Source organism: Melospiza melodia, unplaced genomic scaffold (assembly GCF_035770615.1).
Source record: "Melospiza melodia melodia isolate bMelMel2 unplaced genomic scaffold, bMelMel2.pri scaffold_90, whole genome shotgun sequence".
Taxonomy (NCBI): domain Eukaryota; kingdom Metazoa; phylum Chordata; class Aves; order Passeriformes; family Passerellidae; genus Melospiza; species Melospiza melodia.
Window position 1 is genome coordinate 16,094 of NW_026948804.1, and position 71,417 is coordinate 87,510.

The 71,417-nt window shown below is 53.3% G+C and overlaps 1 protein-coding gene and 1 long non-coding RNA gene across 4 annotated transcripts; both read right to left on the minus strand.

Annotated features, from left to right (window-relative positions):
• Positions 1-10,771: 10,771 nt before the first annotated feature.
• On the minus strand, positions 10,772-24,415 carry LOC134414014 (FXYD domain-containing ion transport regulator 3-like). Of its 3 annotated transcripts, XM_063148015.1 has the most exons (8): positions 24,368-24,415; positions 22,121-22,179; positions 21,291-21,320; positions 20,069-20,092; positions 16,467-16,541; positions 14,728-14,758; positions 11,664-11,707; positions 11,412-11,568 (listed from the first exon to the last, which is right to left on the minus strand). In XM_063148015.1, the coding sequence occupies exons 2-8, from the start codon at positions 22,158-22,160 to the stop codon at positions 11,561-11,563; spliced, it is 252 nt and encodes an 83-aa protein (XP_063004085.1). In that variant the 5' UTR covers positions 22,161-22,179; positions 24,368-24,415; the 3' UTR covers positions 11,412-11,560. The 3 variants fall into 3 exon arrangements, 2 of the variants coding, with proteins under 2 accessions (XP_063004084.1, XP_063004085.1); XR_010026637.1 differs by lacking the exons at positions 20,069-20,092; positions 21,291-21,320; positions 22,121-22,179; positions 24,368-24,415 and adding exons at positions 10,772-10,801; positions 16,735-16,994 and having other exon boundaries at positions 11,474-11,568; positions 16,467-16,570; XM_063148014.1 differs by lacking the exons at positions 20,069-20,092; positions 21,291-21,320; positions 22,121-22,179; positions 24,368-24,415 and adding an exon at positions 16,735-16,993 and having other exon boundaries at positions 11,411-11,568; positions 16,467-16,570.
• LOC134414016 (uncharacterized) lies at positions 18,845-19,278 on the minus strand. The gene is made up of 3 exons (XR_010026638.1): positions 19,198-19,278; positions 19,010-19,040; positions 18,845-18,915 (listed from the first exon to the last, which is right to left on the minus strand). It is a non-coding gene; the product is annotated as an uncharacterized LOC134414016 (long non-coding RNA).
• Positions 24,416-71,417: the final 47,002 nt, after the last annotated feature.

Consider the following 71,417-nt stretch of genomic DNA (forward strand, 5'->3'; position numbering starts at 1 on the left):
TCATGGAGTCATGGGGTTATGGGGTTCCATCATGGTTATGGGGTTATGGGGTTCCATCAAGGCCATGTGGTCATGGAGGGTCAGCAGGGTCACGAGGTTATGGGGTTCCATCAAGGTCATGGGGTTATGGGCTCCATCATGGTTATTGGGGTTATGGGGGTCTGTCAAGATCATGAGGTTATGGGGCTCCATCAGGGTCATGGGGGTCCATCAAGGTCCTCGGGGTCCATCAGGGCCATGGGGTTATGGAGGTCATCAAGGTCATGGTGGATGAGCAGGATCATGGGGTTATGGGGTTCCATCATGGTCATGGAGTTATGGGGTTCCATCAGGGTCATGTGGTTATGGGGGTCCATCAGGGTCATGGGGTGATGTGTTTATGGACGTCGATCAAGGTCATGGAGTCATGAAGTTTTGGGGTTCCATCAAGTTCATGGGGTTCCATCAAGTTCATGTGGTTACGGGTTCCATCATGGTCACGTGGTTATGGGAGTCCATCAAGGTCATGGTGGGTCAGCAGGATCATGGGGTTATGGGGGTCCATCTGGGTCATGGGGTTATGGGGGTCCATCTGGGTCATGGGGTTATGGAGGTCCATCAGGGTTATGGGGTTATGGTGGTTATGGGGGCTGATCAAGATCATGGAGTCATGGGGTTATGGGGTTCCATCAAGGTCATGGGTTATGGGGTTCCATCATGGTTATGGGGTTATGGGGTTCCATCAAGGCCATGTGGTCATGGAGGGTCAGCAGGGTCACGAGGTTATGGGGTTCCATCAAGGTCATGGGGTTATGGGGCTCCATCATGGTTATGGGGTTATGGGGGTCTGTCAAGATCATGAGGTTATGGGGCTCCATCAGGGTCATGGGGGTCCATCAAGGTCCTCGGGGTCCATCAGGGCCATGGGGTTATGGAGGTCCATCAAGGTCATGGTGGATGAGCAGGATCATGGGGTTATGGGGTTCCATCATGGTCATGGGGTTATGGGGTTCCATCAGGGTCATGTGGTTATGGGGGTCCATCAGGGTCATGGGGTGATGTGTTTATGGACGTCGATCAAGGTCATGGAGTCATGAAGTTTTGGGGTTCCATCAAGTTCATGTGGTTACGGGTTCCATCATGGTCACGTGGTTATGGGAGTCCATCAAGGTCATGGTGGGTCAGCAGGATCATGGGGTTATGGAGGTCCATCTGGGTCATGGGGTTATGGAGGTCCATCAGGGTTATGGGGTTATGGTGGTTATGGGGGCTGATCAAGATCATGGAGTCATGGGGTTATGGGGTTCCATCATGGTTATGGGGTTATGGGGTTCCATCAAGGCCATGTGGTCATGGAGGGTCAGCAGGGTCACGAGGTTATGGGGTTCCATCAAGGTCATGGGGTTGTGGGGGTCCATCATGGTTATGGGGTTATGGGGGTCTGTCAAGGTCATGAGGTTATGGGGCTCCATCAGGGTCATGGGGGTCCATCAAGGTCCTCGGGGTCCATCAGGGCCATGGGGTTATGGAGGTCCATCAAGGTCATGGTGGATCAGCAGGATCATGGGGTTATGGGGTTCCATCATGGTCATGGGGTTATGGGGTTCCATCAGGGTCATGTGGTTATGGGGGTCCATCAGGGTCATGGGGTGATGTGTTTATGGACGTCGATCAAGGTCATGGAGTCATCAAGTTTTGGGGTTCCATCAAGTTCATGGGGTTCCATCAAGTTCATGTGGTTACGGGTTCCATCATGGTCACGTGGTTATGGGAGTCCATCAAGGTCATGGTGGGTCAGCAGGATCATGGGGTTATGGGGGGTCCATCTGGGTCATGGGGTTATGGGGGTCCATCAAGGCCATGTGGTTATGGGGGTCCATCTGGGTCATGGGGTTATGGGGGGTCCATCTGGGTCATGGGGTAATGGGGGTCCATCAGGGTTATGGGGTTATGGGGGCCCATCAAGATCATGGGGAGTAACCAGGGTCATGTGGTTATGGGGGTCCATCACGGTTATGGGGTTTTGGGGTCCATCAGGGTCATGTGGTTATGGGGGTCCATCACGGTTATGGGGTTTTGGGGTCCATCAGGGTCATGGGATTATGGAGGTCCATCAAGGTCATAAAGTTATGGATTCCATCAGGGTCATGTGGTTATGGGGGTCCATCAGGCTCATGAGGTTATGGGGTTCCATCATGGCCATGTGGTTACGGGGTTCCATCAGGGTCATGTGGTTATGGGGGCCAATCAAGGTCAGGGAGTCATGAGGTTATGGGGTTCCATCAAGGTCATGGGGTTATGAGGGTCCATCATGGTTATGGGGTTATGGGGTTCCATCAAGGCCATGTGGTCATGGAGGGTCAGCAGGGTCACGAGGTTATGGGGTTCCATCAAGGTCATGGGGTTATGGGGCTCCATCATGGTTATGGGGTTATGGGGGTCTGTCAAGGTCATGAGGTTATGGGGCTCCATCAGGGTCATGGGGGTCCATCAAGGTCCTCGGGGTCCATCAGGGTCATGGGGTTATGGAGGTCCATCAAGGTCATGGTGGGTCAGCAGGATCATGGGGTTATGGGGTTCCATCATGGTCATGGAGTTATGGGGGTCCATCAGGGTCATGTGGTTATGGGGGGTCCATCAGGGTCATGGGGTGATGTGTTTATGGATGTCGATCAAGGTCATGGAGTCATCAAGTTTTGGGGTTCCGTCAAGTTCATGTGGTTACGGGTTCCATCATGGTCACGTGGTTATGGGAGTCCATCAAGGTCATGGTGGGTCAGCAGGATCATGGGGTTATGGAGGTCCATCTGGGTCATGGGGTTATAGAGGTCCATCAGGGTTATGGGGTTATGGGGGTCCATCAGGGTTATGGGGGCCCATCAAGATCATGGGGAGTAACCAGGGTCATGTGGTTATGGGGGTCCATCACGGTTATGGGGTTTTGGGGTCCATCAGGGTCATGGGATTATGGAGGTCCATCATGGTTATGGGGTTATGGAGGTCCATCAAGGTTATGGAGTTATGGAGTTCCATCAAGGTCATAAAGTTATGGATTCCATCAGGGTCATGTGGTTATGGGGGTCCATCAGGCTCATGAGGTTATGGGGTTCCATCATGGCCATGTGGTTACGGGGTTCCATCAGGGTCATGTGGTTATGGGGGCCAATCAAGGTCAGGGAGTCATGAGGTTATGGGGTTCCATCAAGGTCATGGGGTTATGAGGGTCCATCATGGTTATGGGGTTCCATCAAGGCCATGTGGTCATGGAGGGTCAGCAGGGTCACGAGGTTATGGAGGTCCATCAAGGTCATGAGGTTATGGGGGTCCATCAAGGTCATGGGGTTGTGGGGTTCCATCAAGGTCATGGGGTTGTGGGGGTCCATCATGGTTATGGGGTTATGGGGGTCTGTCAAGGTCATGAGGTTATGGGGCTCCATCAGGGTCATGGGGGTCCATCAAGGTCCTCGGGGTCCATCAGGGCCATGGGGTTATGGAGGTCCATCAAGGTCATGGTGGGTCAGCAGGATCATGGGGTTATGGGGTTCCATCAAGGCCATGTGGTTATGGGGGTCCATCATGATTATGGGGTCATGTGGTTATGGGGGTCCACCAGGGTTATGGGGTTATGGAGGCCCGTCAGGGTCATGGTGGGTCAGCAGGGTCATGGAGTTATGGGGTTCCATCAAGGCCATGTGGTTATGGGGGTCCATCAAGGCCATGTGGTCATGGAGGGTCAGCAGGGTCATGGGGTTATGGGGGTCCATCATGGTTATGGGGTTTTGGGGTTCCATCATGGTCGTGGAGTTCCATCAGGCTCATGGGGTTATGGGGGTCCATCATGGTTATGGGGTTTTGGGGTTCCATCATGGTCATGGAGTTCCATCAGGGTCATGGGGTTCCATTAAGATCATGTGCTCAAGGGGGGTCACCAGGGTCATGTGGGGCCACCATGGTCATGATGGTCACCATGTGGCCACGGGGGCAACCGGGGTCACGTGAGCCACCCCTGACCCCCTGACCCCATGTGCAGGTGATGGTGCTGGGAGGGCTCCAACCCCACCCAACCCAACCCAACCCAAACACCCCATGGTCCCACCACCCACCCCATGGTCCCATCACCCACCCCATGGTCCCATCACCCATCCCCTGGTCCCACCACCCATCCCATGGTCCCACCACCCACCCCATGGTCCCATCACCCACCCCATGGTCCCACCACCCATCCCATGGTCCCACCACCCATCCCATGGTCCCATCACCCATCCCCTGGTCCCACCACCCATCCCATGGTCCCATCACCCACCCCATGGTCCCATCACCCACCCCATGGTCCCATCACCCATCCCCTGGTCCCATCACCCATCCCCTGACCCCACCACCCATCCCCTGACCCCACCACCCACCCCATGGTCCCACCACCCACCCCATGGTCCCATCACCCACCCCATGGTCCCATCACCCATCCCCTGGTCCCACCACCCATCCCCTGGTCCCACCACCCATCCCATGGTCCCATCACCCATCCCCTGACCCCCCCACCCATCCCATGGTCCCACAACCCACCCCATGGTGCCATCACCATCCCATGGTCCCACCACCCACCCCACGGTCCCATCACCCCATGGTGCCACCACCACCCCATGGTGCCATCACCATCCCATGGTGCCATCACCCATCCTATGGTCCCACCACCCATCCCATGGTCCCATCACCCACCCCATGGTCCCACCACCCATCCCACGGTGCCACCACCACCCCATGGTGCCACCACCATCCCATGGTCCCATCACCCATCCCATGGTCCCACCACCCACCCCATGGTCCCACCACCCATCCCATGGTGCCACCACCCATCCCATGGTCCCACCACCCATCCCATGGTCCCATCACCCACCCCATGGTCCCACCACCCATCCCACGGTGCCACCACCACCCCATGGTGCCACCACCATCCCATGGTCCCATCACCCATCCCATGGTCCCACCACCCACCCCATGGTCCCACCACCCATCCCATGGTGCCACCACCCATCCCATGGTCCCACCACCCATCCCATGGTCCCACCACCCACCCCATGGTCCCATCACCCACCCCATGGTGCCACCACCACCCCATGGTGCCACCACCATCCCATGGTCCCACCACCATCTCATGGTCCCACCACCCATCATGGGGACATCTGGGGACAGCCAGATCTACGCACACGTCACCGAGGACATCGGCACCTGGGGGACACCTGGGGACATCTGGGGACACCGTGGGGACATCATGGGGACAGCCACGTCACTGAGGACATCAGCACCTAGGGGACACCTGGGGACACCTGGGGACATCATGGGGACATCGTGGGGACACCTGGGGACATCATGGGGACATCTGGGGACACCTGGGGACAGCCAGATCTACACACACGTCACCGAGGACATCGGCACCTGGGGGACACTTGGGGACATCTGGGGACACCTGGGGACACCTGGGGACATCATGGGGACAGCCACGTCACCGAGGACATCGGCACCTAGGGGACACGTGGTGGCATCTGGAGGGACGTGGGGATGGTGGCCACCATGATCTTGTGGAGATGGGGACACCTGGGGACATCATGGGGACATCAGGGGACATCATGGGGACAGCCAGATCTACACACACATCACTGAGGACATCGGCACCTGGGGACATCATGGGGACACCGTGGGGACATCTGGGGACACCTGGGGACATCAGGGGACACCTGGGGACATCGTGGGGACAGCCAGATCTACGCACACGTCACTGAGAACATCAGCACCTAGGGGACATCATGGGGACATCGTGGGGACATCATGGGGACATCGTGGGGACATCATGGGGACATCTGGGGACAGCCACGTCACCGAGGACATTGGCACCTGGGGGACACCTGGGGACACCTGGGGACACCGTGGGGACACCTGGGGACATCATGGGGACATCATGGGGACAGCCAGATCTACACACACATCACTGAGAACATCAGCACCTAGGGGACATCATGAGGACACCGTGGGGACATCTGGGGACACCTGGGGACATCAGGGGACACCTGGGGACATCGTGGGGACAGCCAGATCTACGCACACGTCACTGAGAACATCAGCACCTGGGGACATCATGAGGACATTGTGGGGACATTGTGGGGACAGCCAGATCTATGCCCACGTCACCGAGGATGTCGGCACCTAGGGGACACGTGGTGGCATCTGGAGGGACATGGGGATGGTGGCCACCACGATCTTGTGGAGATGGGGACATCAGGGGACATCATGGGGATGTGTGGTGGCAGCTGAGGATGGTGGCCACCATGATGTTGTGGAGCTGGGGACATCAGGGGACATCAGGGGTCACATGGTGGTGGCATCTGGAGGAACGTGGGGATGGTGGCCACCATGATGTTGTGGCGATGGGGACATCAAGAGACAACTGGGGACACCTGGAGGGACGTGGGGATGGCGGCCACCATGTCACCATGGAGATGGGGACACCAGGGGACACTTGGTGGTGGCATCTGCAGGGACGTGGGGATGGTGGCCACCACATCACCATGGAGATGGGGAAACCAGGGGACATCAGGAGACACTTGGTGAGGACGTGGGGATGGTGGCCACCATGATGTTGTGGAGCTGGGGACATCAGGGGACACTTGGTGGTGCATCTGGAGGGACGTGGGGATGGTGGCCACCACAGCATCATGGAGATGGGGACATCAGGGGAATCAGGGGACACTTGATGGTGGCATCTGGAGGGACATGGGATGGTGGCCACCATGATGTTGTGGAGATGGGGACAGCTGGGGACACCTGGGAACACGTGGTGGCATCTGGAGGGACGTGGGGATGGTGGCCACCATGATGTTGTGGAGATGGGGACAGCTGGGGACACCTGGGAACACGTGGTGGCATCTGGAGGGATGTGGGGATGGTGGCCACCACAATCTTGTGGAGATGGGGACAGCTGGGGACACGTGGCGGTGGCTGGTGGGACGTGGGGATGGTGGCCACCATGATGTTGTGGCGATGGGGACATGAGGGGACACATGGTGGTGGCATCTGGAGGGACGTGGGGATGGCGGCCACCACATCCCCATGGAGATGGGGACACCAGGAGACACTTGGTGAGGAGGTGGGGATGGTGGCCACCATGATGTTGTGGAGATGAGGACACCAGGAGACACTTGATGGTGGCATCTGGAGGGATGTGGGGATGGCGGCCACCACAGCATCATGGAGATGGGGACATCAGGGGACATCAGGGGTCACATGGTGGTGGCATCTGGAGGGATGCGGGGATGGTGGCCACCACATCCCCATGGAGATGGGGACACCAGGGGACACTTGGTGGTGCATCTGGAGGAACGTGGGGATGGTGGCCACCATGATCTCGTGGAGATGGGGACACCAGGAGACACTTGGTGGTGGCATCTGGAGGGATGTGGGGATGGCGGCCACCACATCATCATGGAGATGGGGACACCAGGGGACATCAGGAGACACATGGTGGCATCTGGAGGAACGCGGGGATGATGGTCACCATGTCACCATGGAGATGGGGACACCAGGGGACATCAGGGGACATCTGGAGGGACGTGGGGATGGTGGCCACCATGATCTCGTGGAGATGGGGACACCAGGAGACACTTGGTGGTGGCATCTCGAGGGATGTGGGGATGGCGGCCACCACAGCATCATGGAGATGGGGACACCAGGGGACATCAGGAGACACATGGTGGCATCTGGAGGAACGCGGGGATGATGGTCACCATGTCACCATGGAGATGGGGACATTCTGGGGACATCAGGGGACATCTGGAGGGACGTGGGGATGGTGGCCACCACATCCCCATGGAGATGGGGACATTCTGGGGACACTTTGGGGACACCGTGGGGACGGCGCCACCACCGCGGCCTCGCGGAGCTGCAGGGACCTGGGGACGTCCCCACGGCTCGGTGACCTCAGGGACGCGGGGACATCGAGCCGGGACCTGGGGCCACCACTGACCCAAAAGCCACCACTGACCCGGTGTCCCCAAAGCCACCACTGACCCAAAAGCCACCACTGACCCAGTGTCCCCAAGGCCACCACTGACCCGGTGTCCCCAAAGCCACCACTGACCCGGTGTCCCCTCTTGGTGCCACCACTGACCCGGTGTCCCCTCTTGGTGCCACCATCTCCCACGCTCACCAGTGGCCCGATGTCCCCAGAGCCACCAACGACCTGATGCCACCTCCTGGTGTCACCATCACTCGATGTCCCCAAGGCCACCATGGCCCCGATGTCCCCAAGGCCACCAGTGACTCAATGTCCCCAAGGCCACCATCTCCCCGATGTCCCCAAGGCCTTCTGTCCCCTCCTGGTGCCACCATCACCCCGATGTCCCCAAGGCCACCGTTGTCACCTCAGTGTCACCGCTGCTCTCGTGTCCCCTCCTGGTGCCACCATGGCCCCAATGTCCCCAAGGCCACCATCACTCGATGTCCCCACAGTCGCTGTCACCTCAATGTCCCCAAGGCTTTGTGTCACTTCCTGGTGCCACCACGGCCCCAATGTCCCCAAGGCCACCATCACTCAACGTCCCCAAGGTTTGTGTCCCCTCCTGGTGCCACCAATGTCCCGATGTCCCCAAGGCCACCATGGCCCCAATGTCCCCTCGTGGTGCCACCATCACGCGATGTCCCCAAGGCCACCATCACTCAACGTCCCCAAGGTTTGTGTCCCCTCCTGGTGCCACCAATGTCCCGATGTCCCCAAGGCCACCAATGACCCAAGGACTTGTGTCACCTCCTGGTGCCACCATGGCCTCGATGTCCCCAAGGCCACCGTTGTCACCTCAGTGTCACCGCTGCCCTCGTGTCCTCTCCTGGTGCCACCATCGCCTCAGTGCGCCCAAGGTCCCCATGGCTCAGATGTCCCCAGGGCCACCAATGCCCCACTGTCCCCAAGGCCACCATCACTCAATGTCCCCAAGGTTTGTGTCCCCTCCTGGTGCCACCATGGCCCCGATGTCCCCAAGGCCACCATGGCCCCGATGTCCCCAAGGCCACCATTGTCACCTCAGTGTCACCGCAGCCCTCGTGTCCTCTTCAGGTGCCACCATCGCCTCAGTGTCCCCAGGGCCACCATCACTCGATGTCCCCACAGTCGCTGTCACCTCAATGTCCCCAAGGCTTTGTGTCACTTCCTGGTGCCACCACGGCCCCAATGTCCCCAAGGCCACCACTGTCACCTCTGCTCTCGTGTCCTCTTCTGGTGTCACCATGGCCCCAATGTCCCCAAGGACTCGTGTCCCCTCCTGGTGCCACCATGGCCCCAATGTCCCCAAGGCCACCAATGACCCAAGGACTTGTGTCACCTTCTGGTGCCACCATGGCCCCGATGTCCCCAAGGCCACCATTGTCACCTCAGTGTCACCGCTGCTCTCGTGTCCTCTTCTGGTGCCACCATCGCCTCAGTGTCCCCAAGGTCCCCATCACCCTGGTGTCCCCAAGGCCACCATTGTCCCCTCCTGGTGCCACCATCACTCAATGTCCCCAGAGTCGCTGTCACCCTGATGTCACCCTTGGCTTTGTGTCCCCTCCTGGTGCCACCATCACCCCTATGTCCCCAAGGCCACTGTTGTCACCTCAGTGTCACCTCTGCCCTCGTGTCCTCTTCTGGTGCCACCATTGTCCCGATGTCCCCAAGGCCACCATGGCCCCAACGTCCCCAAGGTTTGTGTCCCCTCCTGGTGCCACCAATGTCCTGATGTCCCCAAGGCCACCAATGACCCAAGGACTTGTGTCACCTCCTGGTGCCACCATGGCCCCGGTGTCCCCAATGCCACCGTTGTCACCTCAGTGTCACCGCAGCCCACGTGTCCTCTTCTGGTGCCACCATCGCCTCAGTGTCCCCAAGGTCCCCATTGTCACCCCGGTGTCCCCAAGGCCACCATTGTCACCCCGATGTCCCCTCCCGGTGTCCCCGCTGTCCCCGTGTCCCCAGGGCCACCATTGTCACCCCGGTGTCCCCAAGGCCACCATTGTCACCCTGGTGTCCCCCCCCCTGGTGTCCCCGCTGTCCCCGCTGTCCCCTCCCCCAGTGACCAAAAATCGCTTTTTCAGCCATTTTTATTCATTGTCCTCGTTGGGGACATTTGGGGACAATTTGGGGACTTTTGGGGACATTTGGGGATATTTTGGGGCCATTTTGGGGCCATTTGGGGACATTTGGGAACAATCTGTGACATTTTGGGGTCATTTGGTGACATTTGGGGACATTTTGGGGCCATTTTGGGACATTTTGGGGACAATTGGGGACATTTTGGGGACAATTGGGGACATTTTGGGACATTTGGGGACATTTTGGGACATTTGGGGACATTTGTGACATTTGGGGCCTTTGGGGAACAATCTGGGGACATTTTGGGGACATTTGGGGACATTTTGGGGACAATTTGGGACATTTGGGGCCATTTGGGGACATTTAGAGACATTTTGGGGCCATTTTGGGGACATTTTGGGGACAATTTGGGACATTTGGGGCCATTTTGGGACATTTTGGGACATTTTGGGGCCATTTTGGGACATTCTGGGGACATTTGGTGCCATTTGGGGCCATTTAGGGACATTTTGGGGACATTTTGGGGCCATTTGTGGCCATTTTGGGGACATTTTGTGACATTTGGGGCCATTTGGAGCCATTTGGGAACAATCTGGGGCCATTTGGGGACATTTTGGGGACATTTAGGACCATTTGGGGCCATTTTGGGCCATTTGGGGACATTTGGGGCCATTTGGGAACAATCTGGGGCCATTTGGGGACATTTGGGGCCATTTTGGGACATTTTGGGGACATTTGGGGCCATTTTGGGGACATTTGGGGAACAATTAGGGCCATTTGGGGCCATTTGGGGACATTTTGGGGACAATTGGGGACATTTGGGGCCATTTTGGGGACATTTGTGACATTTGGGGCCATTTGGGAACAATCTGGGGCCATTTGTGGCCATTCTGGGGACATTTGGTGACATTTGGGGCCATTTGGAGCCATTTGGGAACAATCTGGTGACATTTTGGGGACATTTGGGGACATTTTGGGGACATTTGGGGCCATTTGGAGCCATTTGGGAACAATCTGGGGCGATTTGGGGACATTTGGGGACATTTGGGGACATTTGGGGACATTTGGGGACATTGAGGGACATTTTGGGGACAAATTGGGGCCGTTTGGGGACATTTTGGGGACAATTTGGGGACAATTTGGGGCCATTTGGGGACACTTTGGGGCCATTTGTGACATTTGGGGCCATTTGGGGACATTTTGGGGACATTTAGGACCATTTGGGGACAATTTGGGGCCATTTTGCCGCCATTTTGTGACATTTGGGGGATTTGAGGCCATTTTGTGACATTTGGGGACATTTTGGGACCATTTTGGGGACATTTTGCCGCCATTTTGTGACATTTTGGGGACATTTGGGGCCATTTTGGGGACATTTGGTGACATTTTGGGACATCTGGGGACATTTAGGACCATTTGGGGCCATTTTGGGGACACTTTGAGGCCCTCCTGGGGACGCTTGGGGACATCTCAGGCTCCTGTGGAGAGAGGGGCGGCTCAGGGGTGGCGCTGTCCCCTCGCTGTCCCCGAGGTGTCCCCAATGTCCCCAAGGGGGGGAGGGGACAGCGCTCACCTGTCCCACACGGGGGTGGCAGCTCCGGGGGGGGGCGGCGGCGGCTGCGGGGGGAGGGGACAGAGTGACGTCACCGATGTCACCGAATGTCACCAAGGTGTCACCGAGTGTCCCCCAACCCCCCCCCAATGTCCCCAAAATGTCCCCAAAATGTCCCCAACCCCGTCAATGTCCCCAAGTGTCCCCAACCCCCCCCAATGTCCCCAAATGTCCCCAACCCCGTCAATGTCCCCAAATGTCCCCAACCCCAATTCTCCCCCAATGTCCCCCAAAGTGTCCCCAACCCCCCAAATGTCCCCAAAGTGTCCCCAAAGTGCCCTAAAAGTGTCCCCAATGTCCCCAATGTCCCCAACCCCAAACCCCCCAATGTCCCCAAAGTGTCCCCAAAATGTCCCCGGATTTTCCCAAAATGTCCCCAAATGTCCCCAACCCCTTCAATGTCACCAAATGTCCCCAAAGTGTCCCCAATGTCCCCAAATCACCAAACCCCCCAAATGTCCCCAAATGTCCCCGACCCCCTCAAAGTCCCCAAATGTCCCCAAATGTCCCCAAATCCCAAAATGTCCCCAAATGTCCCCAAACCCTTTTATGTCCCCAACCCGTCAATGTCCCCAAATGTCCCCAAATGTCCCCAATGTTTCCAATGGCCCCAAATGTCCCCAATGTCCCCAACGTCCCCAAATCTCCCCAATCCCTGCAATGTCCCCAATGTCCCCAAATCACCAAACCCTCAAATGTCCCCAAATGTCCCCAAAATGTCCCCAAATGTCCCCAACCCCCAAATGTCGCTAAATGTCCCCAAAGTGTCCCCAATGTTTCCAACGACCCCAAATGTCCCCAAACCCCCCAAATGTCCCCAAATGTCCCCAACCCCAATTCTCCCCCAATGTCTCCAATGTCCCCAAACCCCCCAATGTCCCCAAAATGTCCCCAAAATGTCCCCAAATGTCCCCGGATTTTCCTAAAATGTCCCCAAATGTCCCCAACCCCTTCAATGTCACCAAATGTCCCCAAAGTGTCCCCAATGTCCCCAAATCACCAAACCCCCAAATGTCCCCAAATCCCAAAATGGCCCCAAATGTCCCCGAATTTCCCCAATCCCTGCAATGTCCCCAATGTCCCCAATCCCCCAAATGTCCCCAAATGTCCCCAAAATGTCCCCAAATATCCCCAACCCGTCAATGTCCCCAAATGTCCCCAATGTCCCCAAATGTCCCCAACCCCCAAAGTGTCCCCAAAGTGCCCCAAAAGTGTCCCCAGTGTCCCCAACCCCAAACCCCCCAATGTCCCCAAAATGTCCCCAAATGTCCCCAATGTCCCCAAATGTCCCCAAACCCCCAAATGTCCCCAAATGTCCTCGACCCCCTCAAAGTCCCCAAATGTCCCCAAAACGTCCCCAAATCCCAAAATGTCCCCAAATGTCCTCAACCCTCTCAATGTCCCCAAATGGCCCCCAGTGTCCCCAAATGTCCCCGAATTTCCCCAATCCCTTCAATGTCCCCAATGTCCCCAAATCCCCAACACCCAAATGTCCCCAAAGTGTCCCCAAATGTCCCCAAATGTCCCAAATGTCCCCAAATCACCAACACCCAATGTCCCCAAATGTCCCCAAAGTGTCCCCAGATGTCCCCAAATGTCCCCAAATGTCCCCAGTGTCCCCACCAGCAAGGTCCCCTCAGGTGTCCCCAGTGTCCCCAAATGGCCCCAACCCCCAATGTCCCCAAATCACCAAATGTCCCCAACCCCCTCCAAAGTGTCCCCAAATGTCCCCAACCCTCCCAATGTCCCCAAATGTCCCCAAATGTCCCCAAAGTGTCCCCAACCCCCAATGTCCCCAAATGTCCCCAAATCCCCCCAAATGTCCCCAAAGTGTCCCCAATGTTTCCAATGGCCCCAAATGTCCCCAAATCCTCGGTGTCCCCAAATGTCCCCAATCCCTTCAATGTCCCCAAATGTCCCCAAATCACCAAACCCTCAAATGTCCCCAAATGTCCCCAAAGTGTCTCCAACCTCAATGTCCCCAAATGTCCCCAACCCTCTCAATGTGCCCAAAATGTCCCCAAATGTCCCAAACCCCCAATGTCCCCAAATCACCAAATGTCCCCAACCCCCTCCAAAGTGTCCCCAAATGTCCCCAACCCTCCCAATGTCCCCAAATGTCCCCAAATGTCCCCAAATGTCCCCAAATGTCCCCAAACCCTTTTATGTCCCCAAGCCCCCAATGTCCCCAAATGTTCCCAGAGTGTCCCCAACCCGTCAATGTCCCCAAATGTCCCCAAAGTGTCCCCAATGTTTCCAATGGCCCCCAATGTCCCCAATGTCCCCAAAATGTCCCAAAGTGTCCACAACCCCCAATGTCCCCAATGTCCCCAAATGTCCCCAACCCCCAATTCCCTCCAAATGTCCCCAATGTCACCAGCCAAGTGTCCCCAAATGTCCCCAACCCTCTCAATGTCCCCAAATGTCCCCAATCCCTTTGATGTCCCCAATGTCCCCAAATCACCAAACTCCCAAATGTCCCCAATGTCCCCAAATGTCCCCAAAGTGTCCCCAATGTCCCCAAATGTCCCAAATCCCCTCAATGTCCCCAAGGTGTCCCCAAAGTGTCCCCAACCCCCAAATGTCCCCAAATGTCCCCGAACGTCCCCGACCCCCTCAAAGTCCCCAAAAGTCCCCAAAAGTCCCCAAATGTCCCCAAATCCCCAAATGTCCCCAAATGTCCCCAAATGTCCCCAAATCCCCAAATGTCCCCAAATGTCCCCAACCCCTTTTATGTCCCCAAGCCCCCAATGTCCCCAAATGTTCCCAGAGTGTCCCCAAAATGTCCCCAAATGTCCCCAATCCCTGCAATGTCCCCAATGTCCCCAAATCACCAAACCCCCAAATGTCCCCAAATGTCCCCAAAGTGTCCCCAACCCCCGATGTCCCCAAATGTCCCCAACCCTCCCAATGTCCCCAAATGTCCCCAAATGTCCCCAAATCCCCAATTCCCCCCAAATGTCCCCAAATGTCCCAAAGTGTCCCCCGATGTCCCCAAATGTCCCCCGATGTCCCCAGGTCCCACCTGGCCTTGCTGCGGCACTTGCACTTCCCACCTGAGGGGACACAGAGGGGACACCGGTGACACCGGGGACAGAGGGACAGGGACAGAGGGACACAGGGACAGAGGGACACAGGGACAGAGGGACACAGGGACAGAGGGACACACAGGGGACACACAGGGACACACAGGGACACAGAGGGGACACCGGTGACACCGGGGACAGAGGGACACAGGGACAGAGGGACAGAGGGACAGAGGGACAGAGGGACACAGGGACTGGGACACAGGGACAGAGGGACACAGGTGACAATGACAATGACACACAGGTGACAATGACAGTGACACACAAGTGACAATGACACACAGGTGACAATGACACTCAGGTGTCACTCACTGAAGAGCACGGCGATCCCCAGCACGCTCAGCACACACAGTGACAGTGACACAAGGTGACAGTGACACACAGGTGACAGTGACACACAGGTGACACAGGTGACAATGACACACAGGTGACAATGACACAGGTGACACAGGTGACAATGACAATGACACACAGGTGACAATGACACACAGGTGACAATGACACACAGGTGACAATGACACAGGTGTCACTCACTGAAGAGCACGGCGATCCCCAGCACGCTCAGCACACTCAGTGACAGTGACACACAGGTGACAATGACAATGACACACAGGTGACAATGACAATGACACACAGGTGACAATGACACACAGGTGACAGTGACACACAGGTGTCACTCACTGAAGAGCACGGCGATCCCCAGCACGCTCAGCACACACAGTGACAGTGACACACAGGTGACAATGACAATGACACACAGGTGACAATGACAATGACACACAGGTGACAATGACACACAGGTGACAGTGACACACAGGTGTCACTCACTGAAGAGCACGGCGATCCCCAGCACGCTCAGCACACACAGTGACAGTGACACACAGGTGACAGTGACAGTGACACACAGGTGACAGTGACAATGACACACAGGTGACAATGACAATGACACACAGGTGACACAGGTGACAATGACACAGGTGTCACTCACTGAAGAGCATGGTGATCCCCAGCACGCTCAGCACACACAGGTGACACACAGTGACAGTGACACACAGGTGACAGTGACAGTGACACACAGGTGACAATGACAATGTCACTCACTGAAGAGCACGGCGATCCCCAGCACGCTCAGCACACACAGGTGACAGTGACACACAGGTGACAGTGACAGTGACAGTGACAGGTGACACACAGGTGACAGTGACAATGACAATGACACCCAGGTGACAATGACAGTGTCACTCACTGAAGAGCACGGCGATCCCCAGCATGCTCAGCACACACAGTGACAGTGACACACAGGTGACACACAGTGACAGTGACACACAGGTGACAGTGACAATGACACACAGGTGACAATGACAGTGACACACAGGTGACAATGACACACAGGTGACAGTGACAATGACAGTGTCACTCACTGAAGAGCACGGCGATCCCCAGCACGCTCAGCACACACAGTGACAGTGACACAAGGTGACAGTGACAGTGACACACAGGTGACAATGACACACAGGTGACAATGACAGTGACACACAGGTGACAATGACAGTGACACACAGGTGACAATGACACACAGGTGACAATGACAATGACACAGGTGACAATGACAATGACACACAGGTGACAATGACAATGGCACACAGGTGACACAGGTGACAATGACAATGTCACTCACTGAAGAGCACGGCGATCCCCAGCACGCTCAGCACCGCGGCCACCACGAGGCCACCGACGCGCAGGTGACACCAGTCTGGGGACACAGGGACACCTTGGGGACACCTTGGGGACACCTGGGGACACCTGGGGACACTTTGGGACACCTTGGGGACACCTGGGGACACTTTGGGACACTTTGGGACACCTGGGGACACCTGGGGACACTTTGGGACACTTTGGGACACCTGGGGACACCTGGGGACACTTTTGGGGACACTTTGGGACACCTTGGGGACACCTGGGGACACTTTTGGGGGCACTTTTGGGGACACTTTGGAGAGACTTTAGGGTGTTTTGGGGACATTTTGGGACATTGTGGGGACAGCTGGGGACAGCTGTGACACACCTGGGGACACCTGAGGGGACCTTGGGGACACCTTGGGGACACCCTGGGGACATTTTGGAGACATTTGGGGACACCTTGAGGAGACTTTGGGGGCACCTGGGGACAGCTCTGACACACCTGGGGACACCTGGGGACATTTGGGGACACTTTGGGGACACCTTGGGGCACCTGAGGACACCTGGGGACACTTTTGGAGACACTTTGGGGACACCTGGGGACACTTTGGGACACCTGGGGACACCTGGGGACATTTGGGGACACCTGGGGACACTCTGGGACACCTGGCGACACCTTGGGGACACTTTTTGGGACATTTAGGGGACACTTTGGAGACACTTTAGGACGTTTTGGGACATTCTGGGGACAGCTGTGACACACCTGGGGACACCTGGGGACACCTGGGGACACTTTGGGGACACTTTAGAAACACCTGGGGGCACCTGAGGACACTTGGGGACACTTTTGGGGACACCTGGGGACACCCAAGGGCACCTTGGGGACACCTGTGACACACCTGGGGACACCTGGGGACAGCTTGGGGACACTTTGAGGACATTTTGGGGACACTTTAGGGACACCTGGAGACAATTTGGGGTCACCTGGGGACACTTTGTGACATCTTGGGGACACCTGGGGACATTTGGGGACATTTTCGGAGATCTGGGGAGACTTTGGGGACACCTGGGGACAGCTGTGACACACCTGGGGACTACTTGGGGACATTTGGAGACACTCTGGGGACCCCTGGGAATACGTGGGGACACTCTGGGGACACTTCAGGGACACCTGGGGACATCTGGGGACAGCTGAGGACACTTTGGGGACATTTAGAGGACACTTTGGAGACACTTTAGGATGTTTTGGGGACATTTCGGGACATTCTGGGGACAGCTGGGGACAGCTGTGACACACCTGGGGACACCTGAGGGGACCTTGGGGACAGCTGTGACACACCTGGGGACACCTTGGGGACATTTGGAGACACTCTGGGGACACCTGGGAATACGTGGGGACACTCTGGGGACACTTCAGGGACACCTGGGGACATCTGGGGACACCTGGGGACATTTTGGGACAGTTCAGAAACACCTGGGGGCACCTGAGGACACCTGGGGACACTTTGGGGACACCTTGGGGACACCTGGGGACACTTTGGGGACACTTTGTGACATCTTGGGGACACTCTGGGGACACTTTGGGGACACCTGGGGACACCTGGGGACAGCTTGGGGACACCTTGGACAGGGACAGGGAAACTTTGGGGACATTTGGGGACACCTGGGGACACCTGAGGGGACACCTGGGGACACCTGGGGACACTTCAGGGACACCTGGGGACACCTGGGGACACTCTGGGGACACCTGGGGACATCTAGGGGCACTTCAGGCACACCTGAGGGGACCTTGGGGACACCTGGGGACAGCTTGGACAGGGACAGGGACACTTTGGGGACATCTGGGGACACCTGGGGACACTTTGGGGCACCTGGGGACATTTGGGGACACCTGGGGACACTTTGGGGACACCTTGGGGACACCTGTGACACACCTGGGGACACCTGGGGACAGCTTGGGGACACTTTGAGGACATTTTGGGGACACTTTAGGGACACCTGGAGACAATTTGGGGTCACCTGGGGACACTTTGTGACATCTTGGGGACACCTGGGGACATTTGGGGACATTTTCGGAGATCTGAGGACACTTTGGGGTCACCTGGGGACAGCTGTGACACACCTGGGGACACCTTGGGGACATTTGGAGACACTCTGGGGACCCCTGGGAATACGTGGGGACACTCTGGGGACACTTTGGGACACCTGGGGACATCTGGGGACAGCTGAGGACACTTTGGGGACATTTAGAGGACACTTTGGAGACACTTTAGGATGTTTTGGGGACATTTCGGGACATTCTGGGGACAGCTGGGGACAGCTGTGACACACCTGGGGACACCTGAGGGGACCTTGGGGACAGCTGTGACACACCTGGGGACATTTTGGAGACATTTGGGGACACCTTGAGGAGACTTTGGGGGCACCTGGGGACACCTTGGGGACACCTGGGGACATTTGGGGACACCTGGGGACACCTTGGGGACACTTTGGGGACACCTTGGGGACACCTTGGGACAGCTGTGACACACCTGGGGACACCTGGGGACACCTTGGGGACATTTGGGGACACCTGGGGACATTTTGGGACACTTTAGAAACACCTGGGGGCACCTGAGGACACTTGGGGACACTTTTGGGGACACCTTGGGGACATTTGGGGACACTTTGGGGCACCTGGGGACAGCACAGGGACACCCTGGGGACACCTTGGGGACATCTGGGGACACCTGGGGACAGCTTGGGGACACCTGTGACACACCTGGGGACACCTGGGGACAGCTTGGGGACACTTTGGGGACATTTTGGGGACACCTGGGGACATTTGTGGACATTTTCGGAGATCTGGGGAGACTTTGGGGACAGCTGGGGACATTTGGGGACACCTGGGGACACCTGAGGGGACCTTGGGGACACCCGGGGACACTTTGTGACATCTTGGGGACACTCTGGGGACACTTCAGGGACACCTGGGGACATTTGGGGACACCTGGGGGCACCTGGGGACACCTTGGGGACACCTTGGACAGGGACAGGGACACTTTGGGGACACTTCAGGGACACCTGGGGACACCTGGGGACACTCTGGGGACACCTGGGGACATCTAGGGACACTTCAGGGACACCTGAGGGGACCTTGGGGACACCTTGGACAGGGACAGGGACACTTTGGGGACATTTGGGGACACCTGGGGACACATGGGGACACTTTGGGGACACCTTGGGGACACTCTGGGGACACCTGGGGACATCTAGGGACACTTCAGGGACACCTGAGGGGACCTTGGGGACACCTGGGGACAGCTTGGACAGGGACAGGGACACTTTGGGGACATTGAGGGACACCTGGGGACATTTGGGGACACCTGGGGACATTTGGGGACACCTGGGGACAGCTTGGGGACACTTTGGGGACACTTTAGAAACACCTGGGGGCACCTGAGGACACTTTGGGGACACCTTGGGGACACCTGGGGACAATTTTGGGACACCTGTGACAAACCTGGGGACATTTGGGGCCATTTGGGGACATTTGGGGACATTTTGGGGCCATTTGGGGACATTTGGGGCCCTCCCGGTTTGTCCCAGTTTGTCACTCACCGTACTGGAACGGACTGGAGGCACCTGGGGGGGAGGGGAGGGGTCAGACACCAGTACAGACCAGTATAAACCAGTATAAACCAGTATAAACCAGTATGGACCAGTACGGACCAGTATGGACCAGTATGGACCAGTATGGACCAGTATAAACCAGTATGGACCAGTATGGACCAGTATAAACCAGTATGGACCAGTATGGACCAGTATAAACCAGTATGGACCAGTACGGACCAGTACGGACCAGTATAAACCAGTATGGACCAGCACGGACCAGTATGGACCAGTATGGACCACTATAAACCAGTATGGACCAGTATGGACCAGTATGGACCAGTATGGACCACTATAAACCAGTATAAACCAGTATGGACCAGTATAAACCAGTACGGACCAGTATGGACCAGTATGGACCAGTATGGACCAGTATAAACCAGTATAAACCAGTATGGACCAGTATAAACCAGTATGGACCAGTATGGACCAGTATAAAACAGTATGGACCAGTATGGACCAGTATGGACCAGTACGGACCAGTATGGACCAGTATGGACCAGTATAAACCAGTATAAACCAGTACGGACCAGTATGGACCAGTACAAACCAGTATGGACCAGTATAAACCAGTATGGACCAGTACGGACCAGTATGGACCAGTATGGACCAGTATGGACCAGTATGGACCAGTATAAACCAGTATAGACCCTCCCTCCCAGTATAAAGCAGTTTGGGCTTTCTTTCCCAGTATAAACCAGTATCCCCAGTTTGTCCCAGTGCCTCCCAGTATAACCCAGTTCAATCCCAGTCCCTCCCAGTACAAACCAGTATAACCCAGCTCAATCCCAGTACAAACCAGTATAACCCAGCTCAATCCCAGTACAAACCAGTATAACCCAGCTCAGTCCCAGTACAAACCAGTATAACCCAGTACAAACCAGTACAAACCAGTATAACCCAGCTCAATCCCAGCTCAATCCCAGTACAAACCAGTACAAACCAGTATAACCCAGTTCAATCCCAGTCCCTCCCAGTACAAACCAGTATAACCCAGCTCAATCCCAGTACAAACCAGTATAACCCAGTACAAACCAGTACAAACCAGTATAACCCAGTTCAATCCCAGTCCCTCCCAGTACAAACCAGTATAACCCAGTTCAATCCCAGTCCCTCCCAGTATAACCCAGCTCAATCCCAGTACAAACCAGTATAACCCAGTATCACTCACCGGGGGGGTCTCCTCTGGCCAGGGACAGCACTGGGGGGGGGGAGGGGACACCAGTTAAACCAGTTAAACCAGTATGGGGGGGGCACCGGGCCCAGTTCTTCCCAGTTCCATCCCAGTTCCATCCCAGTATAAACCAGTACCTCCCCTTCCCTCCCAGTATCTCCCAGTCCCTCCCAGTTCATCCCAGTCCATCCCAGTTTATCCCAGTAACCCCAAAATCATCCCAGTTCAGACCAGTCCATCCCAGTTTATCCCAGTAACCCCCAATCCCCTCCCAGTCCCTCCCAGTTTGTCCCAGTCTCCTCCCAGTATAAACCAGTATCTCCCAGTCCCTCCCAGTTCTCCCTCAGTTCCCTCCCAGTCCCTCCCAGTCCCTCCCAGTCCATCCCAGTCCCTCCCAGTTCATCCCAGTCCCTCCCAGTTCCATCCCAGTCCCTCCCAGTTCATCCCAGTATCTCCCAGTTCCCCCATCTCCCCCAGTTCCTCCCAGTTTGTCCCAGTTTGTTCCCCTCCCTCCCAGTTCCCTCCCAGTATAAACCAGTCCATCCCAGTTCCCTCCCAGTATAAACCAGTCCCTCCCAGTTCCATCCCAGTATAACCCAGTTCATCCCAGTTCCATCCCAGTCCCTCCCAGTTTGTCCCAGTCCCTCCCAGTCCCTCCCAGTTTGTCCCAGTCCCTCCCAGTCCATCCCAGTTTGTCCCAGTCCCTCCCAGTCCATCCCAGCTCCCTCCCAGTATAACCCAAACCCCTCCCAGTTCCCTCCCATTCTAACCCAGTTCACCCCAGTCCCTCCCAGTTTGTCCCAGTCCCTCCCAGTTTGTCCCAGTACCTCCCAGTATCACCAGTGCCCGCAGCCGCTCTCGCTCCATTCCGTGACCTTTGAGGGAACTGGGACAGACTGGGATGGACTGGGAGGGAACTGGGAGGGACTGGGAGGGACTGGGACAAACTGGGAGGGACTGGGATGGACTGGGTTATAATGAGAGGGAACTGGGAGGGACTGGGATGGACTGGGATGGACTGGGAGGGACTGGGATGGACTGGGATGGAACTGGGATGGACTGGGAGGGACTGGGATAGACTGGGATGGACTGGGAGGGACTGGGATGGAACTGGGATGGACTGGGAGGGACTGGGATAGACTGGGATGGACTGGGAGGGACTGGGATGGACTGGGATGAACTGGGATGGAACTGGGAGGGACTGGGAGGGACTGGGAGGGCACTGGGTCATACTGGGAGGGGACTGGGGGGAACTGGGATGGTTTTGGGGTTACTGGGATAAACTGGGAGGGCACTGGGACAAACTGGGACAAACTGGGAGGGGATTGGGGGCAACTGGGGAGAACTGGGAGGGACTGGGATATACTGGGAGGGGACTGGGATGGACTGGGATATACTGGGAGGGAACTGGGATGGACTGGGATATACTGGGAGGGGACTGGGAGGGACTGGGTTATACTGGGAGGGACTGGGAAGGGATTGGGACAAACTGGGGGGGACAGGAGGGGAACTGGGATGAACTGGGATGAACTGGGATGGATGGGCTATACTGGGTTATACTGGGAGGGACTGGGAGGGGATTGAGGGATACTGGGAGGGACTGGGGCAAAATCTGGAGGAACTGGGAGGGCACTGGTTTATACTGGGAGGGCACTGGTTTATACTGGGAGGGCACTGGGAGGGACTGGGGGTGCACTGGGAGGGGTCTGGGTCATACTGGGAGGGACTGGGATGAACTGGGAGGGGATTGAGGGATACTGGGAGGGGATTATGACAAACTGGGAGGGACTGGGAGGGAAATGGGAGAAACTGGGAGAGACTGGGATAAACTGGGAGAGACTGGGATAAACTGGGAGAGACTGGGATAAACTGGGAGGGGACTGGGAGGGACTGGGTTATACTGGGAGGGGACTGGGATAAACTGGGAGGGACTGGGTTATACTGGGAGGGACTGGGTTATACTGGGATGGACTGGGTTAAACTGGGAGGGACTGGGATAAACTGGGAGAGACTGGGAGGGACTGGGATAAACTGGGAGGGGACTGGGTTAAACTGGGGGGAACTGGGTTATACTGGGAGGGACTGGGTTAAACTGGGAGGGACTGGGTTAAACTGGGAGGGACTGGGTTATACTGGGAGGGACTGGGTTAAACTGGGAGGGACTGGGTTATACTGGGAGGGACTGGGTTAAACTGGGAGGGACTGGGTTAAACTGGGAGGGACTGGGTTATACTGGGAGGGACTGGGTTAAACTGGGAGGGACTGGGTTATACTGGGAGGGAACTGGGTTAAACTGGGATGGACTGGGTTAAACTGGGAGGGACTGGGTTAAACTGGGAGGGACTGGGTTAAACTGGGAGGGACCGGGGCCGGCTGAGTCACTGGGATTCCTGAGCAGGGCGGGACTGGGACAAACTGGGGGGAACTGGGACAAACTGGGACGGACTGGGAGGGACTGGGAGGGACTGGGCGGGGACTGGGTTATACTGGGAGGGACTGGGCGGGGACTGGGCGGGACTGGGAGGAACTGGGAGGGACTGGAAACAACTGGGGGGAACTGGGGGGGGGGGGGATGAGTCACTGGGATTCCTGAGCAGGGCGGGACTGGAACAAACTGGGACAAACTGGGACAAACTGGGACAAACTGGAACAAACTGGGACAAACTGGGACAAACTGGGGGGGACTTGGGGGGGGACTGGGAGTTATTGGGGGGCTACTGGGATGGACTGGGATGGACTGGGGGGCACTGGGAGGGACTGGGCGGGTCACTAGGGGTTACTGGGAATTACTGGAGAGTTACTGGAGGGTTACTGGGATGAACTGGGGAGTTACTGGGATGGACTGGGGAGTGCTGGGTGTTACTGGGAATGTACTGGGATGAACTGGGGAGTTACTGGGATGGACTGGGGAGCACTGGGAGTTACTGGGATGGACTGGGAGTTACTGAGAAGTTACTGGGAGTTACTGGGCTGAACTGGGAGTTACTGGGAGTTAGTGGGGGGTTACTGGGAAGTTACTGGGAGTTACTGGGGGGTTACTGGGATGAACTGGGAGTCACTGGGGCCCCACTCACCTTCCCAGAGCAGCCGCTGGAACTGGAAATGGGGGGGGGAGACTGGGAGGGGCGGGGCTAAGGAAGGGGGCGTGGTCATAGAAGGGGCGTGGTCACAAAAGGGGCGGGGCCAGAGCTGAGGAGGGGCCGGGGACGGACTGGGACAAACTGGGGGGTACTGGGATGGACTGGGAGGGAGTGGGGCAAACTGGGGGATACTGGGATGGACTGGGACAGACTGGGATGAACCGGGAGATACTGGGAGCGATACTGGGATGAACTGGGACAGACTGGGAACAGCGCTGGGATGGACTGGGAGGGACACTGGGGCTGTACTGGTCTGTACTGGGATGAACTGGGAGAGACTGGCCGTCACTGGAAGGGTTAAAGGGGCTGTTCCCGCCCCCGCCGCCTCCCATTGGCTGACGCTCCCGCCCGTCACTTCCTGCAACCAATCAGCGCCTGGGACTAGGACTTGGGGGCGGGGCCTGGAGTCGGCGCCATTTTAGAGACGTTTAGCCTACAACTCCCGTCATGCCCCGCGGACCCATAGACCCTAATGGAGCCGAGCCTACAACTCCCGTCACGCCCCGCGGCCCCATAGACCCTAATGGAGCAGGGCATACAGCTCCCGTCATGCCCCGCGGCCTCATAGACCCTAATGGAGCCGGGCCTACAGCTCCCGTCATGCCCCGCGGCCCCATAGACCCTAATGGAGCCGTGCCTACAGCTCCCGTCATGCCCCGCGCTCCCCACAGCGCCCGTTCTCGCCTTCCCGAGCCCCATTGGCGCCCCCAGACCCTGCGGGACCCCCGGCTGCCCCCCCAGATCCCACACGGGACCCCCAAACGCCCCCGGGCACACAGAGACCTCCAAGCGCCGCTTTCAGGCCTACACCTCCCGTCCTCCCCCGCGGCCACAGAGCCCCCTCATGGCCGAGTTCTGGCCCGGCCAGTCCCGCTCATGTCCCGCGCCCCAAGGAGACCCCTCAGAGCCCCCCAGGTACCCCCCAAGGGCTCCCCGAGCCCACAAGGTCCCCCCAGGTGCCTCCCAAGGCCACAGGGTCCTCCCAGGGGCCCTCCCGGACCCCCAAATGCTCCGTCACAGCCACTTTCGGGACCACAGCTCCCATCGTGCCCCGCGGCCCTATTAAGCACCTTAGAAGCAGCGCCTCTATCACCCATGATGCCCCGCGGCCTCATTAAAGCAAAGCCTTAATCTCCTGTGATGCACCGCGCCTCTAATAAAGCAGCGCATACAACTCCCATCATCCTCCGCTCCCCATAGATCCCTATTATATCTGTGCATACAACTCCCATCATCCCCCGCGTCCCATACATCCCCGTTATACCCGCGCATACAACTCCCATCATCCCCCGCGCTCCACAGATCCCTAGTATACCCGCGCATACAACTCCCATCATTCCCTGCGCTCCATAGACTCCCGTTATGCCTGCGCCTCCAACTCCCATCACCCCCCGCGCTCCATAGAGCCCCATTATACCCGCGCATACAACTCCCATCATCCCTCGCGCCCCATAGAGCCCCATTGTACCCACGCCTTCAACTCCCATCACCCCCCGCGCCCCTCAGATCGCCATTAATTCCCTCCCACACCCCAAAACCCCCCCAAAACCAGGAAAAAACCCCAAATTTATTTGACCACCAACACTCAGACACCTCCGAGCTCCCAAATCCTTTAATATTCACAATTTCCTCCTGTTTAACCCTTTCTCCCACGCCGTTCAGCTCAGCGGGTTTGACTGAGCTCCATCTGCTCCATGGGGCTTTTGGGGGGGATTTTGGGTTTTTGGGGTCCCTCAGAGCAGGGCCCGGCCCCGCTGGGTGAGCAGGACCCCGAATCTCCGTTTCAGGGCCAGGCGGTGCCGCGAGAATTTGTCATCGGGGGAGAAGCGGGCGGGGTGGGCCGAGCGTGTGGGGAGCCCGGCCGGGGACACTTTCTGAGGGGAAAATTACACAAAATCCTAAAATATTGTACAAAATCGTATAAATTACCCGAAATCCCCTCTCAGGATAGCCAAAATCCCCCGAAATCCCCCCAAATTCCCTTCAGAATCCTTAGAACTCCCCCCAGATTCCTCTCCTCAGGACACCCGAAATTTCCCGCCAAATTCCCCCCTCAGGACACCCCAAAATTCCTCCAAAATCCCAAAACTGCCACCTCAGGACACTCAAAATCCCACAATTCCTCCCAAAATGCCCTAAATTCCTCCTAAATCCTCCAAATTCCCACTCAGAACACCCAAAATCCCCAAAAATGCCCCCAAATTTCCCCCTCAGGACACCCAAAATCCCTCAAACTCCCCCAAATTCCCCCTCAGGACATCAAAAATCCTCCAAAATTCCCCAGATTCTCCCCAAATTCCCCTCAGGACACCCAAAATCCACAAAAATCTCCACAAAATTTCCCAAATTCCCCCAAAATCCCCTCTAAGGACGCCTAAAATTCCTCAAATTCTCTCAAAATCCTCCAAATTCCCCCTCAGGACACTCAAAATCCCCAAATTTCCTCCAAATGCCCCAATTTCCCCAAAATCTCCCAAATTCCCCCCTCAGGATCCCCCAAATTACCCCAAAATCCACAAAGTGCCCCTCAGGACACCCAAAATGCCCCAAATTCCTCCAAAATCTACCAAATTTCGCCTCAGGACACCCTAATTCCCCCAAAATAAAAAAATTTCCCAAAAATTCCCTCCCAGGACACCCAAAATCCTACAAAAATCCCCAAATTCCCCTCTCAGGACACCTAAAATCCCTCCAATTCCCTCAAAATCCCCCCAAATCCTCCAAAATCCCCCAAATTCCCCCTCAAGACAACAAAAATCCCCCAAATTCCTCTGAAATTCCCCAAATTTCCCCTCAGAACACCCAAAATCCACAAAAATCCCCCAAACTCCCCTCTAAGGACACCTAAAATCCTCAAATTCTCTCAAAATCCCCCAAATTCCCCCTCAGGACACCCAAAATCCCCCAAATCCCCAAATTTCCCCCAAATGCCCCAATTTCCCCAAAATCTCCCAAATTCCCCCAAAATCCCCAAAATTCCCACTCAGGATCTCCCAAATTCCCGCAAAATCCCCAAAATTCCCCCTCATGATGCCCAAAATCCCCCAAATTCCCCCCAAAATCCCCAAATTCCTCCCAAATTTCCTCCAAATTCCCTCAAATTCTCCCTCAGGACATCAAAAATCCTCCAAAATTCCCCAGATTCTCCCCAAATTCCTCCAAAAGTTCCCCCTCAGGACACCCAAAATCCACAAAAATCCCCCCAAAATTCCCACAAAATTCCCTCTAAGGACACCTAAAATCCTCAAATTCCCTCCAAATCCCCCAAATTCCTCCAAAACTCCCCCAAATTCCCCCCTTGGGACACCAAAATCCCCCAAATTCCCATTTTTAGTCCTGAATTCTCCTTTCCGGGATCAAAATTCTCCATTTTTAGTCCCAAATTCTCCCCTTTTTCACCCCAAAATTCCTTTTCTTGGACCCAAACTTTCCATTCCTTGACACAAAATCTCCTTTTTTACTTTGCAATTTTCTCTTTTGGAGCCCAAATTTTCCCTTGTTTCAGCCCAAATTCCCCTTCTGGAGTTTAATCTTCCCACATGAGCACCCAAATTCCCTTTTTTGGTACAAATTTCCCATTTTTGGCTCCAATCTTCCCACCTGAGTGCCCAAATTCCCATTTTTAGTTCCAATTTCTCCCTTTTTGGACCAAAATTACCCTTTTTTAGTGCCAATTTTCCCTTTTTTCGACCCCAAAAAAAAAAAAAAAAAAAAAAAGGGGGGGAATTTGGGACGAAAAAAGAGAAATTTGGGTCCTAAAATGGAGAATTTGGGTCCAAAAATGGGAATTTGGGTGTCCCGATGGGGAGATTGGAGCCAAAAAAGGAATTTTGGAGTAAAAAAGGGAAATTTGTGCCCCCAGAATTTTCATTTTTGGCCCAAATTTCTCCCTTTTAGCCAAAAATCCCCATTTTTAGTCCCAAATTTTCCCTTTTTTCACCCAAAACTTTCCCTTCCTGCACCCAAATTCCCATTTTTAGTCCCAAATTCCCATTTTTGAACCCAAATTCTCCTTTTTGGGGGCACAAATTTCCCTGTTTTAGAACCAAAATTCATTTTTTGTGTCCAATCTCCCCATCTGGGCACTCAAATTCCCATTTTTGGACCCAAATTCTCCCTTTTTGGTGCCAAAATCCCCCTTTAGACCAAAATTTCCCTTTTTAGTCCAATTTTCCCCTTTTGTAGACCAAATTTCACCTTTTTTAGATCCATACTTCTCACCTGAGGACCCAAATTCCCTTTTTTGGTAAAAATTTGCCTTTTTTGGACCCAAATTCTCCCATTTTCAGCCCAAATTCTCCATTTTTGGACCCAAATTTCCCTTTTTTATACCCAAATTCTCCCTTTTTGGACCCAAATTCTCCTTTTCTGGTACAAATTTCCCTTTTTTGGAGCCAAATTCTCCTTTGTTAGTCCTAAATTTCCCCCTTTTTAGTCCCAAATTTCCCTTTTTTAGTTCCAAATATTCCTTTTCTGGTACAAATTTCTCATTTTTGCCCCAAATTCTCCATTTTTAAACCCAAATTTCCCTTTTTAGACCCAAATTCCCCCTTTATGGACCCAAATCCCCCCTGTTTAGTCCCAAATTCCGCTTTTTTAGTCCCAAATTTCCTTATTTTAATCCCAAATTTCCCTTTTTTAGTCCCAAATTCTCCCTTTTTAGTCCCTATTTCCCCATTTCCAGTCCCAAATTCCCATTTCTTATTCCCAAATTCCCCTTTTTTCTAACAAATTTTGCCTTTTCGCCTCACAACTCCCATCCCAATTCCCCCCTCAGCCCACCCAACCTCTCCCTCATCGCTCCCAAACCGCTCCCAAGGCACCCAAACCCCGCGGATCCCCTCAGAACCCTCCCCAAAATCCCCAAAATCCCCCAAATCGCCCAAAATTTGCAAAAATCGCCCCAAAATCCCCTCGGTACCTTGAGGGTATAAACGCGCTCCCCGCGCTCGTTCTCGTAGCACGGCAGGAACATGGCGGCGGTGGCGGGAAACAGAACCGGAAGTCGCCTCAGGATTAAAGGAGATGTGGGCGGGGTTTTTAGCAGAAGTTAGAGGAGGGGGTGATGGGAAATGTAGTCCCGGAATGGAGCGGGAGCACAGAAAGGAAGTGGGCGGGTTTTTCAGGGGAAGTGAGCGAAGGGGATGATGGGAAATATAGTCCCAGACGGGAGTGGAAGTACCGGGCGGAAAAAAAGAGGAATTTGGGACCAGAAAGGGAAAGTTTGGGTCAAAAAAGGAGAATTTTGGTCCAAAATGGGAATTTGTGCCCAAAAATGGGAATTTGGGCACTAAGGGGAGGTTTGAAGCCAAAAATGGGAATTTGAGTCGAGGAAAAAAGAATTTGGACCAAAAAAGAGGAAATTTAGGTCCAAAGAGGAGAATTTTGGATTAAAAAATGGAACTTTGTGCACAAAAAAGGGAATTTGTGAAACAACAATGGGAAATTGGGTCAAAAAATGGGAATTTAGGCTGAAAAAAGGGAAAATTTGGGTCCAAAAAGGAGAATTTGGGACTAAAAAAGGGAATTTGGGTCCAGGAAGGGAAAGTTTGGGTCAAGAAGAAGAATTTGTGTCCAAAAATGGAGAATTTCGACCAAAAAAGTGGAATTTGGACAAAGAAAATGGAAATTTGTGCCCAAAAAGAGAAAATTTGGGTCCAAAAATGGGAATTTTCGTCATAAAAGGGAAATTTGAGTTCCTAAAAGGAGAATTTTGGTTGAAAAAAGGAGAATTAGCTTCAAAAAAGGGAATTTGAGCAACAAAAAGGAGAAATTTGGACCTAAAAAGGGAATTTGGGAAAAAAGAGGAAAAATTGTGGCCAAAAATGGGAATTTGGGTGCTCAGAATGGAAGTTTGGACCCAAAAATGGAAATTTGGGACTAAACAATTGAAATTTGTGACCAAAAAAGGGAATTTGAGCAACAAAAAGGGGAATTTGGGCTGAAAAAAGGGAAAATTTGGGTCCAAAAAATGAGAATTTGGGACTCAAAAAGGCAAATTTGTGCCCCACAAATGGGAAATTTGGGCCCAGGAAAAAAGAATTTGGAGCAAAAAAAGGAAATTTGGGGAGAAAAAAGGGGAATTTGGGGCCAAAAATGGAAAGACTGGGCTCAAAAAGGGGAATTTGTGCTGAAAAAAAGGTAAAGTGGGTAAAAAAAAGGGAATTTGTGCTGAAAAAAAGGAAAATTTGGGTCCAAAAATTGTAAATTTTTTGTGGGAAAAAAAGGGAATTTGGATGCAAAAAATGGGAAATTGGGCTGATAAATGAAGAATTGTCGCAGAATGAGGCCTTTGTCGGGGATGAGCCATTTGCCGGGTGCAGGGAAAACTCGGACACTCAATATGAGTCAGCAGCAAGTTCCGTTTATTGAAGAGAGCATCAGACACTGATACAGCAAGTAATGAGCTCATGAATATTCTGTGAGCCAAGCGATCTATTGGTTAAACTAAACATCAATTCTCCCTCATTCCTTTGGGCCTACGTTCTCTATTTCCCACGTCTCTCTGTCCACTCGTTATCATACCCAGCTAGGCCCAAGGACGCGCTGTCTTGCAGGTGCAGGACTCGGAATTAGCAACAGCCTTGTGCTTTTCCAGTCTCTAGTCAGCGAAATTCCCAACAGGTGGGGACTGAGGACAGCAGGGGAGAACCCTGGGAGGGACTGAAGGGTGGTGTCAGAGACGGTGAAGCCTTTTGACATAGTAGAGAAAAGCCAGAAAAAGCCCAAATTAATGCCAAGGGCACCTGGAGAGGCCCAGATTCAGAACAAATGTTTTGCAGAGAAAAGAACACACCTCACAACTTTGTAAAAGTTGTAAAGCCCGGTATGCTTTTATTACGACGCACGCCGGACGCAAGCCCCCAAAAAGGCAAGCGTGCCTCTGAAGACCTTGGGTCTTCTTTTATCCCCCTTCCAAATGCATATGCATACAGTTTCACAATAAGTTCATACATATTCATTCCGTGTGACATTTAGCACCAGTTCTTCTTTATCAAAAGAATTTCTATGTCTGGGGCAGATTGACCTTGTGGTCATTTCTGTTTTTCTTTCTCTGTGTCCTTGTTGTCTCTAAAATGCGGCTTTTCCTTCAGCTTTGGCTCCACAGACTCCTGACCTCTTCCAGACACTTCACCTAATTCAGAATAAATCTTTACTCTGTCTCACAAAGACAATGGAGTTTCTCTCCCAGGACAGGGCTGTGGTGCAACACATCACCCAGAAGGAGCCTGGGCCAGCCCCAGGCTCTGTGTGGGCAGGCAGAGGCAGGCAGGAGGCAGAGCTGTCAGCAAAGGAAGGGCCCAGCCAGGTGGGGCAGCCGGGGGATGCCGACAGCCTGCAGGGACAGAGGCGCAGGGCAGGGACACCGTGGGACAGCCTGGGCTGCACAGGGCACAGGGATGGGCAGCAGCTGCGAGACAGCCCTGCCAGAGCCAACTTGGGCAGCACTTTGGCCATGGCTGCTGGGCCTGGGCCTGAGGCAGGAGCAGGAGACAAGTGACCCTTGCAGGCCTGGGGCCTCATTGCCTCCTTGTCCCTGCTCAGCAGCCTGGCAGGGGCCGCCCCATGCTCCTGCCCTTGCCATTGCACATCCCCACATGCCAGTGCCCATCCTGGCAAGAGCCCTGAGCAAGGAGGGAGGGACAGCATCTGCCTGGCCAGGGGCTGGGGCTCAGGCCTTGGCCCTTGGCATTCCTCAAACACATCCAGCTTTGCTCAGCCCCAGAGACACCTTGGCCTTGTTTGTCCCCAGCTGTCATCACTGCCTCCAGTGTTCTGCTCTAACTGGAACCTGGGGACACTTTCTCAGTTGTGTCCATCGGTGGGACTCATTTAAACTTAAAGAAACTTCAGAGTTTCATTTTAAATTTGAGTTCTTGAGAAGTTTTTTGAGCACTCTCTCAGGGACTGAGTCTGATGTAAACAACACCAAATCCCCAAGAGGCTCATTAAATTCCTTGTGCTGTTTCTGTGCTGCTGAGCTTTAAAGGAACAGCTCTTCCCAAGACCAGCTCCTCTCCCAGCCCAGCAGGGCTGAGGGCTCTGCCTGCAGGCACTGAGGGGACAGGAGCCAGGCAGAGACAGGCTGAAGGCAATCAGGATTGGGAAGACATTGAGCTGAGACTTCACTTGGGGAAAGATCTTCACAGCCCTGTGCATGGTGAGTGTGTGGGTGCAGGGCAATGTCCCCTGTGCTCCTGGAGGAATCTCCTGAAGCTGACCCAGGACAGGACTGATGTGACTGTAAGGATGCTCTGCTGCTCTTTCTGCTTTGGGGGAGGATGTGCTGCAGAGCGGGGCTGCCCTGGGCACCGTCAGAGGGACAGGGCAGGGATGGCTGCAGGGGGTGAAGCAGGGGCTGCAGCCAGGGCTGCCCAGAGCTCCAGCTCATGCCCAGGGTGACTTTTCATGAGCTCATTCAGGGCAGGCGTTTCTTGCTTGGGTCTCTGCTTTCCTGAATCTGTGGCTGGCTCAGCTTGGTGGCAATAGAAAATTAACTGTGCAGGGCAGAGCAGGGGCTGAGACTCTTAAACCATCACACTGAGGATTCCTGAGCACCTTAGCAATTCCCTGCACCTGCCCAGCCCCTAGATCCATGCAGCATCACCTTTCCATGGTGCCCAGGCTGGGGGAGCTGTTCTTTAATCCCTGCAGGGCCCAGCAGCTGCAGGGCAGGGCTGGCTCAGGGGCTGGGCTGGGCTCTGGCAGCTCTGGCAGGGAAGGAGCCCGGGGCCACAGGAGCAGCTGGGGCTGGGACAGCTCCAGCAGCAGAGCCGTGGGCAGGCAGGGAGGGAGGCAGTGCTGAGGGAAGCCCTGCTGCAGGGCTTAGGTGGCACTTGCCGGGCCTGCCCTGCAGGGCAGACACTGCCCTGAGCAGCACAGCTCTTGTGTCCCCTCACAGCCAGCACAGCCCTCAGCCCGGGGGCTCGGGGCCCTCAGTCCCTCCTGGGTTGGCAGAGCAGCCCCAGAGATGAAGGGCATCTCTGCGGCCATGTGCCCATTCCCTGCTGACCAGGGCCTGAGGGCCACTGTCCTGCCCTGCTGCTGCCTGGCAGGGGCTGGGCAGGGCTGGCCAGGGAAAGGCTTTTCCTCAGGCCCGGCTCTCTCTCTCTCTTGGCCTTGCCCAGGTGCTGCTGGCATTGCTGAGGGACTCTCTGGAATGGCAGTTCCAGCTGCAGGGCCAGGCCCAGCCCTTGGGCTCCTCCTGTGCAGGCTGAGCACAGCAATGGGGTGTCCCAGCTCTCTGTGTCCGGGCAGCTCTGGGCAGGGCAGCCTGGGGGGCTGGCAATGAGCCCACTGTCCTGACTCTGGGAAAGGCAGGAGCCACTTTGTGTGCCAGGGATCCCTCTGCTCTCAGCTGTGTCTCCTGGCTGTCCAGGGTAACACGGGAGTGGATCTCAGAAAGGTGCAAGTGCAGGGCAGCTGGAACAGGAGAGAGAGACAGAGCAGCTCTCCTCAGTCTGCACTTAGCCTTAGACATCCTCCTGTCTCACTGGACTCTGTTCGCCCCAGGTGCAGCAGAATCGCTCGTTCTGCCTTCCGTTATCCCCATCACTTCACCCAGGCTGTTCTGCAGCCCTACAGGAAATTCTTTATCCAAGCCTGTACACCAGGACTGGGCCCTGCTCTCACTGTTCCCCTGCACTGACTGGGGGTCAGGGCTGACTCCCAGGTGTCCTGCAGGCCAAGGTCCAGCTCCTCACACAGCATTGGGCAGCAGCAATCAGAGCTCCAGCAACAATGGTGAAGGAAGATCTCCTAGACATACACAAGGGGGAGGTGCTTAGTGGAAAGAGGCTACGACAAAGAGTTGTGATTTTTCTGTGAGAAATTTCCCCTCCATTGCCCTGTCTTTCCTCCTTCTGTACGTTGAAATGTGCAGACACAGCAAATGTCCAACAGCAGCTCCATCAGGCACTTCCTCCTGCTGGCATTGGCAGACACGCGGCAGCTGCAGCTCCTGCACTTCTGCCTCTTGCTGGGCATCTCCCTGGCTGCCCTCTTGGGCAACGGCCTCATCATAAGCGCCGTAGCCTGCGGCCACCACCTGCACACGCCCATGTTCTTCTTCCTGCTCAACCTGGCCCTCAGCGACCTGGGCCCCATCTGCACCACTGTCCCCAAAGCCATGCACAATTCCCTCTGGGACACCAGGCACATCTCCTACTCAGGATGTGCTGCTCAGCTATTTCTGTTTGTATTTTTCATTTCTGCAGAGTTTTCCCTCTTGACCGTCATGTGCTATGACCGCTACGTGTCCATCTGCAAACCCCTGCACTACGGGACCCTCCTGGGCAGCAGAGCTTGTGCCCACATGGCTGCAGTTGCCTGGGCCAGTGCCTTTCTCAATGCTCTCATGCACACAGCCAATACATTTTCCCTGCCCCTGTGCCATGGCAATGCCCTGGGCCAGTTCTTCTGTGAGGTTCCCCAGATCCTCAAGCTCTCCTGCTCACACTCCACCTTCAGAAAAATCTGGATTTCATTGGTTGCTGCCTCTTTAGCTTTTGGCTGTTTTGTGTTCATTGTTTTCTCCTATGTGCAGATCTTCAGGGCTGTGCTGAGGATCCCCTCTGAGCAGGGACGGCACAAAGCCTTTTCCACCTGCCTCCCCCACCTGGCTGTGGTCTCCCTGTTTGTCAGCACTGGCACATTTGCCTACCTGAAGCCCCCCTCCATCTCCTCCCCATCCCTGGATCTGGCCCTGTCAGTTCTGTACTCGGTGGTGCCTCCAGCCCTGAACCCCCTCATCTACAGCCTGAGGAACCAGGAGCTCAAGGCTGCGGTGTGGACACTGATGAATAGACGGTTACAGAAACATTAAGCTTCTGACCAGTTTCTACAAATCTCATGTAATAAAAGTCATCTTTGATACCACTTGGGTTTGTTTGTTGATATGTTCTTGTCTTTCGGTTTACCGTTTTATTATTTACAACAAAGGAAGGTCACTGTTTGTGCCATTTCTCATTTTGTTTCTCTCAACCTTCACCGTGGCCTCAGACTGTGTCAATGAGGTGCTGCACTCTCAGTGGCTTCAGACAGAATAAAGGCTCTCCGAGCAGAGTTTTCATCAGAGACACCCCTTTTGTTGCCTTCCCTGGAGCAGCAGCAGCAATGTCTGTGTGCAGAGCTGGGGCAGATCAGGGCTGGCCCAGCAGCTGTGCCCAGCAGCCGCAGCACTTGGTGTTGCCAGTGCTGCTGCCGTGGCCCTGCCCCGCTGCCCTGGTGGCCCTGGTGTTGCTGCAGGGCCTGAGTGCTCTCGGGGCCGGGCACAGCCCTGGGGGTGGCAGTGCCAGGGCTGCAGCAGGGACAGGCCATGGGCACTGCTGGGGCAGCGCTGACGCCTCAGCCCAGGGCCTGGGGCTCCAGGCTCCTTGCCCAGGCTCTCTCAAGAATATGCCCAGGCCAATGCTGAGCACAGAAAAGCCCCGTGAGCAGGCCTAGGCTGGCTGTGGGCAGGCTGGGGGCAAACAGCATGGCTGGGGCTCTGCAAGGGCCCTGGGACAGACAGGAAGGAGCAGCAAAGCAGGGGCTGATCCATCCCCAGTGCGCTGCACAGCCCAGGGCAGCGTCCCAAAGCGTCCTCATGGAGCTGTCAACAACATCCCCCCTCTGCAGCCCTGGCCTCTGCCCCAGGTCACACAGGTGCCCCATCCTTGCAGGCACAGACACGGCAGCACTGGCTCAGCAGCCCCTGTTTGCATTGCACAGAGCAGGTGGAGCACCCCCATGCTGTTGGTGTGGGGACATGAACCTGAGGGAGCACAAATGCCATCAGCCCCTGGGGCCAGCAAGGGCTGGGGGACACCAGGGAAACCACTCAGCTTTGTCCTGGCCTCTGCAGTCAGCCACAAAGTTCGTTCCCATCAGCTTGGAGTTTCCTGTCCTTCCCCTGCAGACCCTGTTGCACCTGCTACCAGGGTGGTTCCAGACAATCACAGAATCAGCAAGGCTGGAAAATACCTTGGAGATCATCAAGGCCAACCTGTGCCCTGACATTGCCTTGTCTCCCTGAGCTTCCTCTTCTCCAAGAGAAAAACTCCAGCTCCCTCAGCCTCTCCTCACAGGACTTGATTTCCGGGCCCCCCCCCCAGCCTTGTTGCCCTTCTCTGGACACGCTCCAGCCCTTCCGTGGCCTTCCTAAATTGGGGGCCCAAAACTGGACACAGCACTCGAGGTGTGCCCTCACCAGTGCCGAGTGCAGGGGAAGAATCACTGCCCTGCTCCTGCTGGCCACACCATTCCTGATCCAGGCCAGGAGCCATTGGCCTTCTTGCCCACCTGGGCACACTGCTGCCTCATGTCCAGCCTGCTGTCCATCAGTGCCCCAGGTCCCTTTCTGCCTGGCCGCTGTCCAGCCGCTCTGTCCCCAGCCTGTAGCACTGCAGGGGGTGTTGTGACCAAAGTGCAGGACCCGGCACTTGGACTTATTAAACTTCATCTTATTGGACTCTGCCCATCCATCCAACTGTTCCCACTCTCTCTGCAGAGGCCTCCTACCTTCCAGCAGATGGACACACGCTCTCAGATTAGTTTTGTCTGCAGATTTACTACTGAAAATCTCAACACTCTCATCCATGTTTTCAGTAACAATATTGAACAGAACTGGCTCCAGCAGAGACCCCTGAGGGACACCACAGGTGACTGGCTGCGAGCTGGATGTAGCAGCATTCACCACCACTCTCCGGTGTAACATTCACTGCCACTCAACTGGCCATCCAGCCAGTTGTAGGTATTTAGTTGATGCCCCTTGTTCTTTCAGAGAATATTAAAAAACTTAATAATTTCATGGTCAGTGGTGGTGTTCACAGAGGTGCCAGAAGTGGGAAGAGAAAAGGATCTGACTCCATGTTTCAGAAGACTAATTTATTATTTTATGATAGATATTATATTAAACTATACAAAAAGAATAGAAGAAAGGATTTCATCAGAAGGCTTGCAAGCAAAGGAGAAAGAATGGAATGATAACAAAATCCTGTGTCTGACCAGAGAGAGACACAGCTGGACTGTGATTGGCCATTAATTAGAAACAATGACATGAAGCCAATCACAGATCCACCTGTTGCATTCCACAGCAGCAGATAATTATTGTTTATATTTTGTACCTGAGGCCTCAGCTTCTCAGGAGCGAAATCCTAGCAATGGTATTTTTCAGAAAATATCATGGCTACAATGGTCGCTGTGCCCTAAACAACCTCTGACCACCTCTGATCTGCCACCAGCCCTTCTCTGTTTGTGACCAGCAGGAGACAGAGCTTTCTTTGGCAGTGAGAATTGCAGGAAACCTCCCCCAAGTGCGCCTTGGAAGGTTCAGGCTGGAGCTGAGGAGAAAGCAAAGTCCCTCGCAGGGCAGAATGTTGGTGCTGGAGGTGTGGCAGCGTGAGGCTGGGCCATGGCCGGGCTCTGTGTGCCAGGAGCTGGCAGCGCTGGGTGCAGGGAGCCCAGGGAGGGCACAGCAACGCTGGGTGAGAAATGCTGGGGCACAGCGAGATGGGCGAGTGCAGCCGGCCAGGGCAGAGGAGCAGCACGCCCAGGGGGCACAGCCTGCAGGACAGATGGCCAAGGGCTGGGCAGGGCTGGCAGGGCCACAGGCACCCAGGGCTTTGTGCCCTGGGCTCGGGCAGCGCCTCTGGAGGCCCCACAGGAGGAACATTCCTGGCAGGGGCTGCACTTTGCTTCTCCCTCGGCCTCCCTGGGGAGGCTGGCAGGGGCTGCAGGTTGATGCCATTTGTCCTTGCTGCCCCTCACATCCCCCTGGCCCACCAAGAGCCCCGAGGCAGCCGTGAGGGACAGGCGCTGCTGGCCCAGGCTGGGCTCAGGGCTTGGCCTTTCTGCTTCCTGCAGCCAAGCCAGGCCTTGCTCAGCATTGCAGTTCCCTGCTCAGAGCCTTGGGCTCCCTGCAATCCTTCCCTCAAGGATCTGCTCTCACCAGGCCCTGGGCAGCCTTGGGCACTCCCTGCCCTCCCTGGGGCCCAGCCATGCTCCAAGGCACTTGGAGTTTTGCTGCTGACTCCTTGAGCAGCTTCTTCATCCTTCTCTGTCTGCCTGAGGCACCTGGAGCCAGCCCCAAATCTAGCGTGGGGCTGATTAAAATACAGAAAGGCCTCAAGAGCTCTTTGTCTCCCTTCCATTGTCTTTGAGTCTCCAGGGCTTGTGCAGTGATTGGAGTCAGTTTGGAGTTGTCTTCAGGAGGAAGATGTCAAAATGCACCTCATGATTTTTGGTTTTTTTTAATCACATCAGTATCTTTCTAGTTGTTAGTTATGAGAAGAGGGGATAGAAGCATTCCCCAAGTGATCTGGATGATGAATGTCTCCTTAGGAGGTCTGGGCATGGATAAGAATGAGCCCCTTGCAGGCTGAGCCTGTTTGGACAAGCTGCTCCTCACCCTCAGCCTCACCATGTCTGACAACGCCCACCTGGGACTGACTTCCCAAAAAAAAAAGAAAAATTTTAGCATTTTTCCTTATAAATAAAATTTATTAATAAAAAAATTATAATCATATTATTTATTTTAGGATAGTCTTATACAATATTTTTATTACCTAATTTGTATATTTATCTTAAAATTGGATACATTTCTAACAACCAAGAAAATTATTCATCATTAGTTCTAAGTAACACAATTCCCTTCATGAATTAATTAAATAATATCTATTGGCTATTTATTTCTTTCTCTTTATGTTAATTAGTTATATTGATAGTCTTTTTCTCATATTTTTTATCATCTTTTTCTCCGACAGGATTGGGGGGGCGTGCACTTCGGTGTCCCTGGAGACATTTCTGGGGCACATTTGGGGCAGTTTTGGGTCTGGGGAGGGAATTCAGAGGGAACTTGAGGGTCTGGGGCACACTTGGTGAAGGCGGGAGGGCACTTGGAGGGGCACTCAGGGATTCTGAGGGAAAGTTCAGGGTCCGGGGCAGCACTTAGGGGTCCAGGGGGGCCCTTGGAGGTGAGGGAGGGGAATTTGGGGCCCTTCGGGGTCCGGGCGGGCACTTGGAGGGACTCGAACGGGGCGCTCTGGGGCGCGGGGGGTGAGGGGAGTTGTAGGCGCGGGTATCATACGGTTTAACGGGGCCGCGGAGCATCACGGGAGTTCTGGGCGCAGCTGCAATGGCTCTCGGTGGGGCGCCGGGCATGACGGGAGATAAAGTCCCGCCTGAAATGGCGCTGGTCGTGCGCCGCGGAGGATGATGGGAGCTGTAGTCCCGAAAGTGGTTGGAACGAAATGTTTGGGAGTCCGGGACGGCTCTGGGGCACGCCTTTGCGTCCAAGCCCCGACTTGAGATCCTCTGGGGAAACGTAAACGGCACAGGAGCCCTTGGGAGGAGCTCGGAGAGCTCCAACCGGGCTCTTTAGGGCACGGGTCGCGGCCGGAATTTTAGGCGCGGGACTGTGTTCTGAAGGGCTCTGGGGCCACGGGGGACGAGAGGAGATGAATTCCCAGAAGTGGCTGTACCGGGCATCTGTGGGGGTGGGAGCACTCAGGGGTTCGGGGGGCTTATGGGAGTCCCGAATGGGCGCTGAGGGGGCACTGAGGGATCCTGGAGTGTTTGCGGGACACTTATGGGACAGATGGGGACGGATCCCGGAGTTCTGTGGAGCGCGGGGCATGACGGGAGTTGTTCTGCCGGCTGCCGTGGGCTCAGTTTGGTCGCGGGGCATGACGGGAGTTGTAGGCAAAAAGAAAATTTTCTGCCCCTGTAAGCACTGCCCCCAGGCCCGGATCCCTGGCGATGATTGGCTGCGGCAGGTGATTGGCGGGGGCTTCGGCAAATGGGATACAGTGGAGGTGTGAACAGCCAATTCACCCTCCTCCAGTCCCTCCCAGTAAAGCCCAGTTCATCCCCAGTACCGCCGAGTGTAACATCAGTGAAGCCCAATTCTTCCCCAGCAGAACCCAGTACAATCCAGTAACCCTCCAATCCCTCCCAGTACAGCCCAGTCTGTCCCAATACACCTGAGTTTATGCCCAGTCGTTCACAGTTCCTCCCAGTGTCATCCACAGGTACCCCAGTGTCCCCAGTCATCTCTGCCATTGCCCCAGGGTCCCCACTTTCTCCCAGTATCTCCCAGTGTCACTCCCAATATGTCCCAGTGTCTCCCACAGCGTTCCCAGTGTTCCCCAGTATGTCCCTCTCCTCCCCAGTGTTTCCAAGGACAGTTTAATTTCTCTCGGTGGCCGTGGCAGCCAAACCCAGCAGTGGGGTCAGTGCAGTGCCCATGGCCACAGCCCCTTGCAGTGGCCCAGTGCAGCTTGGGCTGATGATCCACCCTCACAACTGGCCCAGGGCAGCTCTGCAGTGGCTTTGGTGGCACCTGGGGCTGGCACACACCTGAGCAGTGTATCTGTTTGCAGTGAGGAAACTCAGGAGGTTCAGATTGCTCCAAAAAATCCCCAAAAAGTGAAAACCCCTCTTAGGCTGAGTGCAGCCAGCTCTGCAAGCACAGCAGGGCCCAGGGGAGTGAGGACAGAGAGGATGGGGCTGGGCAATGTGGAGCAAGGTTGTCCACACTGGGTCAGAGCTCAAGGCACAGCTTCTGTGAGCAGGCCAGAGCTGCTGAGGAGAGACCCTGGGTCAATATCAATCATAGAATGCTGCAATCAACTCTGATAAAAAGAGAAATAAAATAAAATACATCCATTAAAATAGGAATGTGTATTTTTTACAAGTTCTATGAAATCTTTCTCCATAAGTGGACTAGGAAAACTTGAATGACCCTCTCAGGGCTTTGGTATTGTTTACATCAGACTCAGTCCCTGAGAGAGTCTTCAAAAAACTTCTCAAGAACTCAAAATTAAATTGAAACTCTGAACTTTCCTGAAGTTTTAATGAGTCCCACTGAGGAACACGACTGAGAAAGTGTCCCCAGGTTCCAGTTAGAGCAGAACACTGGAGGCAGTTATGACAGCTGGGGACAAACAAGGCAAAGGTGTCTGTGGTGCTGAGCAAAGCTGGATGTGTTTGAGGAATGCCAAGGGCCAAGGCCTGAGCCCCAGCCCCTGTCCAGGCAGATGCTGTCCCTCCCTCCTTGCTCAGGGCTCTTGCCGGGATGGGCACTGGCATGTGGGGATGTGCAATGGCAAGGGCAGGAGCATGGGGCGGCCCCTGCCAGGCTGCTGAGCAGGGACAAGGAGGCAATGAGGCCCCAGGCCTGCAAGGGTCACTTGTCTCCTGCTCCTGCCTCAGGCCCAAGCCCAGCAGCCATGGCCAAAGTGCTGCCCAAGTTGGCTCTGGCAGGGCTGTCTCGCAGCTGCTGCACATGCCTGTGCCCTGTGCAGCCCAGGCTGTCCCACGGTGTCCCTGCCCTGCGCCTCTGTCCCTGCAGGCTTTGGGAAAACGTCTCCCTGTACTTTTTGGACACATACCTTGGCATATTGGAATGTTGTCCATATGGACGGCTACAGAGCACCAAAACATAAATTCTCATCTCTTTTTTCTGAAAATATAGGATCATAAGTCCTTATACTATCCTTTGGTGGTTTTCATTATAATGAAACTTACCTTTCTGAATACAAGGGTGTTCTTCTGTGTGTGTAATATCTTATACAAAGGTTAAAGTAATTAGGAACCATTTCAGGCATTGGCATTCATGACCATAGCACCACAAGAAGGGGCCAAGTTAGAATCCATGTGTTTTTCAATACAACTATTGTTCTGGGAGCTTGAAACATAACTGAAGAAGACAACTGGGAAGTGACTTTGTCCTGTATCCTTATGGTTCTCCTTTTTTAAGAAATTCATGTGTGAAATTGTAACTAACCTGATGTCATTTGTATTTTTAGAGGAAAGAAGGGGTCATTAAGGGTAACTAAGGCCTATGCATAAGACATTCTCTAAATTTTTAGATTATTGAGTCCCAAAGGATAAGTTATCATGGTATACCATGATAAAGGGTACCTTTATCAACACCATATGGACAACCCTGTAGCGGGCCTTCGGACACTCAACTTTTCAACTACCTCATACAGACATGTTCATACACACAGACAAGTGTGCAAAAAGGTTTCTCATCTGACTCCGCCACATCCCACTGGCTCTGCAGCGCAGTCAGAAAATACACATTGAGTCTAATTAAGATACAGGGTACTGTGGAACAGTGCAGGGACCAGGAGCAAGGCAGGGCCTTACAAGCACACTGATCAGCATTTGTCAGCATCTGTCAGCATGACTGACCCCACTTATTTTATTATTCCTCTATTTTCCTATGTCTATTTCTCTCCAAACCACCTTGATTCCTCTCTTTTCCTTCTTTGTTTCTTCCCCTAACATTCCATATTAATGTGAAATTCAAAACTGCTACTTCCTTGCACCCCAATATTAACCCTGTAACACTAGGCAGTAATACCAGCCATTCTGCAAAGCCTTTTGGAGAGCCACTCTGCTGACTCGTGGTGATAAGTTTTCTTCCCAGATCATGAGGCTGAGGCTCTCCTGGAACAGCTGAGAATGTTTTTATTTACTTATTTATAAATGTATTTTTAAATTAATGTATTTTATTCATTTATTTAACATCTTTTACTAGGGTCCACATGTTCCTTATGGTATACCATGTTTCCTGCTACAAAAGACTCCAGTATCACAGCTCTTACTTTCAAAATGAAGATAATACTGAAAAAACTTCTGTCCTTCAGTGGGACCCAACTACTGACAGAGTCTGATGTGAATCTCTCCTGGCCACCTTGTTACAGTGATTGACAGAGGTGTTGGCCAACTAAATATCTCCCAAGGCTGCAGCCATGATTTGGCAATGTGGAACAGGTCTTGGACCACATAAGCCATGTTGTAAAACTCTTCCCCTGGCTGCCCCACCTGGCTGGCCCCTTTCTTTGCTGACAGCTCTGCCTCCTGCCTGCCTCTGACTGCACACACAAAGCCTGGTGATGACCCAGACTCATTCTGGTGTTGGACCAGAGCTCTGCCCTGGAGGGAAATTTCTTTCTCCTGCTGTCCAGTCTGGACCTCCCCAGCTGCCATTTTTATTATTTTTTTTTTCTGCCTTTTTCTTTTATGTCAAAAGGATCCACTATCACTTAAACCACCCTTCAGTCCCTCCCAGTGCTCTCCTCTGCTCTCCTCAGTCCCCACCCCACTGAGCACAGAGCTCCTCTGTCCCTGTACAGTGCTCATGTGCCTGAGGCCATGGGTGCCTGGACAAGAAGGATGGTTCTTTTCCACAGGAAGGAAATCACAGAGCCCCAGGGTTTTGAAGGCAGATCAGAGGCAGTCACCAGAGGCCAAGGACAGCCAGACCTGTCTGTCCTTACAGCTTTTTTCTGAAAGCAATCCTTGGATATTTGTGGAGTTTTGAAAGTGGAATTCCATTTCAGCCATGGGTACCTGGACCAGAATGACAGTTCTTCTCCACAGGAAGGAAAGGGCAGAGCCCCAGTGTTTTAAAGGCTGATTAGAGGCATCTCCAAGGAGGCCAAGGCCAGCCAGACCAGTTTGTCTTGCCATCTTTTGTCTGGGAGGAATCCTTTTATTGTGGAGAGTAATTAATAATAATTGGTTAGCTGAGAAAGGCCACACTGACATAATGCCACCGGTTAAGCTGAAGGAGAAAAGTCAGCAGTCAGCAAGCTGAAAGGAAAAGTCAGCAGTGACCTTGCTGCAACATGAGGATAGGGAGTTGAGATTAGTCCTGAATATATCCTAAGAATATGTAGAAAGTATCAAAAGTAGAACCATAGGAATGTAGAAGTAGGCGTAGGTGCTGATATGTAAGCTGACCAATCCTGAGCTCAACTTTTGCAATATGTATGAAGCTCATTATTAACTGTATTTAACCCGCCATACTGATCAATAAAATTGAGCCTGTGATGATCAAATTGATGTCCTGGTTCCCTTCCGTCGACAAACCACTGTCATCAAATCTCTGAAATATCAGAATAAGGCTCCTGAAATCTAATTTGGTATTTCAGAGGGTGTCATTTATCCAGGCCTAAGGTCCTACATGGGACAACTCCTAACCTTATGTGGACATGTAATTATACCAGTGTGTTGCATATACACAGATGCGAAATGGGAATTATAACTTACCCACTTCCATAAAACCCACCCCAAGTTCCCAGATTCACTCCTTGTTTTCTCTATCCATGCATCCTTGAGCCAGATGTCTTCTTCTTCTCTTCCAACCATCCTTGCTGAGAAAGCAGCCCTGCATGCCTTGTTCCTGGTCTCAAATTTCACAGGCAGGGTAAACATGGAATGAACCCTTTTGGTATCAGCCCCAGGCTTTGTGTGGGCAGGCAGAGGCAGGCAGGAGGCAGAGCTGTCAGCAAAGGAAGGGGCCAGCCAGGTGAGGCAGCCGGGGCATGCCGACAGCCTGCAGGGACAGAGGCGCAGGGCAGGGACACCATGGGACAGCCTGGGCTGCACAGGGCACGGGCATGTGCAGCAGCTGCAAGACAGCCCTGCCAGAGCCAACTTGGGCAGCACTTTGGCCATGGCTGCTGGGCCTGGGCCTGAGGCAGGAGCAGGAGACAAGTGACCCTTGCAGGCCTGGGGCCTCATTGCCTCCTTGTCCCTGCTCAGCAGCCTGGCAGGGGCCGCCCCATGCTCCTGCCCTTGCCATTGCACATCCCCACATGCCAGTGCCCATCCCAGCAAGAGCCCTGAGCAAGGAGGGAGGGACAGCATCTGCCTGGCCAGGGGCTGGGGCTCAGGCCTTGGCCCTTGGAATTCCTCAAACACATCCAGCTTTGCTCAGCCCCAGAGACACCTTGGCCTTGTTTGTCCCCAGCTGTCATCACTGCCTCCAGTGTTCTGCTCTAACTGGAACCTGGGCACACTTTCTCAGTTGTGTCCATCGGTGGGACTCATTTAAACTTCAAGAAACTTCAGAGTTTTGTTTTAATTTTGAGTTCTTAAAAAGTTTTTTGAGCACTCTCTAAGGAATTGTTTCTGATGTAAACAACACCAAATCCCCTAGAGGCTCATTAAATTCCTTGTGCTGTCTCTGTGTTGCTGAGCTTTAAAGGAACAGCTCTTGCCAGGGCCAGCTCCTCTCCCAGCCCAGCAGGGCTGAGGGGTCTGCCTGCAGGCACTGAGCAGACAGGAGCCAGGCAGAGACAGGCTGAAGGCAATCAGGATTGCGAATACATTGAGCCGAGACTTCACTTGAGCCGAGATCTTCACAGCCCTGTGCATGGTGAGTGTGTGGGTGCAGGACAATGTCCCCTGTGCTCCTGGAGGGATCTCCTGCAGCTGACCCAGGACAGGACTGATGTGACTGTAAGGATGCTCTGCTGCTGTTTCTGCCTTGGGGGAGGGTGTGCTGCAGAGCGAGGCTGCCTTGGGCACGGTCAGAGGGACAGGGCAGGATGGCTCCTGCTGCCAGGGACGGCTGCAGGGGGTGAAGCTGGAGCTGCAGCCAGGGCTGCTCAGAGCTCCAGCCCAGCTCTATTCTGAGGGGACTTTACATTATCTCATTCAGGGCAGGAGTTTCCTGCTTGGGTCTCTGCTTTCCTGAATCTGTGCTCCCACTATTTCCTGGCTCAGCTTGGTGGCAATGGAAACTCAGCTCTGCAGGGCAGAGCAGGGGCTGAGGCTTGTAAACCATCACCCTGAGGATTCCTGGGCACCTCAGCAATTGCCTGCACCTGCCCAGCCTCCAGATCCATGCAGCATCACCTTTCCATGGTGCCCAGGCTGGGGGAGCTGGTCTTTAATCCCTGCAGGGCCCAGCAGCTGCAGGGCAGGGCTGGCCCAGGGGCTGGTCTGGGCTTTGGCAGCTCTGGCAGGGAAGGAGCCCGGGGCCACAGGAGCAACTGGGGCTGGGACAGCTCCAGCAGCAGAGCCGTGGGCAGGCAGGGAGGGAGGCAGTGCTGAGGGAAGCCCTGCTGCAGGGCAGATGTGGCACCTGCCGGGCCTGCCCTGCAGGGCAGACACTGCCCTGAGCAGCACAGCTCTTGTGTCCCCTCGCAGCCAGCACAGCCCTCAGCCCGGGGGCTCGGGGCCCTCAGTCCCTCCTGGGCCGGCAGAGCAGCCCCAGAGATGAAGGGCATCTCTGCGGCCATGTGCCCATTCCCTGCTGACCAGGGCCTGAGGGCCACTGTCCTGCCCTGCTGCTGCCTGGTAGGGGCTGGGCAGGGCTGGGCAGGGAAAGGCTTTTCCTCAGGCCCGACTCTCTCTCTTTCTCCTTGCCTTGCCCAGGTGCTGCTGGCATTGCTGAGGGGCTCTCTGCAATGGCAGTTCCAGCTGCAGGGCCAGGCCCAGCCCTTGGGCTCCTCCTGTGCAGGCTGAGCACAGCAATGGGGTGTCCCAGCTCCCTGTGCCCGGGCAGCTCTGGGCAGGGCAGCCTGGGAGGCTGGCAATGAGACCACTTTCCTGACTCTGGGAGAGGCAGGAGCCACTTTGTGTGCCAGGGATCCCTCTGCTCTCAGCAGTGTCTGCTGGCTGCCCAGGGTAACACAGGAGTGGATCTCAGAAAGGTGCAAGTGCAGGGAAGCTGGAACAGGAGAGAGGGACAGAGCAGCTCCCCTCAGTCTGCACTAAGCCTCAGACAACGCTCCTGCCTCACTGGACTCTCTGTTCTCCCCAGGTGCAGCAGAATCCCTCGCTCTGCCTTCTGTTATCCCCATCCCTTCACCCAGGCAGTTCTGCAGCCTTACAGGAAGATTCTTTATCCAAGCCTGAACACCAGGACTGGGCCCTGCCCTCAGTGTTCCCCTGCACTGACTGGGGGTCAGGGTTGACTCCCAGGTGTCCTGCAGGCCAAGGTCCAGCTCCTCACACAGAATTGGCCAGCAGCAATCAGAGCTCCAGCAACAATGGTGAAGGAAGATCTCCTAGACATACACAAGGAGGAGGTGCTTAGTGGAAAGAAAGAGGCTACGACAAAGAGGTTTGATTTTTCTGTGAGAAATTTCCCCTCCATTGCCCTGTCTTTCCTCCTTCTATACGTTGAAATATGCAGACACAGGAAATGTCCAACAGCAGCTCCATCAGGCACTTCCTCCTGCTGGCATTGGCAGACATGCAGCAGCTGCAGCTCCTGCACTTCTGCCTCTTGCTGGGCATCTCCCTGGCTGCCCTCCTGGGCAACGGCCTCATCATCAGCGCCGTAGCCTGCGGCCACCACCTGCACACGCCCATGTTCTTCTTCCTGCTCAACCTGGCCCTCAGCGACCTGGGCTCCATCTGCACCACTGTCCCCAAAGCCATGCACAATTCCCTCTGGGACACCAGGGACATCTCCTACTCAGGATGTGCTGCGCAGGTTTTCTTCTTTCTTTTTTTTATGTCAGCAGAGTTTTCCCTCCTGACCGTCATGTGCTACGACCGCTACGTGTCCATCTGCAAACCCCTGCACTATGGGACCCTCCTGGGCAGCAGAGCTTGTGCCCACATGGCAGCAGCTGCCTGGGCCAGTGCCTTTCTCAATGCTCTGCTGCACACAGCCAATACATTTTCCCTGCCCCTGTGCCACGGCAATGCCCTGGGCCAGTTCTTCTGTGAAATCCCACAGCTCCTCAAGCTCTCCTGCTCACACTCCACCTTCAGAAAAATCTGGATTTCATTGTTTGTTGCCTCTTTAGCTTTTGGCTGTTTTGTGTTCATGGTTTTCTCCTATGTGCAGATCTTCAGGGCTGTGCTGAGGATCCCCTCTGTGCAGGGACGTCACAAAGCCTTTTCCACCTGCCTCCCTCACCTGGCCGTGGTCTCCCTGTTTGTCAGCACCTCATTTTTTGCCTACCTGAAGCCCCCTTCCATCTCCTCCCCATCCCTGGATCTGGCCCTGTCAGTTCTGTACTCGGTGGTGCCTCCAGCCCTGAACCCCCTCATCTACAGCCTGAGGAACCAGGAGCTCAAGGATGCCTTGGGAAAACTGGTGACTGCAACTTCAGAAGCAATAAGTTCTCTTTTCTGCTACAGAGCCTTTAGAATATAACTCTTTACCATATCAGTCTTTTTTCTGCTGTCTTTTTATTTACTATTATACCTTTTCTAGTGTTTCAATATTTCTCACAAAATACAAATTTTGTACATATTACAAATAATGTACAAAGAATATTTCTCACAAAATGTAGTAGTACTCTTTGCATTCCTACAATAATATCTGTCTTCTTTTTAAAACACGGAGACTTGCAAGAGGCTTGTTCCCTTGGCATTTAATAAAAAGAAGTGCCTGCCCCAACCTGTTTATCCAGGATTCTTCCTGAGCCCTTCTCTGTCTCTGCACGGGGAGTGCCTGTGAGCAGAGGTGGAGGGAAGAGACTCCCAGCACAGCAGCACAGCCAGGGACAATGGCCCTGCCTCTTCCCACATCTGCTCGGCCCAACTCCACCCTGTCCTTGCCAGCCCTGCTGTGGCTGTAAGGCCGGAGTGCTCTGGCAGCTTGGTCACTGTCCTGCTGCATGTCCCTGCTGTGGCCATAGGCAGGGCCAGGCCATGGGCACTGCTGGGACACAGCTGGGCTCCAGCACAGCAGCTCCAGCAGCAAAGGGCATCTCCTGAGGGCCGGGCAGGGAGGCTTTGCTCCCCTCCAGAGCTGCTGTCAGCAATGTGCTCCAGGAATGCCCTGGCACAGCAAAGCCCAGTACCTGGGGCAGGGGGGGAGTGTGCAGGGGGGGCTCACAGCAGTGTCCTGGCACAGCCAGAGCTCCTGGCATGGACCTGAGGCTGCAGCAGAGCAGGGCCTGGGCTGTGTCTCTGTTCTGGGGCAGCCTGGGAAGGTGCCCCAGGGCAATTGTCCCACACCAGACCCTGCAACCACCATTGCCAGCACTGGCCTCTCCCCACCTGCAGGAGGTTGTTTGTCCCTGCAGGGAGGGACACCAAGTGACCAGGCCAGCAGGCCATGTTTGCTCTGTGCTGAGGAGATCTCAGCAGTGCATCGTGTGTGTGTGGGGAGATGAACCCCAGTGAGCACAAACACCATCAGCAGCACCCAGGGCTGGCACAATTCCCGTGGCACAAACAGGGCCTTGAGGCCGCTTCACTCTGAGGGTAATGTCCTCTGGGAAAACACCTGAATTCTTTGCTGGGTTGTGGTTAGGACTGCATGGAGAGAAATATCCTAGGCAGGGAGGCTCCAGGAAAAAATTCTCAGGGCAGCCATGGACCGCACAGAGAGACATTGGATAGAGTGAGGGTCTGTGGGGAGAAATCAGAGCTGCCTCCCTTCTGAACCAGCCCGAGGACCTGGACAGGGCTGTGCTGTGTTCTGGGCACTGACCTGGCACTGAGGGATGTGGAAAAGGCCTTTGGTGTCAGGGCTGTTGAGAAGGCTGGGCAGCATCACTGTGGGACCTCTCTCAAACCACTTGGAAAGGCCAGAGCCATCCCAGAGGGTCCTGGGCACTTGGGAAGGGCAGACATGGAACCAGTCTGCACACAGGGCAGGGAGGGGGACTGGGAGAGTCACAGCCTGGTCAGGCTCAGCAGGGAAGGGGATGTGGCAAATCCTCCTTCAGCCATTCCAGGCACTGGACTGAAAGGACAGGGACTGCAGAACTCACGTGGGAGGGAAAAGAAGGGGATGTTGTGTGCCCAGACTTCAGCCAGGCCTGGGACAGGGTCTGCTGTGGTGTCCTCAGAGCCAGACTGGAGAGAGCTGGGCTGAAGGAGTGGAACATGGGCTGGGTGGGAATTTGGCTGAACAATGAGGGTCAAATGTCATCCATGGTACAGAGTCCTCTTGGTAGCCACGCCCTCTTGACACCCCTCAGTGACCAGCCCTTGGCCACCACTGTGGAACATTTCTATCGTCTCTAAAATGGCATGAGATGTACTTTCAATTCCTTTATGGATGCTGCCAGGATGCAGGGAGTCTGTGACTGAACTGATCTCGTTAATGGTGACTCCAAAATGGAATTGGGCAAGATGACTGAGTTTGGTAAATTTGTCTTGCCTTCAGGTGCCAAGCAAGCCACAAGAAAGGGCGGAGAAAACTTATGCATCAGAAGAAAAGCAGTTCAATAGGCAAAAACCCAAACCCAACCAAAAAAACCCCCAAACCTAATTAAAAAACCAACCAAGACCGACCCACAACAACACAAAACCCCCACAAACAAACCAACCACCAAAAAAAAGACCATACCAGAACAAAAGCAAATCCACAGGAAATCACCTATCAGCAGAAAATGTTTGACCACCGTGTGGGAGGAGAGGAGTCTGTATGTGTATGTGCTGTTTTGAAAGAAAACTTAAAAAAGAAATTGATCCCCTACCCTCCTTCTCCCCCCGCTTCTCTCAGATGATTGCTGATCATGGTGTGACATGGAGTGGAACATCCCTTGGGTCAGTCCAGCCCAGCTGTCCCATCCCTGTTCCCCAGGAACACTTGCCCACCCCAGGCCCATAGGTTGGGGGGGGTTGCAGATGCCTCATGCGGGGCGAGCACTGAGAGAAGGACAGGAGAACAGAACAACATTTACTCTTGTCAAGGACAGTAGAACAGAACAGCACAGCCTTGGAGAAACTGATTGAGGATGTACCTATGGCAAACAGAAGTCACACAAAATGCAAGCAGGATGCCAGCCCACCTCTGCAAGGCTGACAAAACAGAAGTTATGCAAAACAATAATACTGCCTTTACTCAAAAGGAGGGGTCAAGGAACAGCCACCTAAAAAGACCACTGGATGTTGAAGACAAAACACAAAGAACCATGAAAGGATTTGAGATAAGGGGTGCAACTCTATCAAATAAACTCAAAGGAAGTGGGGATAGCTCATGAACACATAATCAGTGTGTGTGACAAAAACTCTGCTCATTTGATGCTCAGTTCACTCCAATGGAGGAAGGATGGCCCAAGTGACCACCATGCTGTAATAAAGAATACCTGCTTTGAAATACTGCAAACTCTGTTCAAAAGTTTCTATCCAGTGGATTTCAGTATCAGTGGTGTCCTTGAGTCCATTATGCCCCACAGTTTCACAATGGCCCCTTGGCTCCATGACGCCCCGCTGTAGAACAATGGACCCTTGGTTCCATTGGGTTCCGTACTGTCAAAATGGCCTCCTTGGTTCTGCACTGCCACAATGCTCTCCTTGGTTCCATGAGGCCTTGGTGTGTCACAACAGCCCCTTGGTTCCATCAACTGCCACAGTGTCACCCTGGTCTCTTGGATCTGCAGCGTCACAATGGACAATTGGTTACAAGCAGCCCCACTGTGTCACCATGAATATTAGGCTCCGTTGCCCCCCCACAGCGTCACAATGGCCCCTTGGCTCCACGAGGTTCCACAGCATCACCATGGTCTCCTTGGATCTGCAGTATCTCCATGGACCATTGGTTCCATGTGGCCCTGCTGTGTCACAGTGGTTCCTTGGTTCCATGAAGCCCCACTGTATAAGAATGGAAGCTTGGTCCTTTGAGGTTCTGTACTGTCACAATGGTCTCTGTGGTTCTGGACTGTAACAATGGACCCTTAGTTCCATGAGGTTCCATGATGTCACAATTGTCTCTTGCTTCTGGACCGTAAAAATGGACCCTTGGTTCCATGAGGTTCCATGATGTCACAATGGTCTCCTTGGTTCCACGGGGTTCCATGATGTCTCAATGGTCTCCTTGGTTCTACAAGGCCTTGTTTTGTCACAATGGACCCATAGTTCCTTTAGCTTCCATGCTGTAACTCTGGTCTCCTCAGATCCACATTGTCACAATGGACAATTGGCTCCATGGCGCCCACTGTGTCACAATAAACCCTCAGTGACATGAGGTTCTGTGGTGTCACAATGGTCTGCCTGGTTCAACAAGGCCTTGGAGTGTCACAATGGCTGCTTGGTTCCATGAGCTTCCATAGCATCAACAATGGTCTCCTTGTTTCTGCAGTGTCACAATGGACCCTGGTTCCATGAGGTCCCTAAATGTCACTGATCTCCTGGATTCCATGTGGCCCTGCTGTGTCACCACAGCCCCTTGGTTCCATGAGTTTCTGTACTGTCAGCAGTGGTTCCTTTGTTCCAATGAGGCCCTGCTGTGTCACAATGGACCCTGGGTTCCATGAAGTTCTTCAGTGTCACAATGGTCCCTTGGACCCATGAGGTCCCACAGTGTCACCATGATGTCCTTGGATCCACTCTGCCATAATGGGCCATTGTTGCAGCTGGAATAGCTGCTAATAAAGCCCAGGGTAGTGAAGCAAAAAGGGCATTTGCATGGTACCCACAGATGTTTAATTCAGCCGTGCAGTGAGATGTTCAGGGTCACAAGGCAGGACTCCTGGGGAGAGTCCAGGTTTCTGTATCTCCAGAGGAAGGAATTGATCAGTGCCATGGGGGCAGTACAAAGATGGGGCCAATGGGGGAATAGGGAGGGAGTGGCTAAGTGACACAGAACATAGGGAAGGAGCTAATAGGGTTGAACAGCTTTTGAGGGAAGCTTCTTGTGTCTCCCTAACCCAGGGAATGCCTCTCAGGGTCTCCACAGCTGCAGAATGTCAAAACGGCCCCTTGGTTCTTTTGGGTTCCTCAGGATCCCAGTGGCCCCTTGGCTGCATGAGGCCCAGCTGTGTCACACGGGCCCCTTGCTTCCATTGGGCCCCAGAGCGTCACAATTGTCCCCCCTTAGTTCCAAGAGGCCCTGCAATGTTACCATGGACCTTTGGTTCAACAAGTCCCACATTGTTCCAATAATCCTTAGTTCCATGGGGCCCTGTAGTGCCACAGTGGTCCCTTGGTTCCGTGGCGCCACGCAGTGCCACCATTGCCCTTTGGCCCAACAGGGCCTCATGGTGTCACAATGGACTCCTTGGTTCCATGGGGACACAAAGTGCCACAATGGACCTTTGATTTCTCAAGGCCTCAAAGTGTGGAAATGGCCTCCATGGTTCCATGAGGCCCTTCTGTGCCAAAATGGACTTTTGGTTCCATGATGCCCCAGAGTGTCATAGTGGTCCTCATTGGTTCTGCACTTTAAATATCCCCCCCTTGGTCCCTTGGAGCCCCACAGTGTCACTACTGTGCCCTTGGTTCAATGAGGCTTTGCTGTGTCACAATGGCCTCCATGGTTCCATGATGTCCTGCAGCAGAGCAATGGTCTCCTTTGTTCCATAGTCTCAGAATGGCCCCTTTGTCCCATGGAGCCCCACAGTGTCACTGTGATCCCCTTGATTCCATGAGGCCTTGCAGTGTCACAATGGCCCCTTGGTTCCAACGGGTTACAAAGGGCCATAATGTTCTGCATGGTTCCATGAGGCCCTGCAATCTCCCAATGGACCCACAGTGTCACAAGTCTGCCTTAGTTCCACGAGGCCCTGCAGTGTCATGGTGTCCCCTTGGCTCCATGAGGAAAAGCAGAATCAGAATGGCCCCTTGGTTCCATGGAGCACCACGGCGTCACCAGGGTTTCATTGGTTCCCCAGGGCCCCGTAGTGTAACAATGGACCTTTGGTTCCATGAGGTTCCTCAGTGTCTCTGTGGCCCCTTGGCTCCAGGTGGCCCTGCTGTGTCACAGTGCCAGGTGGTTCCATGAGGCTCCACAGTGTCCTAATGGTCTTCTTTGTTCTGGGAAGCCCCACAGAGCCACAATGGACCCTTGGTTCCAGGAGGCCTTGCTGTGTCACAATGGACTTCTGGTTGCAGGAGCTTTCGCACTGTCAACAATGGTCTGAGCACCGCAGCGCCACCAGGGATCCTTTGTTCCATGAGGTTCCATAGCATAACATGATCCCCTTGATTCCAGAAGGTTCTGCCGTGTCACAATAGACCAATTGCAACATGCAGCCCCACACTGTCACAATGACCCCATGGCTCCAGGAGCTTCCACACTGTCAGCAATGGTCTCCTTGGTTCCATGATTCCTTGCTCTGATACAATGGACTTTTGGTTCCATGGTGTTCCACTGCATCACAATGGACCCTTTGTTCTATGGGGTTCCACAGTGTCACAGCTGAGTCCTTGGTTCTGTCAGACACTGTTGTCACCAAATGTCCAAAATATCAGAAAAAGGCTCCTTAACACTCCTTTGGTGTTTATGAGGGCATCATTTCTTCAGGCCTGAGGTCCAACATGGGAAAGTTCCCAATGTTATATGAACACGTAATTCTACCAGTGTGTTGCTTATATACAGTCACTAAATGTGAATTAAAATTTACCCATTTCCATAAAACTCACCCCAAATTCCCAGATTCAGTCCTTGTTTTCTCTATCCCTGCACCCTTGTGCCAGATGTCTTCTTCTTCTCTTCCAACCATCCTTGCTGGGAAAGCAGCCCCTGCATGCCCTGTTTCTGTGCTGAAAGTTCACAGGCAGGGTAAACATGGAATGAACCCTTTTTGGTATCAGTGCCAGGCTCTGTGTGGGCAGGCAGAGGCAGGCAGGAGGCAGAGCTGTCAGCAAAGGAAGGGGCCAGCCAGGTGGGGCAGCCGGGGGATGCCGACAGCCTGCAGGGACAGAGGCACAGGGCAGGGACACCGTGGGACAGCCTGGGCTGCACAGGGCACAGGCATGGGCAGCAGCTGCAAGACAGCCCTGCCAGAGCCAACTTGGGCAGCACTTTGGCCATGGCTGCTGGGCCTGGGCCTGAGGCAGGAGCAGGAGACAAGTGACCCTTGCAGGCCTGGGGCCTCATTGCCTCCTTGTCCCTGCTCAGCAGCCTGACAGGGGCCGCCCCATGCTCCTGCCCTTGCCATTGCACATCCCCACATGCCAGTGCCCATCCTGGCAAGAGCCCTGAGCAAGGAGGGAGGGACAGCATCTGCCTGGCCAGGGGTGGGGCTCAAAGTCTTTGGTTAACTCAGGGCTCTTTTATAAGCTACATCTGTGAGGGGAGCAGGACGGCACATCGAGGGCACAGTGGAGAAAAAATCCTTTGAGAACAAGTACAGACAGTCCACTTCTGACCAGCAAATCCAGTGTCAGAAGTGAGCAGCGCCCGTTGTTTCAGGACTGGTTCCTATGGGAAACCTCCTGCTTCCTATGGCAGACATCCCGCTCCAGTCAGGCCAGCACGCCTGGGTTAGAATTTTAAGGGTCTCATCTCAGTCCTTGAGGAGGGCTTCAATCTCTGTCCTTCACTGCAGTTGTGAGGCAAATGAGGGATCTTTGGACCGTCTCTTACAGAATGACAATCCAAAGCATAAAAACTTAATGCATTTTCCTTTAAAAAAAAAGTAATGAATTAATAAATGATAATTATTTGTTCTAATTTATTTATAATAGTGTTATTCTATATGTGTACTACTGAATTTTATATTTATATTTAAAAATCCCTACATTTTTAGCAAGCAAAAGATTTATGGGTCATTGGTTTTAAGTAGAACAATTCCCTTCATTAATTCATTGACCAGTGTTGGCTATTGACTTCTCCTTCTTTATGATAATTAATCCTATTTAAAATCCTTTTTTCATCTTTTTATCATTTTCACAGGGTAAAAGTGGAAACTTTAGGGGTTCCTGGAGACATTTCTGGGGCACATTTGGGGCAGTTTTTGGTCTGGAGAGGGAATTCAGAGAGAACTTGAGGGTCTGCAGGACACTTGGGGGAGCAGGGTGGACAGTTGGAGGGGCACTCAGGGATTCTGAGGGACAATTCGGGGTCCAGGGCAGCACTTGGGAAACCAGGGGTGCCCTTGGAGGTCAGGGAGCGGAATTTGGGGCCCTTCGGGGTCCGGATGGGCCCTGGGGGGACTCGAACGGGGCTCTCTGGAGCGCGGGGGGTGATGGGAGTTGTAGGCGCGAGTATCATACGGTTCAACAGGGCCGCGGAACATCACGGGAGTTCTGGGCACAGCTGCAATGGCTCTTGGTGGGGCGCAGAGCATGACGGGAGATAAAGTCCCGGCTGGAGTAACGTTGGTCGTGCGCCGCGGAGCATGCTGGGAGCTGTAGTCCCGGAAGTGGCTCGAACGCGATGTTTGGGGGTCCGTGAAGGCACTTGGGCGACACTTTACCGTCTGAGCCCTGACTTGATGTCCTGTGGGGAACTTAAACAGTTCAGGAGCCCTTGTGGGGAGCTCGGGGAGCTCTAGCGGGGCTCTTTAGGAGGCGGGGCACGGCAGGAGTTTCAGGCGCGGGACTGTTTTCTGCGGGGCTCCGGGGCCGCAGGGGATGAGAGGAGATGAATTCCCAGAAGTGGCTGAACCGGGCATCTGTGGGGTAGGGAGCACTCAGAGGGTCGGGGGACGCTTTTGGGCGTCCTGAATAGGCACTGAGAGGGCACTCAGGGATCCTGGAGGGTCTGGGGGACACATATGGGACAGATGGAGGCGGATCCCGGGGTTCTGTGGAGCGTCGGGCATGACGGGAGTTGTAATTCCGTCTCTAATTTGTCTCAGTCTGGCCGTGGGGCATGATGGGAGTTGTAGGCAAAAAGGAAAGGCACCAATCTAGGCACCACCCCCAAAACCGGGTCCCTGGCGCTGATTGGCTGCAGCCGGTGATGTGCGGGAGCCTCGGCAAATGGGATGTGGTGGAGGCGGGAACAGCCCATTCACCCTCCTCCAGCCCCTCCCGGAACAGCCCAGTGCCTCCCAATACACCTGAGTCTATTCCCACTCCCTTCCAGTTCACCTCAATTTCATCCAGAAGATGCTCCAGTGTCCCCAGTTTGCCCCAGTATCACTCCCAGTATGTCCCATTGTAGCCCCACAGTCCATCCCAGTCCACCCACATTCCCCCTCAGTATTCCTCGTGTTCCCAGGTTGTCCCAGTCCTCCTCAGTATCACTCCCAGTACGTCCCAGTCTGTCCCACAGCGTTCCCAGTGTTCCCCAGTATGTCCCAGTCCTCCCCAGTGTTTCCAAGGACAGTTTAATTTCTCTCGGTGGCCGTGGCAGCCAAACCCAGCAGTGGGGCCACTGCCCCTTGCAGTGGCCCCGTGCAGCTTGGGCTGATGATCCACCCTCACAGCTGGCCCAGGGCAGCTCTGCAGTGGCTTTGGTGGCACCTGGGGCTGGCACACACCTGAGCAGTGTGTCTGTTTGCAGTGGGGAAAGTCGGGAGGTTCAGATTGCTTCAAAAAATCCCCAAAAAGGGAAAACCCCTGTTAGGCTGAGTGCAGCCAGCTCTGCAAGCACAGCAGGTCCGAGGGAAGTGAGGACAGAGAGGATGGGGCTGGGCAATGTGGAGCAAGGTTGTCCACACTGGGTCAGAGCTCAAGGCACAGCTTCTGTGAGCAGGCCAGAGCTGCTGAGGAGAGACCCTGGGTCAATATCAATCACAGAATGCTGTAAACACCTCTGATGTAAAGATAAATAAAATAAAATACATCCTTTAAAATAGGAATGTGTATTTCTTACAAGTTCTTTGAAATCTTTCTCGATAACTGGACTAGGTAAAGTTAAATGATCCTCACGGGCTTTGATGTTGTTTACATCAGACTCAGTCCCTGAGAGAGTCTTCAAAAAACTTTTTAAGAACTCAAAATTAAATTAAAACTCTGAACTTTTTTGAAGTTTTAATAGGTCCCACTGAGAGACAGGACTGAGAAAGTGTGCCCAGGTTCCAGTTAGAGCAGAGCACTGGAGGCTGTGATGACAGCTGGGGACAAACAAGGCCAAGGTGTCTCTGGTGCTGAGCAAAGCTGGATGTGTTTGAGGAATGCCAAGGGCCAAGGGCTGAGCCCCAGCCCCTGGCCAGGCAGATGCTGTCCCTCCCTCCTTGCTCAGGGCTCTTGCCAGGATGGGCAGTGGCATGTAGGGATGTGCAATGGCAAGGGCAGGAGCATGGGGCGGCCCCTGCCAGGCTGCTGAGCAGGGACAAGGAGGCAATGAGGCCCCAGGCCTGCAAGGGTCACTTGTCTCCTGCTCCTGCCTCAGGCCCAGGCCCAGCAGCCATGGCCAAAGTGCTGCCCAAGTTGGCTCTGGCAGGGCTGTCTTGCAGCTGCTGCACATGCCTGTGCCCTGTGCAGCCCAGGCTGTGCTACGGTGTCCCTGCCCTGCGCCTCTGTCCCTGCAGGCTGTCGGCATCCCCCGGCTGCCCCACCGGGCTGGGCCCTTCCTTTGCTGACAGCTCTGCCTCCTGCCTGCCTCTGCCTGCCCACACAAAGCCTGGGGCTGATACCAAAAGGGTTCATTCCATGTTTACCCTGCCTGTGAACTTTCAGCACAGAAACAGGGCATGCAGGAGCTGCTTTCCCAGCAAGGATGATTGGAAGAGAAGAAGAAGACATCTTGCTCAGGGGTGCAGGGAATAGAGAAAACAAGGACTTAATCTTTGAATTTCAGGTGGGTTTTATGGAAATGGGTAAAATGTAATTCACATTTAGGGAGTGTATATATGCAACACACTGGTAGAATTCCATGTCCACATTTTTAGGAGTTATCCCATGTTGGACCTTAGGCCTGAATAAATGATACCCTCTGAAATAGCAAATGAGTCTTGAGGAGCCTTATTCTGATATTTCAGAGATTTAGTGACAGCAGGGCCTCACAGGGAGTCAGCTGTGACACTTTGCAAAGTCATGGAATAAAGGGTCCATTGTGACACAGCAGAACCCCATGGAACCAAGGTGACCGTGTTCTACTGTAGAACCTCATGGAACAAAGGGTCGAGGGTGACACTGCAGAACCAAGGAGACTGCTGCTGGCAGTGTGAGAGCTCATGGAACCAGAAGCCCATTGTGACACAGCAAGGCCTGATGGAACCAAGGGTCCCTTGTTAAACTGTGTGGCCTCATGGAATTGTGACACAGCGTGGCCACACGGAGCCAAGGGGCCACTGTGACACTGCGGATCCAAGGAGACCATTGGGACTGAGGAACCTCATGGAACCAACAGTCCATTGTTCCACTGTGGGGCCCTGTGGAAGCAAGTGGAGCACAGTGACATTGTGGGGCCTCATGGAACAATGTAGATTGTGCTGACACTTTGGGACCCACTGGAAGCAAGGGGCTGTTAGAGCATGGCAGGGCCTGGTGGAATCAAGGGCACTGCAGTGAACACTGATGGTGTCCATGGGATGAATGGTCCATTCTGACACCATGGAACCAAGGATACCATTGTGACACTCTGGGCATCATGGAACCAAAGGTGCATTGTGACACAGCAGGGCCTTGTGGAGAGCCTGGTTCAAAGATGGTTTAAAGAAAGAAGCCATGAAGGTATACAGCTGATGGAAAAGTAAAAGGCAGCTGTAAAGCAGCAGTTCCCAGGCTTGATTCTGTAAATAATTAGGTTCTCAAGCACATTTTTTATAAACAACAAATTCTCAGACAATCATCTCATAACAGGTAAACATTCTGTCCTTGGCTGCTCTGAGAACAGATAGCTGCTCTGGGAACAGATATGAAGATTTTGAGAACTTTTCATATCACGGTGAGAACACTGGTCTTAGTTTCAATAAACAAACCACAGGTATTGTAAACAAAAGGAGGGGTTAGAGTTTTCTCTGTAGCCTATTGTGAGCTTGAATTTTGCAATATGCATGAACTTAATTAACACTGCTATAAAAGGTGACTGATTTGATCAATAAATTGGAGTCAATGCTGATCAACAAAGATGGGACATCTCCCATCACTTTCAACAGGGCCTCATGGAACCACGGAGGCCATTTTTACACTTGGAGGCCTTGTGGAACCAAAGGGCCATTGTGGCACTTCAGAGCCTTATGGAGCCAAGGGGACCATAGTGACACTGTGGGGCTCCATGAAACCAATGGTCTGTTGTGACACTGCAAGGCCTTGTGGGATCATGGAGACCATTGTGACACTGCAAGACCTTATGGAAACAAGAAACCATTGTGACACTCTGCAGTCCTGGCAGGCCAAGGGGCAGTTGTCACATGGTGTGGCACCATGGAACCAAGGAGGCCATTGTGACACTACAGAGCCCCATGGAACAGTGCGGGACCCCATGGAATTCTGGAGGCCATGATGACACTTGGAGGCCTCATTGAATCAAGGGGCTCTGCAGGGCCTCATGGAACCAAGGAGACTCTTCTGACATTGTGAGTCCCCATGGAACCAAGGGTTCATTGTGACACTGCAGCACCAAGGAGACCCCTGTGACACTGCAAGGCCTCATGGAAGCCAGGGACCATTGTGACACTGTGGAGCCCCATGGAAACAAGAGGCCAGAGTGACACATCTGGGCCTGATGGAAACAAGGATCCAATATGACACCACCACTGTGACACTGCAGGGCCCCATGGATCCAAGGGAACAGGGAACAGGTCTGGTTGGCTTGGCCTGAGTGGTGCAACTGCTCTTGGCACGTCGACGGTCTCTTCTCATGTACCCCTGAAACCCTGGGGCTCTGGGCTTTTCTTCAACTGGAAAAGAAAAGAACTCCCCTTCTCATTCAAGCATCCATAGCCAAAATGGGATTCCCTCTCCAAAATTGCCAATATCCTGGGATTGCTCCCAGTCAAAAGCTGCCATTGCCAACAAGTCTGACTGACCTTTTCTTCCTGAGAGATGGGTCTGACCTGCCTTCAGACACTGGGACGCTTTCCTTCTTATGGAAAAGAACCGTCCCTCCTGCACAGGCACCGATTCATAAAGTAGTATTTCTCCTCCAAAATTCCCTATATGCCTGGGTTTCTCCCAGAAAAAAACTGCCAGGACAGACAGCTCTGGCTGACCTTGGCCTCTGGTGGTTGCTTTTATTCTGCCCTGAAACACTGGGGTTCCACCCTTTACTTCTTATGGAAAAGAAACATCCTTCTTCTTCAGGCGCCCATGGCTGAAATTGGGATTCCACCTCCAAAAGTCCTATATCCAATGATTGCTCCTACACAAAAGCTGCCATTACAGACAGGTCTGGCTGGCCTTGCCCTCCTGAGGGCCGGCTCTCATCTGCCTTCCAAAAGCAGGTGCTCTGTGCTTTCCTTTCTGTGGATAAGAGTAGGCCAAAAATAGGATTTCACATTCAAAATTTCATATATCTAAGAGTTGTTCCCAGACAAACTTGCCAGGACAGACAGACAGGCCTGACCTTGGCCTCTGGTACTTGTAGTTCATCAGCCCCTGAACCACTGGGGCTCTGTGGTTTCCTTCCTGTGGAGACCCTGGTGACACTGTGGGGCCCATGAGGACCACTGTGACATTGTGGGGCCTACTGAAATGAAGAGATCCTTGTGGCACTGTGAGGACCCTGTGGAACAAAGGCCATCACTAAGGCTCTGCTGGGCCGCATGGTCCCAAGGGCCCAGTGTGAAGCAGCAGGGCTTTGTGGAACCAAGAGGCCATTGCTGCATTCCAGGGCCTCGTGGAACCAAAGGGAGGTTGTGATCCTGCAGGGCCCCAAGAATCCATGGAGACCATTGTGGAATTACAAGGCCCCATGGAATCATGGAGAGCATTGTGACACTGTGGGGCCCCACGGAACCAAAGGGCCACTTTGACCCTGCAGGGCCTCATGGAAGCACAGGGCCATTGTGACACTGCAGAAGAAAGGAGAACATTGTGACACTCATGGAACCAAGGGGACATGGAACAGGTCTGGCTGGTTTAGCCTCCCAGGGGCCACTGGACAGGTCCAGCTGATCTTGAAATACTGGGGGCTGATTCTCATCAGTTCTTGAAGAACTGGGGCTCTGTGCTTTCCTTCCTATGGAAAAGAACCATCTCTCTTTCCAGGTGCCCAAGGACAAAACTGATAATCCCCCTAAAATATTCCCTATCTGCAAGGGTTCTTCCAGGCAGAAGCTGCCAGGAAAGAGAGCTCTGGTTGGCCTTGGCCTCTGGTGGTCCCCTCTAATCTCAAGGAAGCCCTGAGGAAAGAATTTGAACATGTTTAACTACTGGAACATCAATAAATGTCTCTCCTCCTCTGAAAAACTCAGATGATCTTCTGATCATATGTGTCTTTTATTTCCCATTGTGTATTTTGCATGAAACATTATTTTCACTAAATAATATTATTCTTCTCACTCTACCTAACACTCTGCAGTGTTATCTGACACAAAACACCTCCTCCATGTATGGATTCAGGTCACCTGTATAAGCAGACACAAGAAAGAATCCAGCAGGAATGATTTGTCTGTGCTCCCATCTGTCCCATCTCCTCTGGAGCTGGAGGTGCAGCCCCAGCCCTTGGCAGGGCTCAAGGGCTCCCAAGCTCAGCTCCCACCTAGAGAACGTGCAGACCCTGGGCTGCTCTTCTTGGCCCCTGCACGCTCAGCCAGGCTGGGATGGACACTGATGGTTTCTGGGCCAGGCTCTCTGAGCCCAGCCCAGCTCCCTGCAAGCTCTGCCAGCTGCCCTGAGCTCTGGGCAGCACCAAGGGCCTCTCCCCAGCCCAGCCCAGCCCAGCCCAGCCCAGCCGGCTCTGGCCCCACAGCTCTGCTCAGGTCAGGCTGCTCTGGGCACTGCCCCACAGCCTCAGGCCCTGGCAAGGGCACAGCAGCAGCTGAAGCTGCCACAGGACTCAGCCCCAGCCATGGGGGAAGGTGCCTGGCCAAGGGAAAGGAGGCTCCCTGGGTGCCCTGCTCTCCTCTGCAGGAGATGCCGAGAGCTCTGCAGCCCCTGCTGCCATCCCATCTGCCCAGGGCAGCACAAGAGCTGTGGCCTTGGGGCCCTCAAGAGCTGCTCCTGCTCCAGGCCCAGGGTCCATCCCAAAGCTGGGGCAGCCACAAAGCTGTGCCCATTTCTGTTCATTCCTGCTCTGATCAGGATGGATCCTCAGCACCTTGGAGGTTGGTGATAAATTTTACTTTTCCAGAGGCCTCTTTTTTGTTGAGCTCTTCAGTTCAGGAATTCAGTGACAAATGCTCATAAACATTTGTTGAAAACACCCAAACAAGACAAGCCCATGGGAATAACTCAGATCTTCAGTTCTTCTGTGGTTAATTAGACAGATTTCAGAAGTATATTCAAACTGAATCTACTATATCAAAAACAATGAATAGAGAATTGTTTTGTCCTTTTAGGTTCCTTTTCCTGTTTTTAGATTGCTATCCGCAATCCCCTCTTGATACTGATCCCCAGCCCCTCCTCATGCAGTCTGAAGAGATATGAAAATCAAGACACTTCATGGCTGACAATCAATCACACTTTGTCCCTACCCCCTCCCCATCATTTCTCTCATCCAATCCCTGGCACTGAGACGAAGTGGGGATCCATTCTGAATTAGGTGAAGTGCCTGGAAGAGGTGAGAGGTCTGTGGGACCAAAGCTGAAGGAAAGGCCACATTCCAGAGACAGCAAGGAGACAGAGAAAGGAAAACAGAAATTACCGCAAGGTCGATCTGCCCCAGACCTAGGAATTCCTCTGATAAAGAAGAACTAGTGCTAAATGTCACGCGGAATGAGTATGTATGAACTTATTGTGAAACTGTATGCATATGCATTTGGGAGGGGGATAAAAGAAGACCCGAGGTCTTCAGAGGTACGCTTGCCTATTGGGGAGGTTTGCGTCCGGCGCGTGCCGTAATAAAGCATACCGGACTTTACAACTTTCACGAAGTTGTGAGGTTTCATCTTTTCTCCGCAAAACATTCTTGGTGAGCCAGGCAGGAGAAGGAGATACTTTTCGTCTCCATCTCTGTCCCCGCAGGGGCAGGGAGGGGACCGACAGATTCCTAGGCGCGCCCCAGGATTTTCCTGGTGGGGCTCCGCTCGTCTCGGCTTGCCTCCTGCTGGGACAGACAAGGACCTGCTGGCCTGCGGAGGAGGATACGGTATGTACTGAGGGGCCCCCCGAGGGGAGGAAGAAGAGCAAGAGAATAAATCACCCAGAGACCCAGAGACGTCTGGGTTCAGCTGATAGAGCAGCTGAGTTCAGCTGATAGAGCAGCTGAAAACTGTATTAGAGACGAGGTTCATTGTTCTGATAGAGCGGAACCACTAGCAGCTCTGGGGGTGGGCTGGGTGAACCCATGTATGCGTGTATTGGGGTTCATTGTTCTGATAGGGCAGAGCTGGACCCGCGTATGTTTTCTTTGCCTGTGTGTGTGAGTGGTGTCTGGACACTGTGTGGCTGTATGTTGCATTGAGTGATCAGCGTGCTGTATATGCAAGTGTGCAAGTGTATAAAGTGTATGTTGTATAAAAAAGAGCAGATCCATAGTGCTCTACTGCGCGGGGGGAGAGTCCTACCCGCCGCCGGAGAGGCAGAGTAAGTGCCGGCCGAAGCAGGCTGCGCGGGGGGGAAGCCCTACCCGCCGCTAGAGAGGCTGAGTAAACATCGGCGGGAGCAGGCTGTGGGGGCGGGGAGTGCCCGACAGAGAAAACAGAGGAAAACAGAGTAAACTGTAGAAAAGTGTGGGTGAAAACGGTTGTTGAATAAAGGTGGTAAATTGTGGTGTAGGTTGTGTACACTCTCACCGTGGCTAGACGAACCCGAGGGGTTCCTCTGCCTCAGGGGTTTGGACTCGACCCCTGGGAGTTTGTGAATCCGGTGAATTATTGGATAGATATGGGAGACGAACGAGTTCATTTAGAGGGGCTCTACCGGACTTCAGCTGGCGCTCTCGTAAGTCTGGACTGGGAACAGCTTGCCGTAGAAGATTTAGAGCTGCCTGTAATAAATGGAATAGCTTGCCTTTGCGGGAAATTTCCAGTAGCCTTTGGTGCATCAAGGAGCTGGCACACTGCGTGGGTATTATTAGAGTGCATAGTTTGTGGGAAACGCTGGTATTGCTGTTCCAGCAGGCGACGGGGCACTTGCCCCAAGTGTAAGTTAGAGGTTTCTCATCGAACTGATTCAGAGTCTAAGATCTTAAAGCTTTTGTGTGGAAGATCGCATCTGGTACCTGCCACTTGGAGTGTGTGGGAGGAGGACTGGGAAGCTACTGTGAAGTCCTGTGAAAAGAGGTTTGGGTGGAAGCGAGAGAGGGCAAGAAGGAAATAATGGGAACTAACCAGAGCAAGGAAGTTCCACGGGCTAGCCCCTTAGGGTGCATCTTGGCCCACTGGAAGGAAATCACTAGCCGGGGGGGCTCTGAGAATAAAAAGGATTTAATCCAGTATTGCACACGCTGGTGGCCCTTGTACAGGTTAGGGGACAGAGCAAGGTGGCCACCCACTGGAACCCTAGACTATAATACTTTACTGCAGTTAATGTTGTTTTTAAGACGGGAAGGTAAATGGGATGAGGTTTCATATGCTGATATGTTTTTTGTTTTAAGGAATCACCAAGAGTGGCAAAAGGACTGTGGGATTAAATCACCCTCAGACCCACTGGTCTTGGCCCTCGAAAAAGATAACAAGGCAAAGAGAGGGCAAATCAAACGCTGTTGTTCAGCATGCAGTATAGGACAACGGTGTATGAGATCGGATAAGGTCTATCGTTCTGAGGAGCAAGAACGAGACTCATTTGAGTGGGTGAAAGGTCCTCCAGCTCCTCCCCGGGGGGGGGAGGCGGAGGAGGTTGAGGCTGAAACCGAGGATGAGGAGGAAGGGAACTTCCCCAAAAAGGAGGAGGACTCAGGTGGGGAGGGCACATCTACTAGAACCCACCCTACGCGTAGGAGTCCAATTGCATCTAGAACTAGGAGACAAGTAGTGCTACAGGCCCCTCTGCGACAGGCAGTGGGACCAGAAGGGGCCAAATTAATGATCAAAGTGCCATTTACCACCCTTGATTTAGAAGCATGGGAAAGGATTGCAAGGAATTATCGTGTTGACCCGATACTCACTGCCAAACGCTTACGATATGTTATCAAACAACACAATCCAGACTGGGCTGACATCCAGCTACTACTAGATGCTTTCACTGAGACTGAGAAACAGCTGATCTTAAAGACAGCAGGGAATTTGGCAGAGGATTACTGTAAAGCCACACAGCTGGATGTAAAAGAACATTTCCCCCTCCAAGATCCAGAATTGGATCCTAACGTGTCGGCAGAGGTAAAGAAATTAACAGAGTATCAAGAGTGGATAGCAACAGGGGTAGAAAGAACTATTCCAAAAACCATAAACTGGTCTGCCTTATATTCCCTTAAGCAGGGGCCTTCTGAGACTCCATCTGAATTCCTAGAGCGTTTGAGGGATGCTATGCGTCGTCATACATCATTAGATCCAGAGTCCGAGATACAGATAAATCAACTAGTTAATTCATTTTTGGGGCAGTCTGCTGGAGATATCAGGCGTAAACTTCAGAAAATTCGGGGACCAGATGGGAGGAATCTCGAAGCCTTGTTAGAGGAATCCTGGAGAGTATTCAGTAACCGGGAGGAAGGATATAAACAAGGAATGAAAAGGTTGGTGGCAGTGGTACAGGAGGAAAGGCAGAGGAAATACAACCAGAGACCGCCGAGACAGGGACCACCTCGGCTGGACAGGAACCAGTGTGCAATCTGCAAAAGAATTGGTCACTGGAAAGGCCAATGCCCAGAACGAAGAAGGAGTAACCAGCAGATGGCTGCACACGTACAAGACAACTGAGGAGGATCGGGGGATTCTACCCCAGCAGATCCACTGGTTATAACAATGAGGCTGGGGGAAGAAGGGAAAAGGGTGGAATTTTTGGTTGACACGGGGGCTACATATTCAGTTTTAAATAAGGCTTTAGTACCTGTGGAAAATGATTATGTTGTAGTGCAGGGGGCAACTGGCCAGTCTGAAAGGGCATATTTTTGTAAACCTTTGAGGTATAAATTGGGAAAACAATGGGGTATTCATAAATTCTTGTACATGCCTAACTCACCAAGAGCACTCTTAGGGAGAGATTTATTGGAACAGTTACAAGCAACCATTACATTCAAAAAGGGGGAAATTACTCTGAAGGTAAATGATCAAAAGTACATAGAGTTATTAAGTTTAACTCTGACAGCTATTGGCATTAAGGAAGAAATTGATGAAGAAATACTAAGTCAGGTATTTCCTGGGGTGTGGGCCTCTGATGTGCCAGGGAGGGCGGAAAATGCCTCTCCCATAATAATCAAACTCAAGGAGGGGGTGCAACCAGTGAGAATCAAGCAGTACCCCCTAAAGAAAGAGGATAGGGAAGGAATCAGCCCAATAATTGAAAATTTTCTGTGGTTAGGATTACTGAATGAATGCCAATCTAATTTCAATACCCCCATCTTACCTGTTCGGAAACCTGATGAGTCATACCAGATAGTACAAGATTTGAGGGCTGTCAATAAAATAACAGAAGATCTGTATCCGGTGGTAGCCAATCCATACACTTTATTAACCTGCCTAACACCTGAGCTAGCCTGGTTTACTGTTTTAGATCTAAAGGATGCCTTCTTTTGCCTCCCCATCCATGAAACCAGCCAAAAAATTTTTGCATTTGGATGGGAAAGCCCTAAGAGTGGGCGCAAAACCCAGCTCACATGGACCAGACTACCCCAAGGCTGGAAAAATTCCCCCACTTTGTTCAGGGAGTAACTTGCAAAGGATCTGGAGTCCTGGGAAGCTCCACAGGAAGAAGGAAGGCTTTTGCAGTATGTGGACGACCTTCTAGTGGCCACTCAGATGAGGGAAGCATGTGTGGCCTGGACGGTAAGCCTTTTGAATTTCCTAGGACTCCAAGGATACAGAGTATCAAAGAAAAAGGCGCAGATAGTGAAACAGAAAGTTATCTACCTGGGGTACGAGGTGAGTGCTGGGCAACGGACTTTAGGGCAGGCTCGCAAGGAAGCCATATGCCAAACCCCAAAACCCCAGACCATGAAAGAGCTCCGAACCTTCTTAGGCATGGCAGGATGGTGCCGGCTGTGGGTTTATAACTATGGACTGCTTGTCAGACCCCTCTATGCCCTGATTGCCGATGGAAGCAGAGATCTCCAGTGGACAAAAGAAGCAACACAGGCCTTTCACCAGCTGAAGAATGCTCTCATGTCAGCTCCAGCTTTGGGACTTCCAGATGTGAGTAAACCATTCTTCCTATTTTCCCATGAGAAACAGGGAATTGCCCTGGGAATACTGGCTCAGGACTTGGGTCCATACCGAAGGGCAGTTGCCTACCTCTCTAAACAACTAGATGCAACATCCAAAGGATGGCCAGGTTGCCTCAGAGCTGTAGCAGCAGTTGTGCTGAACATTCAAGAGGCACGCAAGTTTACCCTGGGACAAAAATTGACTGTGCTAGTGTCCCACACTGTATCTGCAGTACTGGAAGTAAAGGGTGGCCACTGGCTTTCGCCACAGAGATTTCTGAAATACCAGGCCATCATGGTAGAGCAAGATGATGTAGAGATCATGGTGACTAATATTGTCAACCCAGCTTCCTTTCTCAGTGGAAACCAAGGAGAAGCAGTACACCATGATTGCCTGGAGACCATCAAAGCGACCTACTCCAGCCGCCCAGACTTAAAGGACACCCCTCTGGAGGATGCAGAGACCTGGTTCACTGACGGGAGCAGCTATGTTACCAATGGGAAGCGACATGCTGGGTATGCAGTGACCACCTACAGAGAGGTAATCGAGTCTGGACCCTTACCAACAGGTACCTCCGCGCAGAAGGCTGAGATAATTGCCCTGACCCGTGCCTTGGAAAGGGCAAAAGGGAGGAGGATAAACATCTACACAGACTCGAGGTACGCATTCGGAGTTGTATATGCACATGGGGCCATCTGGAAGGAGAGAGGACTGCTTACCTCACAGGGAAAAAACATCAAACATGCACAAGAGATAATCCAGCTGCTGGAAGCAGTTCAGCTGCCTGAAAAGGTAGCAATTATGCGTATTAAGGCACACCAAAAAGTGAGCTCAGAATTGGAAGAAGGAAATGAGCTGGCGGATAGAGAGGCAAAAGAAGCAGCAAAAGGTGAGGTAGCTACTGAAGGAGCCCTTATTCCAGATGGACAAATCTCCCTTGAAGGTAAGCCAGAATACAACAAGAGAGATAGGAAATTAATTGAAGATCAAAAAGGGACGTATAACCAAGAAGGGTGGGCTACCATTGAAAAGAAGCTGGTAATCCCTTCCCATCTATTGTGGTCACTAGTAAGGGTGGAACACCAGAAAACGCACTGGGGAATAGATGCCCTATACACCTACCTGATTGAAAGAATTGTTGCTAGGAATTTATATGCCACTATTACTCAGGTGACCCGACAGTGTGATCTTTGCCTCCAGACTAACCCCAAAAATACCCCCAGACCAAAACTCGGTCAGATTGGGAGAGGCCATGGGCCTGGACAACAGTGGCAAATTGACTTTTCAGAACTCCCAAGGAAAGGGGGGTATCGGTATTTGCTGGTATTGACAGATACATTTTCAGGGTGGCCAGAAGCGTTCCTGACCAGAACTGTCAAAGCTCGAGAAGTGACCAGAGTATTATTACAAGAAATAATACCACGCTTCGGAGTTCCAGCCACAATATCCTCAGATAGAAGATCACATTTCGTTTCCAAAATAGTACAACAAATTAGTAGCCACCTGGGCATAGACTGGGAACTCCACACCCCATACCGCCCCCAATCAAGCGGCCAAGTAGAGAAGATGAATCATTTGATTAAACAGCAAATCATAAGACTAGAGCAAGAAGCTAATCTACCTTGGCCCCAAGCTCTTCCAATAGCATTATTGCGAATCCGAACAAAACCTCGAGCTAAAGAAAAGTTAAGCCCTTTTGAGATACTCTATAGAAGACCATATAGAATACAAAAGGGAGTGTCCACCCATATTAGAGAAGTAACACTAGCCACCTACATGGTGGCTTTAAACAAACAGCTCAAGGAAATTAAAAAACATGTAGCTAGAACTCAGAGCAGGGAATTAGATGGGCCAGTACATAATATACAACCTGGAGATTATGTATATGTTAAGTCTCTTACAGAAAAGACCTTGGAACCACAGTGGGAAGGACCATTCCAAGTGCTTCTCACCACCTTCACTGCAATCAAAATCAAGGAGCAGAACGCCTGGATTCATCACTCTTGGGTGAAGAAGGCCCAGAAACCTCTTGAGGAGTGACGCCAGGAGACAATGAACTGAGACTAAAACTTACTCGGGCAAAATGAGTATATTGCGGTCGGGAGTAGCTCATATTTTAGTTTGTAGAATTGTTTTGTATGTAATCATAACTAAGGTTTTAGAACTTGAAAGTACCTTTATTCAGAGCAATGCTGAATGGCCTTGGTCCCAGGTGTTTAATCAGTATACTGGATCCATGGGAAAACCTTCTGAGATTTAAACCTATCCACTGTGGTAATTCATGGAGATCAGGTATATGGGGAGCAGGAATGGCAGGAACGGAGGCTGTGGACACTTCAAGGGATCAGAGGAGAAGAAATTAAGGTAGGATGCCGGATGATAAATGGGACAGCTTATGAGAGACCAAATGAGATTAGTGTCTCAACCTCTCCTGGTGTACATGAACGCCAGAAAATCTGTGATAGCCCAAATGAATCAGACTGCTGGTGCAATTTCACCTTAATACAGCCTGTAGAAATAACTTGCCTTTGGGCACAGGAAGATATCGGGCTTTCATTTAAATTCAAAATAGATACTACACCTTTTACCACAGCAGAACCCTATACAGCCCACACCAAGACTCAAATAGTTCAGACTCAACCCAAACTTGAACCTGAGGTGTATGGGGTAGGCCCCTATGTAGTAAGGAATGTGGGTGAGCAGCAACTATTATTCAATCCAGAATGGTCTCTCAAACGTGTGGAGTTGATAATGCAAATTAACATCTCAAAAATCCAACCAGCCTGCTCCTCCTTCCTAAAAACTTCATTTGGGGGCTGGACAACATGGTTACAAAAACAGGCATACCTCAGGAACAGAACAAGAAGGGATCTAACTGGCATATTAGGGACAGGAACTAGCCAGTGGCAGATTTCCAAAGTTCTGTCAAAATGAGAAACGGCCGGGGACCAAGACCACAAGCTGATAGTAGAAGCACTTGGTACAGTTCAAGATAATGTGTCCTTAGCTTTCAGTTGTATACAAGCACAGTTATGGATGCAGGCAACAGCAGCTCTGATCATACGGGAAGGGAGTGAAGGTAATTTTCCAGCTGAAATTCGGAAGGTTGTGTGGGATAATGCAATTGATTTTGAAAGGAAATTTCAGTCCTGGTGGACTATGGTGAATTTCACCTATGATCCTGTTTCTAATGTGGCAACTGCCTTTGTGCTTACCATACGTAATGCTACTGTTTATGTTATCCATCCCATCATCGCCCTAGGATTAAACCATGAAAAAACAATACTCTATCCTTCAGAACATAGAGTGTGGGCACAAAAGAT

What these genes read in the sequence shown, in the direction of transcription:
- LOC134414014 (XM_063148014.1), bottom strand. Translation starts at nt 16,811, where the DNA reads ATGTCCCCAAAACACCCTAAAGTCTCTCCAAAGTGTCCCCAAAAGTGC. An exon ending in GGGGATCGCCGTGCTCTTCA is followed by an intron (nt 14,759 to 16,466) that starts GTGAGTGACATT and finishes GTGTCCCCTCAG; the next exon opens with GTGGGAAGTGCAAGTGCCGC. An exon ending in AAGTGCCGCAGCAAGGCCAG is followed by an intron (nt 11,708 to 14,727) that starts GTGGGACCTGGG and finishes CTCCCCCCGCAG; the next exon opens with CCGCCGCCGCCCCCCCCCGG.